This window comes from Quercus lobata, chromosome 10, assembly GCF_001633185.2.
Source record: "Quercus lobata isolate SW786 chromosome 10, ValleyOak3.0 Primary Assembly, whole genome shotgun sequence".
In the NCBI taxonomy this organism is placed as follows: domain Eukaryota; kingdom Viridiplantae; phylum Streptophyta; class Magnoliopsida; order Fagales; family Fagaceae; genus Quercus; species Quercus lobata.
This window is the reverse complement of record NC_044913.1, coordinates 55847873-55919961: the sequence shown is the minus strand read 5'-3', so window position 1 is coordinate 55919961 and position 72089 is coordinate 55847873. Positions and strand designations below refer to the sequence as shown.

General features: G+C 33.2%; 2 protein-coding genes across 9 annotated transcripts; both read left to right on the top strand.

Annotated features, from left to right (window-relative positions):
• Nucleotides 1-24361: 24361 nt before the first annotated feature.
• Nucleotides 24362-47417, top strand: LOC115963584 (BAG-associated GRAM protein 1). 8 transcript variants are annotated; one of them, XM_031082644.1, is made up of 18 exons: nucleotides 24362-25096; nucleotides 26778-26828; nucleotides 26986-27083; nucleotides 28143-28218; nucleotides 32733-32864; nucleotides 32958-33004; nucleotides 34107-34257; nucleotides 34378-34494; nucleotides 35919-35948; nucleotides 36052-36151; nucleotides 39417-39523; nucleotides 40802-40942; nucleotides 41026-41130; nucleotides 44688-44834; nucleotides 45158-45211; nucleotides 46063-46126; nucleotides 46749-46810; nucleotides 46934-47417. In XM_031082644.1, exons 1-18 carry the CDS (start codon nucleotides 24923-24925, stop codon nucleotides 47048-47050), a joined length of 1773 nt encoding a protein of 590 aa, XP_030938504.1. In that variant the 5' UTR covers nucleotides 24362-24922; the 3' UTR covers nucleotides 47051-47417. The 8 variants fall into 8 exon arrangements, with proteins under 8 accessions (XP_030938504.1, XP_030938502.1, XP_030938503.1 ...); XM_031082642.1 differs by having other exon boundaries at nucleotides 24362-25108; XM_031082643.1 differs by having other exon boundaries at nucleotides 24363-25108; nucleotides 32736-32864; nucleotides 46934-47415.
• A 2408-nt stretch (nucleotides 47418-49825) lies between these two features.
• LOC115965024 (protein NRT1/ PTR FAMILY 3.1-like) lies at nucleotides 49826-55881 on the top strand. The gene is made up of 4 exons (XM_031084236.1): nucleotides 49826-49928; nucleotides 52572-52789; nucleotides 53996-54555; nucleotides 54939-55881. Exons 1-4 carry the CDS (start codon nucleotides 49826-49828, stop codon nucleotides 55879-55881), a joined length of 1824 nt encoding a protein of 607 aa, XP_030940096.1.
• Nucleotides 55882-72089: the final 16208 nt, after the last annotated feature.

The window sequence follows — 72089 nt, the reverse complement described above, 5'->3', positions numbered from 1 at the left end:
CTAAAATAAACAATAATTTTTGCACAATCTGATTCGATGCTTAGAGGGCACGACAAATTTCTCTACTTTTTTACAATTGTTGAGATGATAGTTTAAAAAAAAAAAAAAAATTGATAATTGGGGGATGGAGGGATGTTGTTTTTGGAAATACTAAAAGGTGTCAACTAGTTGAAGTATAAGGCTCTTTCTAACATGGTAGATTATTTTTAGTAGGGGTGTTCGTGGTGCGGTGCAGTGCAGTTTTAGGTCATTTTTAGCACCGCACTTTGTGGTGAGGTTTAGCTAAAACTATAACTGCACCGCACCTCATTTTTGCGATCACATGTGTGGTGTGGTGCAATGTATAGTTTAGCCAAAACCATAACCGCACCGCATCTCATTTTTACGGTCACATGTGCGGTGCGGTGCAGTGTAAATTGAAATAGAATATCACATTCTATCATTGCTAGCTTCCTAATCTGCCTTTTCATCTCCTTCCTTCTAAGCAAAAAGCAAAGTTTATATATATATATATATATATATATATATATATATATATATATACCCAGATTCAATATCAAACAAAAACAAAGAGAACCCACAAAAATTAAACTTAAATACCTACATAGGACCCATCAATAAACAAATAATATCTAACTTAAATATCTAACATAGGAAGTTCCAAGTGCTAGTATACCAACGGCAACACAACAATCAATAAAAAAAATAATATAATTAACAACTGGTGCAACCGTAGTGAATTGAACAAAGAAAAACTTTAACAATAGACTTTAACAACTTGTCCTAAGTGAATAGTATAATAGGTCAATAGATTAACTTTAGGAATGAAAAAACTTGAATTGAACACATGAATACCTTAATAGCAGAAGCAACTGGTGCAACGGCAGTGAGTAGTCTAAGTGGAAGTGTGGCTAGGGTCTGACTTTTGAGGGCTGAGAGAGTGATAAGATTTTTATTTTTTATTTTACTAACAGAAGTTACATAACAATGAGATACAGCTAGGGACCAGGATATTAAATTATTAATGTATTGATCTTTTGTCCTTATTTTATATATATATATATATATATATACACACATACATATTTAATATTAAATAAATAAATATATTAATATATATAAAGGGTGCAATGCGGTGCAGTTTATGCGGTTTTCATATTATAAAACCGCAAACTGCATTGCATCATGTAGTACAACGCACTGTTACTTGTAGTATGGTGCGGTTATGCCATTTTGCGGGCGGTTTTGGTGCGATTTTTGCAGTTTGTACGGTTTGGTAAACACCCCTAATTTTTAGCACTTAGTAATCCTTATATTGCATTATAAAAATTTACCACTTATTATTAGTTATGAAAGTCATTGTGTCTAACCAAAATTCATGCGTACAATATTTATTAAAATACTATAATTATGCATTTATTATGTACGCTTTAACAAAGTTACGTGACTAAAGCATATCGTATAAGACTAAGTGCCCCCTAATATACTTTCAAATAAATAAATGAAACTTTTGATAACTAAATCTTAGTCCAAGTAGTTTTTAATTTTTTTTTTTTTAAATCTTTTGAGAAAGGATTTCACTTAAAGTAACATATGCTAATACTTTTTATGTAGTTATAATAAGTCACGGGGTTTTTTTTATTATTAAATAGTCACACGGTGAAAAAAAATCATACAACTCACAATAGTTAAACTAAGCCACATAATGCAAACACAATGTGTGACTTGAATTTTCTTATTAACAGTAAAAATAATAGTAAATTGATAAAATAATAGAAAACAAATAATGAAACTCCTCTTAAATTTCTATAAACGTTTGGTAGTAGAATTTTTAAATCAGAGTAGTATCACTTTTTAAAACATTGGCAATGAAGTTTAACCTAAAGCAACTATGCTAATTACTTTAATGTATTTATAGTGTACACATGACATAAAGAAGAAAAGTGAAAAATAAAGAAGAAGAAACAAATGATTCGGTGTCCACTATAACATGTAGGTCACAATTTTTATGAAAATTATATGATATAATATAATTTAAACATGAGTTTAGACTAAAAAAAATTATTGCCGAATGTTTTGGTGACAATAATTACATGACTATTTATTATTTAATTTTATAATTCAATAGTTACAATAAAGACAAACAATTTGAACTTTGAATGTTTTCTTTGAAACATTAGGAAATTGGGAGTTGAACTACAAAATTTTTTAGGAACTCTAGTTTCCTACAAGAAATTTTGGGCTGAAGTGCTCACATTGGTTCATTTCGAAGTGAATAGACCATTTTGGAGGTCCAATGCACTTTGATTTGCAGATAGTGTGCTCAAGAGGCCCAATCCTTGTATGGAATAGTTGGACTCAAGAGCACTTTAATTCGCAATTAGTTTATCGGCTTGGAGGAGCCCAATATCATTTAGTAGAAATCCTTTGTCTCTTGAGCTTTAAGGTGCAATTTTGTGCAATGTCATCTACTATTTCCATTTAGGTTGGGCCCTAATTACTGTTGCACTTGAATTTAGCTTTAAATAAATAAAAAATAAAGGTCAACACTACAAAAAACTGGGGCTATCCCAGCGTTTTTAAACCGCTGGGATAGCCCGAAAAAGCGTTGTTATAGGCTAAAAAGGCCAATCTCGACGCTTTTTTTCCTGGCACTTTGTAACGCTACGCAACAAGTGTGGCAATAGGTCCACTGATCTACACCAGCGATTTTAAAAGTGCCAGTATAGGTTTCGGTGTTTTTGAAACCCTATTCCAGCGCTTTTTAAACTGCTGCTGTAGGGTATTTTTTTTTCTTTAAATATAGATAGCAGCGGTTTAAAAGTGTTGGGATAGGTTTTTATTTTTTTTAATATAGCCTATTGCAATGGTTTTAAAAGCACCACTATAGCCTATTGCAATGGTTTTAAAAGCACCACTATAGGCATTTTTTAATACAGGCTAAAAATGGCCTATAGCAACGGTTTTCAAAGCACTGCTATAGGCTTTTTTAATGCAAACTAAAAAGGCCTATAGCAGCAATTTCAAAAGCGCCGCTATAGGTCTTTTTAAAAAAAAAATTAGGCAAAAATATTTTCCCTACATTTTGTTTTCCCAGCCTGTTTATAGCTAAACAAAAATCAAGATAAAATAAACGACTAGATACATGCCAATATAGACCCCACAATAATCAAACATATTCAAACTATCAAATTAATATTATACAATAATACAATTTTTAGATATAATAATTGTTATGCCTAATACAAGAGATTCCAACTGTCTAGAATGTTATATCACAGTTGCAAACTAAAAAAAATAAAAATCACAAGCTTGATGATTGATTTTGCATAGTAGGAGAATGATCACCCACATCGTCACCATCCTAAATATAATAAAGACAATGTTATAAGTTCATTTAGCGACAACGTTGCTAAATAACACAATAGGAATGCAACTCATAACCACATATAACAATTATCACAACTAAAAGTCAAGTAATCTAATTGTATACCTCATAGAGGTAATTTACCAAACACTTGGCATGCAACATGCATTCAAGTGAAGCAAGACAAGAGAAAATACTTGACATTTTTCACTTGTTTGTCTCTTCTAAGCTCTGCAACTTCCTAAATACCATGCCTCAAATTCCTAGTAAAAAAGGACCAATGTTATGTACACACACATGTTAAAATGAATTTATGGAAAACTTCATCACCAAAACTCAAAAGAAATTTCAAGATGATTCTTCTGCTACAAGAGCAAGACATAATCTAAGCTAAGAATCAAAAGTGAAAAGATCAAAACTACATTCATTAAGAATCAAAAATTACACAATCTTAAACTAAGTCTACACAAATTAGGTCTACAAATTGCACAATCCAAACCCAGTCTACATACAAGTCTAGAAAATTTAGATTTACAAATTACCATATGGCTTAAACCACTTTGTTAAATCATGAGCATTAGTCAACCATATACCAACATATTACAATAGAACCATGCTCATGGTCTAACAAATTACCAATTATAAACTATGAAATTACATTTTAGCATAACAAGCATATAATGAATTATGAATTTCACCTACAACACCATTTCAGTAATGCACATACTAAGGTTAAATAATAAGTTGATAATGCCCAGATATATACGAGCACCTCACATATAGTTTCAAATATAATAGTCACAAAACAATAACACTCCCAATAATACAAAATAGACCACCTTATATCATCATGCAAGCCACTCGCTTGCTCCAAATCAACAACTCACCACAACAGTAATTTTGACATATAATTATAGAATAGTAAGGTATTATGAAGCAGATTTTACTCACCCTTTAGCAATTCACTGGTTTGCACACAAAAAGAGGAACTCAAACATACAACAAACTGCTAATTCTGCAAAATTTAGGTCTAAATTATAGACTACTAAGATAACTTAAAAGACGTAAATTAGGTGACTTCACGTCCAAAATCATGTAAAAAGAGAAGAAACTACTAAACTAAGTATATTGAGAGAACAAACTATAAACTAAAATAGGGAGAGGTGTGCAAAGATATACAAATCAAAAGATAAGCTCCAATATTTTGCTAGTTTGCATTTGTTCCACAAGTAGACATGAGCTATTTAATTATTTAATCATACATAGTCAAAGAATGAAAGATTAACTTACTAGTTGCTACATTGCTTTGCTCCAAGGGAGATGCCAAAGATGAAAAGAAGAACTTCAAGACCCTTCAATACTATTGCAGCAGCCACTAAATGTTTAATTTGGCAATAACAAATCCAATAGTCAAAATTGAGTTGTTTTTTATTTTAATAAAAAAACAAAATAGCAAAGAAAAATAAAATTATCAACTAATACTGGTTGTCTCCATAATTTATATATTACAATCTCACCTTTGAAATAACATTATGCTCTATAAGAGAAACTAGTGCAAGCAAGCATGCAATGCCACGCAACAAACTACTTCCAAAGCAAGAGTTGCCATTACACTGGTGGAGTCAAACCAACGACGCCTACATATATGCCTTGTAACCTAAAGTATGTGCATTGAAGAAACAAGTCCATTGATATCACATGTCCTGAGAAAGAAATTTGTGCTAGCCAAAATTCACACTTCTTTAGTTTGGCATAGAGTTGCTTATCCCTTAAAGTTTGCAATACAATCCGCAAATGCTTCTCATGATCTTCCTAACTCTTAGAGTATATTAAAATGTCATCAATGAATATCACCACAAACTGATCTAAGTAAAGCTGAAATGCTCTATTCATTAAGTCCATAAAAGCAGCTAGTGCATTTGCCAATCCAAAAGGCATCACAAGAAATTCATAATGACCATATCAGGTTCGAAAGGCAGTTTTCAGTATATCATCCTACTTCACCTTCAATTGATGATAGCCAGAACACAAATCAATTTTTGAGAAAATTGATGCACCTTGTAATTGATCGAATAAATCATCTATTTGAGGAAGGGGATACTTCTTCTTCACTGTTACCTTATTCAATTCTCGATAATCAATACAAAGTCTCAAACTTCCATCCTTCTTTTTAACAAATAGAACTGGTGCACCCCATGGTGAAACACTTGGCCTAACAAAACCCTTATCAAGCATATCTTGTAATTGCAATTTTAACTCTCTAAGTTCAGTTGGAGCCATTCGATAAGGAGCCTTAAATAAAGGACCAGTACTAGGCAAAAGTTCAATAGAGAATTCAATCTCTCTATCTGAAGGTAGGCCAGGTAATGTTTCTGGAAAAATATTAGAAAATCTCTTTATAATAGGAATATCTTCTAACTTTTCATTAGTAGCTTCAGAGTTAATCATATATGCCAAAAAGCCAATACACCCCTTTTTAAGCATACTCCTAGCTTGAAGAGTAGAAACTATACTCAACAGTTTAACCTTTCTATCTCCCTTAAAATAGAAGTTAGATTGGCCAAGTATATGAAAGATTACACATTTCCTAAAACATTTTACAATTGCATGGTAAGTTGACAACCAGTCCATACCTAAAATGGCATCAAAGTCATGCATATGTAAATCTGCAACTAGATCCCTACCAACAATATTAATAACACAATTTCGATACACCCATTGAGCACATAACATTACACTTGAAGGAGTAGACATCCATAGTTCACAATCCAACAACTCATAACTCATTTGTAATATATCAGCAAAAGCGGGGGATATAAAAGAGTGTGAAGAGCCAGAATCAAATAAAACATGAGCAACTTTGGAGAAAATATTAAGAGTACCTAATACCACTTCAGGTGCTACTTGTGCATCTTGTTCCGTGAAGGCAAAAACTCTTCCCTAGACCATAGGCCTCTTTTGTCCACTTCCAATTGTGGGGTTTCCTTTATTAGAATTATTTGGACAATCCTTAATAAAATGATCAGGTTTCCTACAACGAAAACATGTATGGTTGGCAACGCGGCATTCCCCGAAATGAAGCCTTCCACATTGTGAACATTTTTCTACAACTCTTGGCAAGTACTGAAAGGCATTCTTCTTGGAGGAGTTAAGGGAGCTTTTCCTTTCTAGGGCTAGTTAAACTTTGTTGTCTTGCCTCTATTATGTTCCAATGCAGCTTTCATTTTAGTACGTTCTTGAATGTCTTCTCCTATAGCTTCAGCAATTATAACTAAATTCTTGTAGTCTTCAACTTGAGAAGTAGTCAAACGTCGTCTGATTTTGAAATCCAGCCATTTGTGAAACTTCTCAATCCTTAAAGTTTCAGTAGAAACAAGGTGGGGAGCAAAACGAGACAATTCTATAAACTTTGCTTCATATTGAGCAACCCCCATACTCCCTTGGACAAGTCCATCGAAATTTGTAGCTTGTTTATCTTTGAAGTGTTCCGTAAAATATTGATCATAAAATTTCTTCAAAAATTTTGCCCAACTAATCTGGGCATTATCACCTCTCCCTTCTAATAGAAGTCTTTCTTCTGACTTCCACCATATTTCAGCAGGACCTTCAAACATGTACGCAACATAATTCATCTTCTAAGAATCCATGCATCCAAGGAATTTAAAAATCTTTTCCATCTTAAAAACACAACTTTCTGCTTCTAATGGATTTGTAGAGCCACTAAAAGAAGGAGACCTTTGCTTTAGAAAAGCCTCTTGGATAGAACCTTGACTAACTCTAGCTGAAGGATGGATATTTGCTGCCCTTTGGGCAATTTCCTCCAACACTTGGTTGCACACATTACTTATTTTTGCAACTTGCATCCTATTAAGAAACGATATCATACATACTAGGATACCATTTTTTTTTTAACATATTCATAATTATGAACATTATAATAAACATAACATGTATGTGCGGTAAATTAGGCATGCAATTATACAAACATAGAACACAACAGAATTCACATAACAAAATTTAAATGTCTCTGAAGAGATATGCATTTACTAAACTACTCAAGCTACCCTTTCTGACTTCTAAAAACACTTACATCAATCTAAAAGTCTATAGAATCATAACCTATGCTCTGATACTAAAACTGTCACGACCCAAATCTGTACTTCAGAATTTAGAGCATAACCGGCATGTTAATATCAAGTTTACCTCAATACTAACACGAACCAACTAAACCTGAAGGTGCTTATCAAAAATTGTTTCTTGTATTCCTTTTTATTTTCTTGCATAGCCATAATATACAAAATTGATAAAAACCTTGAAACTTCATTCCATTTCGAACTTTGCAAGATTACAACTTGGCTATAACTTAAAATATTTGTGTAAATATTACATAACTTAACGTTTAGCAAAACTCTTATTTACAAGATTAACCCCAAAGACATACAGCTAGGGTTCGAAACAAACTAAGGTTTTGAATTACATCTATACTCAAAAGGATCAAGTATATTTTGATTCCTCCTATACAACAAAAGAACTAAACTACTATACAATTAAAAAAAAAAAAAAACTATACATTCTAACAAACGAGAATCACAGATTCCTTACCACCTCTAATACTCTCACTGCTTCCAGTAAAGAACCTATACATTGAAATATAATAGGGCGAGTTGCGAAGCCCAGTGAGGTTTTAAGCTCCATGAGCATTTAATAAGAATGCATGTAAATCAAATATTTTATAGATATGCCAGTTTTAATAAATAGTCTTCATACTATTCATATTATTCTTAAAACAACTTATGAACTTTTAGATGAAAATATATCATTTTCCTTTCATATAATAATAAAAGGACATAATAAGGAACTTAAATATAATTCAGTAACCTTATCTTTAAATAAACTATAAAATACTTTATCATAAACTTTCCATCAAATTTATAACACATTCAACGTACCTTTCTTATCATCATACTTTTCTTATAAATTCCAAATAACTTAATAGCTCATTCATAATACATATTAGTCAGTCCAATTGTAAGTCTATCACAACTTTAGGAGGCTTCTAGCACATTGTGCCAAGTATCCAAATTCTCCACAATGCTAGGAAATCCCGGGATCATATCAGAAAGTATCACACCCCTTTCGGTGTGATCATATCATCAACCATGGGAGTTGGTTGGCATCCTCCATAAGTTGGCCATTCCCAACGAAGGCAAGTACAACAGAGTCCTCACCACTTATAATGGCCAATCAAAATCTCCATGAAAATGTCAATACTATAACCCTTACTAGCTGAGTTTAGATCATAATAATGGAATAACTCGAAAACTATATTTTTTTCTAACAATTATACTTTTACATAAATATTTCATAACAATAGCATATCCACTTCATTCTTAAATATTACATTCGTAATATAAGTAATAGCATTAATATGCTAAAATTATCATATATAATATATATATATATATATATCTGATTTAACAAGTCATGAACATATATTTTTATTTAAATCATGCTTATATGTAATATCTCTAATTAAAAGGTTTTAATGCATAATAAATTTTCTAAACAATCCTTATACTTATCAAACGCATATGTCACATATCCCCTTACTTGAAAACAGAAGATGTGAGAGATTTGTATAAAAGGAGCTCAAGTGTTCACGTTCTCATTCTCGTCAACTAAATGAAAGACCAAAACTTATTACTGACAAATTCTTCCTAAGTATTTAAACTTATACATGAATCACAACCTAACTTAACTCAAGAAAATCTTAATTCCCATCATATAAAGGTTCCCACAACATAAGATACATTCATCAAACACATTATGTACCAAGCCATCAAGAAACCAAGGCATAAAAATTTATCTATGATCTAGACATACCAAAAGATGAGCATACTAATTTATAGCTCAAAACATTCATCCTAACTTTAGAATTAAATCCTCAAAGTCAAGTATATCATTTACTGTTCACTGCTTATTTCAGCAGCATATACCTCATTTATAAAATACAAATGGGCTGTCCATTCACATCAAATTTTCATGCAATTTTACAGAGCCACTCCTATGGATGTCTAATAGATACCATATCAATTTCAAAGTCAAATAATAAAACCATGATTTACTAAAAATTATACAAGATAACATACTCAAATCTGTCCTAACAGAATTTCATGCAACTTAGAAATTAAACCATTATTTTTATATTGATCCAATTGCTATGAGGCCACTTCCATTACAACCATGTGTGTCTTAGAATTCATAAGAACTACTCCTAGCATCCTAATTCACAGAATGTGATTTAATACAACTTTTTCATGTTACAAACATTGAATCTGTCACAGTGACAACTTTAACATATTTTCTCACAAAATCATCAACTAATTGCAAATGACCTTCATTTCATGTGGGTATTTTTAAACCTATAATATACATGTTAGAATACATTAATAGGAATTCAATTGACCATAATATCTTCAATCTTTCAAATTGCTAACACAAAACCACAAATTTCAGCTTCTAACAATCAATTTAGAGAATATAGAAGGGAAATTAAACAAACCATCAAACCATTAAAATTACCCATAATAAAAAATAATCTTATTTGCTTACCCACAACTGAAGCTAAGACTTTAGTAAGAGTTTGATTTCTTCTTAGAGAGAGAGATAGAGATTTGGTGAGAGAGAAAATGAGGGTTGTTGGTATGAGATGGTGCTGCCGATTCAAGAACAAGGAAAGAGGATAAGAAAGAAGAGCAAAGAAAGAGTTCTGGTGCAGCAAAGAAGACAAGGGAAAAGAATTTGAGTGGGGCACGTGTCTTACTAAGGTAGGGACAGAACCTGGGGGGGGGGGCAAAGCTTAAATTTTTTTTTTTTTTTTTTTATAAAAATAAAAACTAACATCTATATATTCAACAAAATACTACATATAAAATAAGTGTTTCTTAAACATTTGATATTATAAAAATGTAAACAAAGTATAACATACAAAATAAGTGTTTTTTTAAACATTTTAACACATTTATCAAAATGGAACTCGACACTCTTTTAAGTCTCGAAAGTCGTCTATGATTGATTCTAAAACTAAAATAATCACAAACAAAGAAGAACAAGTTTATATATATTGCTAATATTAGCCACATCACACAAAGTGACAAAAACAAAGTTCACAAATTCATATATATTACTAATATTAGCCACATCACACAAAGTCACAAAGACAAATTTTTTGATAAAACCAAAACAATCAGACCAAAGACTTTGGTCAATTGGTCTCACAAAAAAGTCACTAATGACTTACCAAACACTAGCCTCATAGACTCACAAAACTAGTCATGTCCTTGTCCTTGTCCTAGTGGTCCCCCTTTATTTCTTTATAGATAAAAGTAAAACCAAAAAAAAAAAAAAAAGGTTACAATTTACAAACACTGAAACCGGTCCACACAAAATCCACAATTACAAAGTCGTTGAGAGACACAACACATCAGTTAAAAAGCCACAACTCACAAACACAGCAGCCAAACACCACAGTTCATAAAAAAACTCAAAGGGCAGAGGACAGAAGGCTAACCGGCTAAGGCAGAGCAATAGACCAAAGGATCTAAGGAGGAGGAGGAGGAGCAGTAGCAGCAACAACAGTCCGGATCTAAGGAGGAGCAGCAATAGCAAGAGTCTGGATCTGATCTGAGGAGGAGCAGAACAGCAGCAGCAGTGATGAAGATTGGAGGCGTTGATGAGGCTGAGTGGAGGAAGAGTGAGATTAGGGTAAAAATTTGAGAATTGTAATTGAGGTTTTCAGTCTATATTTATTTTTTAGTTTGTTGGTTTTTTTTTTTTTTTTTTTTTTGTGTGTGTATGAGAGTTTGTGGGTTTTTTTTTAGATTGCATTCGGGTATACCAGTTTTCTTTTTTTTTTTTTTAATAAATTGGGGGAGGGGGGCTATTAGGACGAAAATTTAAAATTTCAACCCATATATATATACTAGGGTTTTTTTTTTTTGGGGGGGGGGGGGGGGACAATGGCCCCCCCGCCCTAATGTAGGTCTGTCCCTGTACTAAGGGAAAAGTGAGTTAATGACTCACCTTTACAACTTTTAACATTTATACTTATCACTCTCCCAAGTTCTATATTCTAGAAAGGCCCAACTAATAAAATAACTATGCACGTATATCCTTACCTTTATAAAACTTCTTTCTACATTATTAAAAACAGGACCTAATATTTTATAACATCAAAATATCAAAGCTTTATGTGCTTAAAGCAATTAAGATAATACAAAGTATATAAATCCATAAAATTAATATGCAATTAGACTGGGATGTTACAGTACCCCCGGAACCTAAAAAATTACTGAAATACCCTCACAACCTAAAAATGACCAAAATACCCCGAAACCTTTAAAGTTACCAAAACACCCTCGGTCATTTTTTAGGTTTATGAGGTATTTTGTTCAATTTTTAGGTTTCGGGGGGTATTTCGATCATTTTTTTGGTTTCATGGTGATTTTGGTCATATTTAGGTTTCAGGGATATTGCAGTCATTTTTTAGGTTCCAGGGGTATTACAGTCATTTTTTATGTTTAGAGGGTATTTTGGTCATTTTTTAGGTTTCAGGGTATTTCGGTCATTTTTTAGGTTTCATGAGTGTTTCGATCATTATTTGGGATTTGGTTCTATTTCAGACATTTTTATATTTTTTAAGGAGTGTATTTTTGTCATTTTTTAAGTTTATGGGGGTATTTTGGTTTTTTTTAGGCATCGGGGGGTATTTTGGTATTTTTCTAGGTCATTTACGAAAGAAAAAGAGTAAACCCTATTATAGCACTTTTAAAAGTACTATAATAGGGTCTACTTATAAAGGAAAAGAGTATCTACACAGAAGGAAAAAAGTAACCCCTATAGTGGTTAAATAAGGGTTACTCTTTTCCTTCTGGGTAAACCCTATAGCGGCGGTTTTAAAACCACCAGAATAGGTTGTTTACCAAAAAAAAAATTTTAAAATTTAGCCCTATAGCAGCGCTTGTGAAACACTGTAATAGGTCCACCTATACCAGCAGTTTCAAAAACCGCCGCTATAAGAGACCTATAGTAACGGTTTTGAAAGCGCCAGCATTGACCTGCCGTAATAGGTCAACCTATACCAGCGGTTTCTAAAAGTGTTGCTATAGGTTGACCTATTACGGCGGTTTTGAAAAGCGTTGGAAAAAAAAAAGTTAGGGTAGGACGAGTTTTTTGTGGTGCAAAATGCAAAACTGACCTTTTAAGTTTCACATTTTGTTATTTCAATTCTTTAAGTTTTAGTTTTGTCATTTCAGTCCCTAAGTTTCAAATATGGTCAATTTCAGTTCTCATAGCATGATTTCCTAATAAACTTAGAGAAATATTAAAGACACTTAATAAACAACAACCTCTTTTTTCTTTTTTTCTTTTTTTTCCAGCAAATATTCATAGTTACTCTATGTGTAAATGCTGAAATTTAATCACAAGTTGACAGGTTAGCATGTTATGAAATTAAGTGTAAGTTTAAGCACATTATCATGCGAACTCAAAACAATGTCTTCTGCAATGTACAGTGTACACAAGATACAAGTAATATGCTAGTGGACTTCTAGAAGTAATAGATTTGCGTAGGGTTTATTCAGGGGAAAGAAAAAAAAAAACAAAACAAAATGTTACCATTTGCCAGCTTGCATAAAAAGCATAAAAAATGTATATTTCTTGTGTGCAGAAGATATATAATAAATTAGTAATTTAGGGGGTGTTTGGTGAGTGTTTCCAAACAACAATTTTCAGTTTTTAAACAACATTTCACATATTTCCACACACTTTTTCACCCACACGTATTTCTATAAAAGTTTTTAAACAACAATTTTCAGTTTTTAAACACATGTACCAAACAGACCCTTAGCATCATAGACTTACATGTAAACATTCCAAAATTTAAACCCGTTGTCATTATTGTTTGAACTAAACCCAAAAATTTATTTCCTTTGACATGTTCTTAGTTATTCTTAGCAAATTTACTCTCAATTGAATCTTGCATTTAATTTTTTAGGATAAAAATGGTAAAATATTCCTCACTGAAATTCTTAGGATCCTAAACCGTAGTATGGTTAAAAGTTTTTTTTGGTTATGACTCTACATACTTAAAATAATAGTGTAATGCAAAACAAACCATATAATAAGAGATGATAGAATTTTTTTTTTAATTCGATAATTGGGGGATGGGGTTTTGTGCCCTCGAATTATTTATTTATCTATTTATGAAATATTAAGAGGTGTCAACTAGTTGAGTTACAAAATTCTTTTTGAAATGATAGATTTTTTTTTTTTTTTTTACATCACAATAGATTGTTGTTAGTAGTTCCTCATGTTGCTCTATCAAAATTTACCACTTTAGTAAGTTGTAAAATTCATTGTGTCTATAATATTGTTGTCCAAAATTTACCGCTTTAATAAGTTGTGAAATTTTCGTCTAAAAAAAAGGTTGTGAAAAATTTATTGTTTATAATATTGTTGTGTCTTTGATGATAACCAATGTTCATGTGTGCAATATTTATTGAAATACTATAATTATGCATGTTTGATTACGCTTTGATAAAGTTACATGACTAAAGCGTGTCATATAAGACTAAGTCTCTTCTCCCTTGGTAACTTTTAAGGGAGGGTAAGATAAGTTATACTATACATAACACACTCTCTTAAGCAATGTGGGACAATTACCCTTTTTTTTTTTTGGAGAAACAAACACACACACACACATAAAAGGGAAAGGGAAATGGGTTCTAACACAAATGTACATCATAACTCCACTCAAAAGTCATGGTAACTTTTAAGAGAGGGTAGGCCAAGTTATACTACATACAACATACTCTCTTAAGCAATGTGGGACAATTACCCATTCTTTTTTTTTTTTGAGAAACAAACACACACACACACACACAAGGGAGAGGGAAAGGGGTTCTAACACAAAGGCATACCATAAATCCACTCAAAAGCCATGGTAACTTTTAAGGGAGGGTGAGGCAAGTTGTACTACACACAACACACTCAAACAATGTGGCTTTTGAGTGGAGTTGTGGTGTGCCTTTGTGTTAGAACCCCTTTCTCTCTCCCTTGTGTGTGTGTGTGTGTGTGTGTTTGTTTCTTAAAAAAAAAGAATAGGTAATTGTCCCACATTACTTAAGAGTGTGTGTTGTGTGTAGTATAACTTGACCCACCCTTTCATAAAAGTTACCATGACTTTTGAGTGGAGTTGTGGTATACTTTTGTGTTAGAACCCCTTTCCCTCTCCCTTGTGTGTATGTATTTGTTTCTCATAAAAAAAAAAAAAGTCTCTTCCTCCCCTCCTCCCAATATCATTCCACATAAATAAATGAAATTTTTGATAATTGAATTTTAATCAAGGTAGTTTTTTTTTTTTAAATAAAAATTTGTGAAAGGATTTTAAAGTAACGTATGTTAATATTTTTAATGTAGTTATAACAAGTCACATGGTATTTTATGTTTTTTTTTGTTTGAAACAGTCATAAATTCCAAAATTACTCATATTAGTCAAATTAAAGATGTGTAAATTTGCAAAATTTCTAAAGTAACCGTCTATTTACATAGTTACTATAGTTATGTATTTCAGTTTTTAATCATTTCTCATTTCTCTCTCTTTCTCTCTCTCTCTCTCTCTCTCTCTCTCAATTGATAATTGTAAAGAAATAATATTTTAATAAAATGTAGTGTAAAACAAATAATAAAATGTGTGGTGTTTTGAAAATTGGTTGTGTAAAATAGAAAGAGTAAGTTTTTATACTAAAATAGACAAAAATTTGTGCACGAGTTGATGCGAATGCTCTGAAATAGCACGAGTTTGCCTAACCAACTCCAAAAATACCCACATCAAGCACATGTAAAACTATGTATTTCATTTACATTGTTACTATAGCTATGTATTCAGTTTTTTAATCATTTCTCTCTCTCTCTCTCTCTCTCTCTCTCTCTCTCTCTCTCTCTCTCTCTCTCTCTCTCAATTGATAATTGTAAAGAAATAATATTTTAATAAAATGTAGTGTAAAATAAATAATCTAATGTGTAGTGTTTTAAAAATTGGCTGTGTAAAATAGAAAGAATAAGTTCTTATACTAAAATAGAGAAAATTTTTGCACAAACTAATGTGAATGTTCTAAAATAGCATAAGTCTATAATTTGCTCAACCAACTCAAAAAATACCCACATCAAGCTCATGTAAAACCATGCAAAATAAGATTCTAACTACAGTAACTGTGTAAATATAAATGATTATTGTTCATATGCAAATCTATTTTTTAATATTTTCTTTACTTATAGAGAGCAAGAGAGAGATGATTTGGGAGAGTAATAAAAAAATTGATAAAAAATATTTTAAAGAAATATAATGTAAAATAGATAATCTGATATGAGTATTTTTGAAAAGTAATTATGCAAAAAAAAAAAAAAAAAAAAAGTAGGGCTTTGTGCTAAAATAAAGAATCATTTTTGTATTAATCGATCCTAATGCTTAAAGGGAATAACAAATTTCACAATTTTTTTCACAACTGTAGAGGTGATAGATTTTTTTTTATTTGATAATTAGGGGATAAGGAATTTGAACCCTAGAAATTGTTTTTGGAAATGCTAAGAGTTGTCACCTAGTTGAGCTACAAGTATCTTTCTGAAATGGTAGATTTTTATTTTTTATTTTATTTGTTTTTCATCATGGTAGATTGTTGTTAGTAGTCCTTATCTTGCTCTATCAAAATTTGCCACTTTAGTAAGTTGTGAAATTTATTGTGTCGACTCTATAGTATTGTTGCGACTTTAATGATAACCAATGTTCATGCGTACACTATTTATTAAAATACTATAATTATGCATGTATGATTTCTACTTTAATAAAGTCACATGACTAAACCTAGTCTCTCCCCCCCCCCCCCCCCCCCTCGCAAAATCATTTCATATAAATAAATGATATTTTTAATAATTGAATTTTATTCAAGGTAGTTTTTTAATTTATAATTTTTTTTTTTTGTGAAAGGATTTCACTTAAAGTAATGTATATTAATATTTTTAATGTAGTTATATTAAGTCAAGTGGTAATTTTCTTTGTTTTTCATTTGAAACAGCCACTTGGTGAAATTAATTCATACAACTCGTAAATCGTAATAGTTATAATACGATTTTTAATTAAAATTTACATCATATAATATAATTTATACATGAATTTAGTTTTTTTTTTAAAAGTTTCTTACCAATGTTTTGGTGACAATAATTATGTGACTATTGATTATTTAATTTGATAATCTAACAATTACAATAGAGAAGAGAGATTTGAATCTTAGACGTCTGCTTTAAAACATTAGAAAATTGCCGGTTGAACTACAAGATCCTTAGTGAAGAGTTTAAGACTTGGTTGCCCAAATTTTGCAACTTGAGGAACTCTAGTTTCCTACTATAAATTTTAGGCTGAAGTGCTCACATTTGTTCATCTAGAAGTGGTCCAATGCACTTTGATTTGCAGATAGTGTGCTCAAGAGGCCGAAACCTTCTATTGGAACGATTGGACTCAAGACTACTTTAATTTGCATTTAGGGTGTGTTTGGATACCGCTTATTTGCTGAAAGCTGAAAACTTATTACTGAAAATACTGTAGCAAAATATATTTTAAAGGTGTGAATAGTATTGTGGGACCCAAATTTACCTAGAAATATGTGTTTTGCTGACTTTTATGGATCCGTGAATAGTACTAATGAGACCCACAAAAAAACACCGACGCATGTATTGGGCAAAACGCCCCCCATCCAAACGAACGCTTAGTTTATAGGCTTGGGGAAGCCCAATATCATGTAGTAGAAATTCTTTGACTCTTGGGCTTAAAGGCCCCATTTCGTGCTTTGTCATCTACTATTTCCATTTGGGTTGGGCCCCAATACGTGTTGCACTTGAATTTAGCTTAATAAAAAATAAAAATAAAAACCCTACCCCCAACCCTCCCAAAATACAAAAGACCATAGTTTTAAAAACCGGACCGGACCGGCCGGTCCGACCGGTTCAATCGGGAACCGGTCTTTAATCCGGTCCGGTTATGTTAAAAAACCGAAAATAGTATAAAAACCGTGAAACAGTAAAAATCGGCCGGTTTAATCTAAAAACCGGAAACCGACGCGGTTGAACCGATTACTGACCGGTTATACCTTTTTTGTCCTTTCCCAGCCTAAAACAACAAAACTACGTCTTTTTTAGCGGTTCTTCATTAAAACTTCAGATGCTTTGTTAAAAAAATAAAATAAAGAGAGAGGGATTTTGTTTCAGAGTTGAGGGGAGAGATTTTTGCTTTTGAAAATGCTCTCAAGCCTGAAGTGGTGAAGCCTAAGAGCTAAGACACCAACAGTGACCCCAAAATCATTAGATCTCCTATCTTTGTGGTGAGGAAGGAGTCCAAAAACCAAGCAAATTTACAATGATTTATTCAATCCGTTTCAGTCTTTGTTTGCTGCTCTTGCACAGTTGCACTTGCACATACCCAACTGATGAGAAAGACAGAGAGGGAAAGAATATTGAAGAGGGAAATGAAAGTTTAGTAAAAAGTAGAATAGGAAAGACCGAAAGAATAAGTTCAGACTTCAGATATTTGGTTTGAAAGTTTGAATAAACGTGTGGTCCAATGGGGCTAAACTATAAAGTAGATTTTCAAGATGAGTGGTGGGGTGATATACACGTGTAAGTGTAGGATAGGTGGGAAAAAAAAATCAAGTGGGCAATGATATTGTTACTCGGGGGTGACTTACTTTGTGTTATTTGACAAATTAAGGAATAACTAAAAATGGTTTGTAATTCTTATACTTGACCTTTTTATGGTTTTTTTTTTTTTTTTGGTTGAATTTTGTTAAGTAGTGTCCAAAAGTTGGTAAGTTAATATTTAATGTTTGACTATTATTTAATTTTTTAGTTAAAATTACTAGTTATAAAATTATTTATTTATTTATTTATATAATTAATATTTATTTATTTATTATTTATGACATCATCGGTTAGACCACCGGTCGGACCCCGGTCGAACCATAAAACCGATAAACACTCCCTATTCCGGTTCTTTCACCGTACCGGTTTTTAAAACTATGCAAAAGACAAAAGAGAAATATTAAAGACACACCTAATAAACAACAACATTATTTTTTTTTTTCCAGCAAATATTCATAATTGCTCCGTGTGTAAATGTTGAAATTTATTTATAAGTTGACACCTAAATGTGTTATAAAATTAGGTAAAAATTTAGGTTCATTCTTACGCGCACTATCGAGAAACAATAATTTGTCCAAAAAAATTCCTGAATTAGCACAGGTTTTATTTGTACAGCTCGTCTCAAAAGGTGAAAATTGGAGACAACATTGAGGGATGAATTATACCATCATATCTTCTGCAATGTACACAAGATACAGGTAATATGCTACTGGACTTCTAGAAGTCATCGATTAACAATTTAGCATAGAGGTTATTCAGGGGAAAGAAAAAAAAAGCATAGTGTTTACCAGCTTGCAAAAAAAGCATAAAAAAATGTATATTTCTTATGTGCAGAAGATATATATAATAATAAATTAGTAATTTAGTATCATAGACATAAATGTATACATTCCAAAATTTATATTAAAAAAAAAAATTATATTCAATTGCCCGAAACCGACCCCAATAAATATTCAACCACTTTGTCATTATCATTTGAACCAAACCCAAAAATTAATTTCCTTTGACATTTTCTTAGTTATTCTTAACAAGTTTACATCGACACTCAATTGAATCGTGCATTTGATTTTTTAGGATAAAAATGGTAGAATATTCCTTACTGAAATTCTTATGATCCCAATGTTTATTTCTTTTTTTGTTATGATTTATTTACGCTGCACACTTATTGAATGACGTGAAATTTCTTTTTTGGTAAAGAAAAAATGGGTAGAGGGGGCGACCAGTGTGGCTTTCCTACTTGGGCGTAACCATAGTAGCACCCTACCCGCTCCCGGGCGAGACCCCATACTCCCGGTCTGTGAGAAACTCACTTATTATTCATTTGGACCATTTGGAATGGAGATGGGATATAAGGAGCACCAACACACAGCTAGTTGTTGAGGCTCGAACCCAAGTCCTGAGACTTGACGGCCCGGTATCTTACCAACTAGGCCACCCGAATGTTGGTGAATGACGTGAAATTTCTTATATATAAAAGCGGCTATGCCGTTGTAGTGATTTGGTATTGTGCATTCAGTGTTAAAATATGTTCGTCTACAGTGCAATTTTGGTGAGTCCCTCTATTTCGTCCTCATCTGTTTATGGAGTGTCAAACGATGCGTTTTGGTTGAATATAAAATCACTATAGCTACAGTAATTTTGTTTTCGTGAGCCACTACACTGTAGCTACAGTGCCTAACGGGTTTTTTTTTTCTTCCTCTAGTAATTGGTTTGTGATTTTTTTTTTTTTTTTTTATGTAAACTGATATATATATTGTTATACTGACCAATAAATTTCACAATATTTTCACAATTATTGATGTGTCAATTTCTTACAAGTCTAACTAAAATAATAAAATATGAGAGTGTGACCAATTACAACTAAAAATAAATTTTTGAGAAAATGTTGTCACTGTAGTTACAGTGATTTTGGTTTCGTGAGCCATTGCACTGTAGCCACAATGCCTACAGTTTTTTTTTTTTTTTTTTTTAAATATTTACGTAAGCTGATATATATTGTTATATTGACACAATAAATTTCACAATATTTTCACAATTATTGATGTGTCAATTTCTTAAAAGTCGAAATAAAATAATAAAATATGAGAGTGTGACCAACCACTTGAGAAAATGTTACAACACTTATTGTTATCACAATATTTTCACAATTGTTGAGATCTTAGTTTCTTATAGATCAAATAAAAAAATGTTAAGTCCACAATATTTTAACATTAATTTCTATAGTGCCTAAAGTTTTTTATTTTTTATTTTTTTAGTGAGGTGCACTTTTTTTTTTCTTTTTTTCCCTTCAAGTATGCCAGTTGGTTTGAGCTTTGTTTTTGTTTTTGTTTTTTGTTTTGTTATTTTTTGTTTTGTTTTTTTTAAGATCTTTATATGTTTATTTTGTACTTGCAATGCAAGTTTACATTGTAAATACACAAAAGTGGTTAATATTATACACATTTGCACAAAAAATGGTAAATATTGTACAAATTTTGTAAATGTGTACAAAATTTGCCAATTTTTTTGTGTCTACAATATAAATTTACATTGTAAGTACAATGTATACATAGAGATATTGTGAAAATGTTTTGACGCATGTGTTAATTTCTTATGGGTTAAAATAAAATAATAAAAAATCATACCGAGATCTAGTATAACTAAAAATGTCGTGACATTTTGTTGTTATTACAATATATTCACAACTATTGAGGTGTAAGTTATAGGTCAAAATAAGATAATAAAATATAGGACTGGGATCCGTCACGGTTGAAAATAGAGGTATTGTGAAAACGTTGTAATATTTTGTTGTATTCATAGACTTTTTTTTTTTGTTGGTTTAGACAAATTTAGTAATCTATATATAAAAAGAGTAAACGGGAAAAACTATCATAGCTTCGTTATATTAGTTTTGACTTGTTCAATTTTCACTGTTTTGCGGTTTTTTTTTTTTTTTTTTTTGTGTGAATGCGTAACGCTGCAATAGATTTGCTATATTATTTTTGGTTTGTCCAATTCACACTATTTTACATTATAATAAAATATTAACACAATAAATTGGCACAATATTTTCACAATTTTTGAGATGTTAATTCCTTATAATTTGAAATAAAATAATAAAATATCGTATTAAAACCAACCACAACTAAAAATAAAGGTAATATGAAAAAAGATGTGTGCATTCACAATATTTTTTACAATACTTTCATAACAAATTATAGGTAGTAATTTGTTTTTGGTTCTAATTTAAACTTACTAATGAAATTACTTTTTTGTCCATCAATAACAACCTGTAACAACCTAGCTACTACTTATGATTTGTTATGAAAATAGCATGGACATAGTTTTTTTTTTTTTTTTTTTTTTTTTTGTGAAAAGGTTAAAACATTTTGTTGTCATCACAATATTTTCAAAGATGTTGAGCTGTCAATTCTTTACAAGTCAAAATAAAATATAACAAAATTATAAAGATATTATGAAAATGTTATGCCATTTTGTTGTGTTTTTAGAAATTTTTTGTGGGTTTAGTCAAATTTGTTGAGCCAAAATTCACTATTTCATATACAATTTTCTTGGGTTGACTTTTTGTATTTTTTTTTTCTTTGTGCACCATTTTAAGTAAAACTACATAGTTTTACATAGAAAAAAAAAAAAAAACAAAAAATTAGGAAAAAAACACTTTTCATCCTTTATGTTTGAGGTAGTTTACAATTCCTCCTTCTTAAACTTTAAAATCAAGCAATTTTTCCCTTAATATTTTGGAAAAGAGCAAATATGTTGTGGGTACCTACGGCATGCTTATAACATCCTAGGCATGCTTGCAAAGTCTTTGGCTGTCCTCGGCATGCTTAACAACGTCCTCGGCATGCTTGGCAACGTCCTTGGCCGATCTCGGCATGTCACTACTCCTTCGCTTCAAAGCTTATAAGGTAGAAAGTGGGGGGATTTCTCTTCCATGTGGGACGCCTAGGACGTTGTAAGCATGCCGATGACGTTGCTAAGCATGCCGATGACGGCCAAGGACTTTGCAAGCATGCCTAGGACGTTGTAAGCATGCCTAAGCATGCCTTAGGTACCCACATATGTCATGTTATTATTCTCTCAGTTAAACCCTAATAAAAGCTTATGATTCTTAAAATATTTTATTGTGTAATATCTAAAATACTCTCACTAAATTTTAACATCCCAAAAATTTTCTTCCAGTATTTTGAGTTTTAGATGGTAATAATTCTTGGAAAGTTAGAATGATGATATAAGGTTTTTTATTTTTTATCTAAAGAACATTGATTTTCTAGGTTTAAATTTTTAAAACTTAAAATTTATCTAATGGAAAATTCGATAACACATGCCTTTTGTTATCTTTTTATTTTTTATTTATTTTATTTTTATTTTTAATCTTCTTAGCAAAACTCAGTTGTTTATTGTTGGAAGATGATGATATTCATTATAATTCTTAGAAGTTTTTAGTGAGTGAATATATTGGTTATAGCAAATAAGTACTAAATAATTATTATAGTGAAATAGATATTTATATGTTAAATAGCTCTCCTAACTTTGTGGTTGATCAAAATTCTTATACGAATGAGATTAACTTTTTATGACATAATTATCAAAATTCTTATAATTAATATCTCTTTTGATTAATGTAAAGTTCTATATATTCTAAAAATCAAATTATTTATATATTTATTTTGTGATACAAATAAAATCTATAATTGATCTTAATCACTACTTTTTTTTTTTCCCCATGGCTAGCACGTGCTGCCCTAACTAATTCCATTAAAAAACATTGATACATTTTGTGGTGTTTCAAAGGACCGTCAACATGTAATTTTTTAAGATGACTTATGTTGGTTTGACAAAGATTATTGTTGTTAACTTATTTTACTATTCAGTTAATTTTTGCTACTATTTATAGGTTCCATTGCATTTTTTTGGTAATATTCAGGAGCCCTACTGTACTATTTCAATTAACTTTTACTTTTATTTACAATACTTTCATAAAAAAATTTTCAATTTTAGCAAAATAAACGGATCCCAAATGGACCATAAATAAAAAGGACTTTATTTTTTTTTTATTTTTATAATTCAATGGTTAAAAGAGAATGTGAAATTTGAATTCTAGCTATATTAGAAAGATTAGGATGTGTCAGTTAGTTAGGTTACAAGACTATTAACAATACTATTGTGGAATGTACTTATAGTATTACTGATGTAGCGAATTATAAGGCACTCATTTATCAACCAAAATTTATTATACAATACTTTGGGAATACAATGATATGGTACATCTCCTCTCACATTTTTGTCATATACATGCCATGTTTCAGACAATGTTTTTACTGGTTATAATTTGAACAAATTATTGCTATTATTTTTTTATCCACTAATAATAACCAATAACAATTTACCATTTAAGATCTGTTGTGCAAGTATTGTGAAAATATTGTAGACGTAACATTTTTCTTCTATAAGTTGAACCCACTACTGAAATTACTTTTTTATTCACTAATAACAGCGAATAACAACCTACCATTTAGGATTTGTTGTGAAAACATTGTAAACGTAATATTTTCCTTTTATAATTTATACCAAATTGAAATTAAATTCCACCAAATAAACAATGATAATTAATTTTAAATAATATCATAACAGCCAATAACAACCTACCATTTAAAATCTGTTGTGAAAACGTTGTAAATGTAATATTTTTTTTTTTATAATTCCCGAATTGAAATTAAATTCCACCAAATAAAAAATGATAATTAATTTTAAATAATATCATATATAGAAGTGCTACGTCCATAATATTTTCACAAAAATTATTTTTGAACTGGTTATAATTTGAATTTGTCACTTAAATTATTTTTTTACCCCACCTATAACAACATCAACATGTAACAATCTATAGTATTCATCCTAAGAATATTTTATAGTTGCTCTTTACCAAGAAAATTGAAATAAACTCTATTCAAACTCCAATACAAAACAAATGCAGACACATTTTTCAACTCCACACATCATATCCAAATTTCATTATCATATACTTATTGATTGAGAAAGTCCACATCAATGTCATGATCAAATTTTGTGACTTCACATAATAATCAATTAATATCATCACCATTCACCAACATAACCGTCCCCTTTAAAACTCAAAAAAACCAAGAATCCCACCAAAATTTTCAACCCCTCCCTATAAAACCCCCCTCCACATTTCCAAAAATTTCATCCAATTATCACAATTAAACCCAAACCCCCAAAACTCAAAACCAAGGGCAAATTAGTCAACAAAAAAATTGTCACAAAAAAACAATAAATACCCACAATTCCAACGAGTACTTTTCTTTCTCACACTTTATTTGAATCTTTCCCGTGCGTTGTTGTTCTATTCTATTCCCCCATATTCAATTCGCGATTCTCACTATTCCCAAAAAAAACCCTTCATATTCCCCGAAATTCCCACGCGCTCTAATACAACAGCACATATATTATGTTCCAAATTGGAGGGCATTTCCGTCATGAAGACACTAAATTTATTAATCATTAATCAATTTTTTCAACGTCTCCAACGGTCCAAGCCTTTGAGTCCTTGACGCTCTTTCTCTCTCTCTGAGAAATTTTTTGTGCTTCGTTGGTGCGAAATTTCATGGTTTTGAAAAATTCGAAACCCTAGAAAATTCAACGAGCGAAGCAGCCATGGACCGCTTCGTTTCTTTGAAGTGTATATAATTTTTTTTTGTTTTTGTTTTTGTTCTGGTATTTCGATTTTTGTGTTGTCGCTCATTTTCGTGGCTGTTGAGCTTGGTGGTGGTGGTGGTGATTGTGACGATGATGATCGAAACGGCAATGGAGTTTCTGGTACCGTCGTGGTGGGAGATCAAGGTCACGGTGGCCGCCTCGGTCTTCGTCATCGTTGCGTACTGGTTCTTCACTTACCGGACTGAGGAATTCGTTGCTGATCGATCACTCGGCGATGTTAATTCGCCGAATCTCGTGGATCAGGTTAACCGAAAGGTTCAATTTCCAGTTCAATTCTAGCTTTTTTTTTTTTTTTTTTTTTGGTATTTTGGTTAGAGATTCGAATTTCTAGGATTTTAGTTGCTTGTTGTAGAAAATTTCTTTTTTTTGATGAGAATTTTGATTTCTTTGTGGGAATGGCAATGAATTGCTTTGGGAAATGTTGGTTGGGTAAATTATAACCGTTTTTTGTTGGTTTTTATTATTATTATTTGATTTTCAAGGATTACAATGGTTGATTGTAGTAAATTTCTCGTTTTACTGAGAATTTTGATGTGAATTTCTGTGGAGTTTTTTGTTTGTTTTTTAACTTGGATTTGAAGGGTGTCAATTGTTGTAAAGTTCTCGTTTTGATGAGAATCTTTGATTTGGACTTTTGTGGAAAATGTCAATTCTAGATTTTAAGGATTATAATTGTCAAATGTAGTAAATTTCTAATTTTTCTGGGAATTTTTTATGTGGGTTCCTGTGGAAATTGCCAATCCTAGCTAATCCTGTGGTTTTTTTTATTTGGATTTCAATGGCTAATTTAGTAAGTTTCTTAATTTTCAACTTTGATGAGGATTTTTGTGGTACTTAATAAATGCGGTCAGCAATAATGTTAAGGTCAGTTTTAATTTTTCTGGGTTTGTTTCCTTAAATATTTGTTGTGAATGTATGTGGGTTTGTTATTGCAAGTTTAACATTCTTTGGTGTGCTTTTATAATAGGTTATAATAATTTTGTTAATTGTGTATTGTAAATTGTATATAGATGATAAAGGTTTAGGTTTGGATCCAGACCAGCTTTGTTTGGGTGCTGAAAAGACGTTTTAAATGAGAAGATTATAAATTTAGTATTTTGAATGTTTGATTATGATTTTTTTTGATAGATAAGAATATTTTAATTGAAAAGAGAATACTTCATGTACAGAAGACGCAAAGAACCCTAAAGAATTTCAAAGGAAAGAATTATCTACAATTTTAACTTAGTATTTTCCACTTAAAGTTTTTTTTTTTAAGTTAGTATTTTCCTATATCTGTACTTTTTTCTATTTTATGTTTTTATTTGGATTTTTTCCAAAGTTAATTTTCTTTTCAAGTCTTTTCTCTTCTTTTTGTTCCCTTTATCATCCCTTGGGTTTTATTGACATTACAAAATGTATATTGCTGTCCTAATTTTTCTTTGAAACTTGAGTTTTTAGCATTTTTTATTCATGTTGTATTTAAAGTGTACATCTAGATATTTATTGGGTGGTTGCGGTGAATTACTACTACTTGTTGCCTTGTCCAAGGTCTTGTGATCAATTTAGTTCATAAGGATTCAATTTTGGTTCAGAACCTGATTTTTGTTTCCTTTTGTATGCATGTGTTTTATATTTCTTTATAATTATTATTATTAAATAAGTGAGAAAAAAAATAAATTAAAGACACAGCTTTGGGGGGTAGAGAGATTGAGATTTCGGAAAAATGTATTAACATACTGTCAATTATATGCTTATCATCATCATCATCATCATTATAATATATTTGTTTAAATTCATGCTGAGGCTGACTAATGTTTGTGCTAGTCTCTATGTACACCCTTATTGGAATATGTTTATCCCCTGCTGGACACAGTCTGCATTTAACCGTTTCATGGAGTAATTTTTAACTTGTTTGACATGCAGTTTTGCACTTATTTTGTAGATGGTCCAATTGAAAGGAAATCCCCAAACCAATTCAGCATATTTAATTAAGGTATATAAGATCTTTTTAAAATCGTGTGTTTCTGGTGTTTGTTTCCATGATAAAGATTGGCATTAAGAGATTATATTTTATTTGATATTTGCTTAATGAAATGGGATCATCTCTTGCTTGTTGACACCTATACTGCACTCATTTCATTTTTTTCCAGTTGGAATTGTTGGCAGCTAAGAATCTTATTGGTGCAAACTTAAATGGCACATCAGATCCGTATGCTATTATTACTTGTGGTACAGAAAAGCGATTCAGGTTACTAATATTTTCCCATCCTTTGTGCTTTGTCTGAATGGTTGATGGTTTATAAAGGATGTTTAAATATATATATATATCATTCTCTTCTTCTGTTGCTTGATATGATGCTTAGAATAGATTTTGTATATCTACTCTGTAATTTTTTTGTTTAGCAGCATTATATGATTATGTTTTTCATAATTAACAGAACTGAAGATACTTCTGTTTTAATGAACTAATGTGCTTTTAATTTTGCAGTTCAGGTTTAGAAATTTATGTTTTACAGTGAATAGTGATTCAGCTGTTAGGAATAGGGAAGGACTAATGGTTTAGTGCATGTGAGATATGTGATCAACATTTGGAGTGATTTCAGTTTAATTGCTATAGCTAGGATTCTTGAGGTTTGTGGTTACTTTGAGTTCATCATCATGAAAATGAAGTAAGTCTATTTCGCAACAAAACTTCAATGCTTATATAAAAAAGATGAGGCTAATTGTTGGCAGATTTTAAGGGTATTATTTAGATGGCATCATGGTTCATATACTTCAGGTACATTAGATTTGCCTGTACCTTTTCTTTTCTTTCAACAATATCAGGTTTATGAAACCATAATACCATAAGTCGGACTTTGATATAGAGTTATTGAGGGGAAGGTGCATATTGAGTACGTATTCAGTATTGATAATTAATATTAGTAGAGTCAAAATACTCAGTTTGCAGAATTTGTATGCAAAGTATTGAGCTGGCTTATAAATCCTTTTCTTTATGGAATAGTACTACAGTTTTTACTTAAATGTGGCTGTTTAAGTTTCACATATTGTCAATATTCTGCCAAGAGGTTTGTAGCTCAATTAGCACTTCTTGATGTTTCCAACTGAAACTTCTTGGGTTCAAATCCCCCCTCCTCCAACTTTCAAATTATTGGGAAAACAATATTTTTCAAAGTTCTTAGTTCTCTCTCTTCATATTGATGCTTACATTTCATCAAATCAAGATTTATTGCTAGATCTTTCAAGTTATTTTGATAGCTTTATTTGACCTTCTGTTATCTAATTTTAATATCTGTTTCTAATGCAGCTCAATGGTTCCTGGCTCAAGAAATCCCATGTGGGGAGAGGAGTTTAATTTTGCCGTTGAGGAGCTTCCTGTTGAGGTAGTAATCATGATTTATGATCCATACCATTCTTATAGTTATGGATCCAGAAAACATAGTTGTGGGACAATTTTGAGAAAATCAATGTCATGACCTTTTAAATCAACATTTATTTTTCTGTATTGTGATCATCATCACCATCTTTGTTTTGATTTTGCATAAATATGAAGGTTCATTTTCTTCCAAAGGTAGGCATGCTGCTGACAGCCCACTTGTCCAACCCCCTCTCCCTCTTTTAATTGAAGTCATACACATACATGTTATTCTTATGAAATAGAATCGCAGTGAGATGGTATATTTTCAAAGAACATATTTTAGGGCTAGTTGGAGCTGGGGTAAGCAAGAATTTCTTATTCAATTTCTCTTTGATTGGTCTTGGTGTTGGGGTATCTCGGATTGTTCTACTCTTATGGATTTTCTTGTCTCTTAGAATAGTTTTGTGATGCCCCAATTTGATTGATTGTGTGATGTGTGTGGGTGTGTGATGAGTCCCACATCGGGTATTTACTGGGTAGATCTGGGCTTTATTAACAACTACAAGGAGTCTCAATTGTGACTAATCCTTTTGAGGTATAGCGCAGATGTGGCTAGCGCTTTTCCTTGGGTCGTTACATATGGTATCAGAGCCGGCTCGGTAATCCCTGTGGGCTTGGAGACACTACCCCACAAAGTGGGCCCTAACGAGGACGTTAGGGATTTAAGTGGGGGATTATGATGCCCCAATTTGATTGATTGTGTGATGTGTGTGGGTGTGTGATGAGTCCCACATCGGGTATTTACTGGGTAGATCTGGCTTTATTAACAACTACAAGGAGTCTCAATTGTGACTAGTCCTTTTGAGATATAGCGCAGATGTGGCTAGCGCTTTTCCTTGGGTCGTTACATATTATGTAACGACCCAAGGAAAAGCGCTAGCCACATCTGCGCTATATCTCAAAAGGACTAGTCACAATTGAGACTCCTTGTAGTTGTTAATAAAGCCCAGATCTACCCAGTAAATACCCGATGTGGGACTCATCACACACCCACACACATCACACAATCAATCAAATTGGGGCATCACAATCTCCCCCACTTAAATCCCTAACGTCCTCGTTAGGGCCCACTTTGTGGGGTAATGTCTCTGAGCCCACACAAGGTTACCAGGCCGGCTCTAATACCATATGTAACAACCCAAGGAAAAGCGCTAGCCACATCTGCGCTATACCTCAAAAGGACTAGTCACAATTGAGACTCCTTGTAGTTGTTAATAAAGCCCAGATCTACGCAGTAAATACCCGATGTGGGACTCATCACACACCCACACACATCACACAATCAATCAAATTGGGGCATCACAATAATGTGTAGAGGCCTTTTCCCCAGCGCAACCTGGGGAAGAACAAAACCGTGAGGGGTATGGGCTCCAAAGCGGACAATATCTACACAGTTGGGGTGGGGTCGTTACAGATGGCCGGAAGTGTGGGCCCCACACGCGAGGACGCGTGTGCCCGTAAGGGGGGTGGATTGTAGTGACCCAAAAGTGGGGTCTTACATTCCATGGAATCCCACATCGCCTAGGGAAGCACATGAGAATATGTTTATAAGGAATGATTTCCCTTTAATGTGTAGAGGCCTTTTCCCCAGCGCAACCTGGGGAAGAACAAAACCATGAGGGGTATGGGCCTCAAAGTGGACAATATCTACACAGTTGGAGTGAGGTCGTTACAGATGGTATCAGAGCCGGCCTGGTAACCTTGTGTGGGCTCAGAGACATTACCCCACAAAGTGAGCCCTAACGAGAACGTTAGGGATTTAAGTGGGGGAGATTGTGATACCCCAATTTGGTTGATTGTGTGATGTGTGATGAGTCCCACATCGGGTATTTACTGGGTTGAACTGGGCTTTATTAACAATTACAAGGAGCCTCAATTGTGACTAGTCCTTTTGAGGTATAGCGCAGATGTGGCTAGCGCTTTTCCTTGGGTTGTTACATATGGTAATTGTGATGCCCCAATTTGATTGATTGTGTGATGTGTGTGGGTGTGTGATGAGTCCCACATCGGGTATTTACTGCGTAGATCTGGGCTTTATTAACAACTACAAGGAGTCTCAATTGTGACTAGTCCTTTTGAGGTATAGCGCAGATGTGGCTAGCGCTTTTCCTTGGGTCATTACATATGGTATCAGAGCCGGCCCAATAATCCCGTGTGGGCTCGGAGACACTACCCCACAAAGTGGGCCCTAACGAGGACATTAGGGATTTAAGTTGGGGAAATTGTGATGTCCCAATTTGATTGTTTGATTATGTGATGTGTGTGTGGGTGTGTGATGAGTCCCACATCGTGTATTTACTGGGTTGAACTGAGTTTTATTAACAACTACAGGGAGTTTCTATTGTGACTAGTCCTTTTGAGGTATAGCGCAGATGTGGCTAGCGCTTTTCCTTAGGACGTTACAAGTTTAATGTTTTTTTGTTCCTCTTTGTTTCTGTTTGTTCTTTGTTGAACTCTATGTATCTTTTGTTCTATTCCTTTTTTAATAATATTTCCTTATTACCTATCAAAACAAGAGTATGCAGGAAACTAAGACCCTTTTTTCCCCTGGTTGAAAGGATGGGATGGTTAATAGGGGTAGCCCTTTCCTATCCATACAACAACAACAACTACAACAAAGTCTTAGTCCAAAAAAATATGTCCCAATGTCGCTTGAGAAATTCAAACTCTTAAGGGGAAACCCTATGTATAGCCCTTCCCTATCCATAAATTCACTATTCTGGGTGAGATATATAAAGAAGGAATAGGATGGGGAGATAGGATGGAAATTTAGGAAAAACTTAGGAATCAACACCCAACAATTGGAAAATTTCCAAAAAAAAAAAAAGTGTTTTCTATGTTTACTAGGGCTCTTTGAAATAGGCTTGCAAGGATTACATCAATCAGGAAAAAAATTTCGAAAACAAAAGAAAAAAAACCCCGTAATCCTAAAAAAATTAAAGTCAACGTCAAAATTCAAAAATAAATTGGGTTCAAAAATAAAAAATTGTGGAAGAAATCCTGAAATGATATTGCTTGTACTCCTTGCATAAATATGACACCAAGATCCTTATATATCTTACTACTAATATTTTTTTTCCACATATTTATTCAAAATCTAGATGAAGGTTAAGTTTAATGTTGCTTGTTAAACTACCACTTGTCCTGAAAGTTTAAGCTAGTAGGAAATAGAGAATTTAATTATTATAATAACACCTCCCTCACTTGTGGGCCTAAATTCTCCTTAATGACTGGCCTCGACCTGGTGCAATTTGGTGGGGTTGGTTGGGTGTAGATGTTCCGTTTTGGGCTTGGCTGAATTGTGGTGTTTTATTTAATTTTTTTTTTTTGAGGGCTAAATGGGGCCAGCTCAAGTGCCAAGTTACAGTTTTAATTTTTTGTACTGCTTTAAACAGGGTTGTTTGGTGCCAGCCCAAATGTCATATTTACATAGAAGAAAACTATTCGCCATACATTAATTAAAAATTTATACAGGCACATGGTTATGAACACAATCTGTTACCTAATATTGTAATTCCAGCACAGAAACCCATAACTTGAATCTAATTTACATTGAAAACCCAGCAACGCATACATAAAAACATAGGTTAGCATTGGAACTAACAAAAAAAAGAATTTAGTAGGAAGAAGAAATGTAACTTTAGCAGGAGCCATTGCAGTTTTGAATAATTCCAGCATATTAAAATAGCCTTAATAAATCAAATCCTTATAAATTATAGGGCAAGCATAAACCAACTTCACTAAACTTTAAACCAATTCACTGTCAAGCATACTAGACTTGTAATAACTCAAGGTAAGCGCTAGCCACATTTGCGCTTATACCCTAAAAGGACTAGTTAAGTTACAATTAGGGCTTCTCGTAATCACTTATAAACCCAAGATCCGCCTAGTGTACACCTGATGTGGGACTCAACATATGCTCATACAACATGCACTCTAACAATCTAATTTAATCAAACCCTAACAATTTGGGAATTCACAATCTCCCCCACTTAAATTTCTAATATTATCATTTGGACCATGTTGTGTTGCTATGCCCTTGATACTAGGTTTGCTTTGATACCATTTGTTACGACACAAGGAAAACTCCTTTCAAATCTGCACTTATTCCCCAAACAGATTAGTCAAGTTACAATTGGGGCTTATCGTAATCACTTGTAAACCTAAAATTGACTTAGCAAACACCTGATGTGAGACTCATCACATGCTCTCACAACACATGCTCAAATAATACAATCCAATCAAATTCGCACAATGTAAGGTATCACAAGACTACAACTCTACTAGTTTCAATATAGATACACTAGTCTACTAGTCTATCTATGTTTCATTGGACATACATGTTAAAATGTACGATGTGAAGTAAGAAAGATGACATTATTTGGCCTGTTTTTTTGTTAACATAGATCTCTCTATTGGCTTTACTGGTTCTTTAAGTAGGCTTGGAATATGAAGCTGATTTTGTTCTCTACTGGGTAGCAGATTAATGTGACGATATATGATTGGGATATAATTTGGAAAAGCACTGTTCTTGGTTCGGTGACTGTTCAAGTTGAAAGTGAAGGTCAAACTGGTGCAGTATGGCATCCATTGGATAGCCCATCAGGGCAGGTATCTTCCTTTTTTTGTTTCACTTTAATAGTGTTTTAACATCATTGATCATACTTTATAGAGACCAACACAACTCTGGTATTTGCTTGTCAGGTTTGTCTGGACATTAGAACAATAAAACTGTCCGCAAATTCTCTCGGGTAGCTTTTTGTTGTACTTTTTTTAAAAATGTTTACATTTAATTATATTGGTTGGCTCATCAATCTCTCCTCTCTCTCTCTCTCTCTAAATATAGACACACACATATGTAATGCCAAATTTGAACAGTTTTTGGGGTACATGGCTTTGTACTTGTGCAGAGAATGTACCCCCATTTTGGAAATTTCATATGTGTTTTGTATCCTGGAAATTGTTATAGAACATTTTTATATTGTCTGTACTTTAATCTTGTTAAATTTGTGATGCAATCCATCTAGATATTTAGCACATATTTCATTTGACTTGACTCCATGTTATGTATAGTAATGACGCAGTAGCCTGATGTATTAACATTACTCATTAGCTTACAGCAACAGTCATTAGATTACAGCAGCAGCAGCAGTTAGAAGAATAATCTAGTAGTTTTAGTGTAATATTGTAATAAGCAACTTTAAGTAACAGCTAGAGTTAGCTAGGGCTTTTGTAACTCAATTAGTTAGCAGCCAAGGCTGTTAGCTAGAAGTTAGTAATTCTGTTAGCAGTTTTACAGCTGGCATTAGGCCCTGTGCTGAGTATGTTAAAGTCCTTAGAAGTTAGTACTTAAGCATTGCATGTATAAATATCCCTAAGCTGTACAAATTATTCAGTTTTGAATGCAATTGCATAGATTAGCCTAGTGCTATTTTCAAGAGATGGATTTCTTTTAAGAAGGTTTTGTCACACCTTGTTCCTTGTTCTAAGCAACTCTCATTTCCCTTAATCAATTCCAAGCCTAAACTGCAGCCCCTTAGAATCCCTGCATCAAGTAATGATTGTGAAATATTTTTCTGAATAATTCTTTGATTGTGCTGGGAAAATACAGACTGCTGCCATTTCCTTTTTTTGTCTGGTTGATGTAACTTCGATTCCTTGCTAATGCAACTATAGCCTTTTTATGGAACAGATACGCATGTGCTGGTCCAGTTTATTTTCCTTTTAGATGTGTCATTCTTTATTACTAGGATGGAACCCTAATTCAAATATTGTTGTGTTATTGTTAGCATTATCATTTCATTTCTAATAAATTTAAATTTTCTGTTGTAATGACTAATAATTTACCATTAGGGATGTGAATGGCTATGCTGGAGCTAATGCTCGAAGAAGGATTTCTTTAGATAAACAAGGGCCAACTGTGGTTCATCAAAAGCCAGGGCCTCTTCAAACAATATTTGACCTCCCTCCAAGTGAGGTGAGTAGCATAAACTCTGCTCTGGCGGTAATTTTTATCTCCTGAAGTTTCAAATTGCATATATATAACTATAAGTATATATGATTCTTTATGTTCTCCCTCTGGTAATTCCAATTGTGGGCCTAATCAACACAGTACCTATTTTAGGTTGTTCAACACAGTTATTCTTGTGCACTTGAGAGGTCATTCTTGTATCATGGCCGTATGTATGTCTCTGCGTGGCACATTTGCTTCCATTCAAATGTTTTTTCCAAGCAAATGAAGGTTAGCCAGTCATTCTTCTTTCCTAAGGTTGAGCCAATATTATTGTTAGCAAGCAAGTTTGAGACAATATTATATGGGTATATTATTTCTTTTGAGGATCTCCAGAGAGCATCATTGGTATGAATTACTTTTAGGAGGAGCTCTGATCCTAAATCACTCATACACTTTCAATGTAGTCATCTCACATATAAAGGTGCAAGAAGAACATCAAATGGCCTTTTATGTTTCTCTGCATTAGAAAGTTGCTGGTTTAGTTAAATTTATGAGTGAATGGCTTCTTTTATGGATTACTGAAATAGGCTGGAGTCATCCACAAGGTCTTATTATGAGCTTTTTAAAGTTATTGGGTTTTATTTGGGTTGAAGTGGTAATTAGTTTCAACATAGTACTTAAAAGCCCATGGAGACAAAGTCCTAGTAGAGTTAGGCTTAATTTTCAATAAATATTGGTTTACACTTCCAACTAATAGAACACAAGTTTTATGAGATATTTTTTAACAACTATGCTATTGAGGTTTGTGTGACACCAATACAATTCTTTTCCTTGAGCTGTGATGCTGGGGATACTTAAGTGTGATACTTAGGAAGCTAGGTGTAAGATTAATATTTATCTTTTTCTTATAATTTTCCATGAATCTCAAATTAAGGCTAGATCTAAATTTCTACCTTTTCTTTCTCTTAAATGCAAATCTTTAAACTCCCTAAAGAAAATAGCTCCTTAATGACCACAAGAAGCAAAAGCACCAGTTGAAATAAGAGTACAACCAAGGAAATTTCTTCTTTCAACCTCAGGAACAACATCCCTAAACTCCTGTTTTGTGTATTATTTTCAAATACAAAAACTGAAAATTTAAACATTTTTATAGATGTCATATCTTATAATTTTGCATGCATGGTAGGTATAAGGAGAAAATGTAATCTAGCGATGGATTTGTCAAAATACACATCTCACAAAAAATTATAGTGGTGTAACATGACCAAATATTAAATTAGGTATAACTTGAACCTAACCCATATATATTATTTTTAGAAAGATGCTACGTCTACAACATTTTTACAACAAATCATAGGTGGTTAGTTGTTATTGGTTCACATTTGAAACTAACACTAAGATTACTTTTTTGCCCTAATAATAACAACCAGTAACAACTTGTCACTTAAGATTTGTTGTAAAAATGTTGTAGACATATCGTTTCTCTTATTTTTATTATCTTGGTTATACTTTCATATCAATCTATGTTGTTGGCTTCCTTTCTTAATTTTATGTTATTCATTCTCACTGGCATAAATTCATGGATACACATAATTCGAGTGATTTAAAAAAAAAAACTTTCCACGGAACATTTTGTTGAAGGTAATTTTAGGATTTTAATTGTTATTATTAGAATTTTAAATTATTCATTGATTTCTTTATAAATTTAACAGGTGGTTGTATCATTTGAAGATATAGATGAGGTATGTGCTCTCTCGCTCTCTCAATTCACACACTTGACCACCTTGTTGAATGATATGTAATGCTGAGTTATGGATTTATTTATTTATTTTTATTTTTATGAAGATACGAAGGAGTCAGCATGCATTCATTAATCCTGCTATTACAATTATTCTTCGCATGGGTGCTGGTGGACATGGTGTACCTCCTTTGGGAAGTCCTGATGGTTAGTAATTGTTTTTGAATGCTTGAAGGGATTTTTATTATATATCTTTCTTGAAGTTAAGATGTACAAATCTTGTGCTTGAAATGAAAGTAGCTTTTCGTGATAACTTTCCTTTTTCGTTTGAAAGGCATGATTATGTTTTTATAATGATGCAATGGGCTTAGATATATTGTGTAGGTAGTATCAAATTAAAATATGGTGCTAGAATGGCGCGTCCATTGAATTTAATTGTAATGGATGTTAGTAGTTGACCTGATTTTTCAAGTTGAAATAGAAATTTAATCATTGGTATACTTTATTAAAAAGTTGCTCAAATGAGAGCTTTCAGCAGCTCTATTGTGCTTGCTCATTTTGTTGGTAGTATCCACATGAAGGAATGAACTGATATTTAATATTGTGATATGCTAAAAGCTAGTCCACTCATCAAGATCTTCTTTTTGGAGGTTTTGTTGAAACTTGTATGATTGAGAAACTGTATTTTGAAGTTTCTGTAGAAAAGTTGTGTAATTCCTTTGTAGTCAATGTTTCAGCTGGTTTCAGTCATATTCATGAGCTTAAAGTTCTCTAGACAGCAGACTGTAATACGAGTTCGCATGTTGAATGTGGAAAAAGAAAGGAAAAGATTATACATAGCGAGAAATATACCTAATACCCTAGGTATTAATTTAGACCCCAATTTCCAAAGTTTACAGCTTAATCACTTTTAAGCTAAGTTAAGCATTAATTCCAAATGTAAGTGATTATCCAATTTTATATTGATTGGATATTCATTTAAGCCTTCAGTGCATTTAAAGCAATTTAAATGAGCAGTAAAAAGAATGTAAACCACAAAATAACATTGATATGTTATCTGGAAATCCCAAGATCCGGGTGGAAAAACCTCTCCATAGCACCAACGTCGATATCAAAACTTTCTACTAGTGAACAGTTGCATTGCAATACAAGATACACAATAAGCCCTCCAAGTCTAAAGCTATCCTAGTACTTGGGCCCTCCATGCTCCTACTAGCAACCGATTTTGCTTAGTTGTTTCTCCAATTAGTCTCTGGAAAATGCACGTTAAGCCGCTGACCATAAGCTGCGCAAGTCTCCTTTGATTTGTGGTATTGCTCCAATGCTTCCTAGCTCCAAAAAACTTGCTACACTCAAGTATGGTGAAGAAGGTGATTGACATAATCTCCTCTCATTGATATGTCAATAGTGAGAGGGAAGGAGAAGAGAGAAAAATGATGTGTGAATAGCTCTCTCAAATGGAAAATGGTTTTCTCTTTCTCTCTCTCAAAGAGGCAATCTGAAAGTTGCTCTCACAATCTCTCTAGGGTTTTTTGTGTGTGGGAACCAGAGGTATGGATTGGGATTGAGCTGGTAAGAGATAAAAATGAAACAGTTGTTCTGTCCTTGAGCAACTTGCAGGAATGAACTTCTTGTTAGTTGTTCCAGAAAAGCCTCCTCCTTTATCTACCACGCGTTGAACTTGTGGGAATGACTTCATCTCGTGGGAGTGAAACTCATCTACCCAATTACAATGTAATCCCAAAAGTACAATGAAATGAGAAAATTACAAGCAAATTTGGCACGGAATTCAGCCAACAAAAATTAGAACTTAACACAAAGAACTTAGTTTTTCAATTCTTAGGACTCAGGAGAATCAAACAAGGTCTTTTCACAAAATAGGAAAAGATGCTTGGATCTGTGTATGACTGGGTATTGATTTTCAAGGATAGGGTGGATGAAGGCTCTGATGAAATGATTTTCTTTCAGTTCTCTTGAATTATTCATCTATTATTCAGATTGTCTTTCTTTGAGTTTTGTCTCAGAGCTTTTTCTTTTGGTCTTGTGAACATTGAGACTGAGTAAATCTATTTCTGAATGTTTCTTAAAAATTACTTTGATTGAAACTTTTTTGGATTATGTGAAGTTGAAGGAAAGACTGATCTTGGAGAGAATGATTATTTTGTCCTTTTTATTTTGTTGCTACCTACCATAGAGGTACTTATTTCACTCAGAAAGCTCCTCCTGCACAGCCGGGTTTGCAGCCTCTCCCTCCCTAGTAATTCCATTGGTATTTTTGTGTTGGAGCTATCTAGGTTTAGGGAACAATATATCTTGAATTTGACATGATTTAATTGGAAAAGGTGGTTCATGTTAGGCATAGGTATTGGTTTTAACATTCTTGTGGCTGAATATGTTTTGTGATATGTGCTAGTTTTCTTGCTGGCTAAAATGTTTTTAGCCCTCCAATCACATTTTTTAAATTCAACTATATAATATCTCTTTGTGGTATTTATTAAATTTTTGTTCAGTGAATTTTCCTTACTCTGAAATTTTATTATTTAGTCTATTAGGTTCTATCATGGCCAAATGGGGTAGATTTCCGGACTATGCTTTCCTTTATTGGTCGTCTTCCGATTGTGTGTTTTACTCCTAATCTTTATGTTTCTTATTTCAGCTTGTAATTAATAATGAATGAATCATATCATAAGATGCACTAAGTATACCTGAGTTGAATGCAGCTTCTGAAAAAGTGCCTCTTCCAGTTAGAATCTTGATTGCATGTAAGATATCTTACAGTATTATGAACTATATTTCTTTCTTCACGATTGTCTCTCTAAAATACCCTTGTGCTTGTGTAGGTGGCATGCTTAATGTCAACCTCCTAGCATTTTGTTGTGTCCCTACCACATACATGCGTGCAAGTTGGGATGCATGCAGAATGGATCTTGTTTGGTAGTCAGTCTGCTAACATTTTATAATGACCTGTGTCTTTTCTGCCTAAATAAAACTTTTCTTTCTGTTACAGATTGCATGTTAAAGAGGTTTAGTTTTTGGAACAATAAGTTAATTGGTTCACTTATCTAGGAGTGTTCTGTTGGCATTTTACAAAAATAATGCTCAAATTTGATGGATAGAACTGGAGGCAAGTAAGAAAGATATTTTTATGAACTAAACAATTTGTTTTTCTCATTGTTACTTATTGGTAAAGCACATTTTTTTGCTCAATCCCACAGTGGGGGAGGTGCTCAGTTAAAGCCTCGTACTTTCATTTTGCACCTAAATTTGCTTTAATAGGCTATACTTTTATTTATGGGCACTCTATTGATTGTCTTTCCTTTTTTATTTATTTATTTTTTTTCTGTCTGGTTTGTATTTTTTCTTCCAACTTGATGAGTGCTTTAAGTTACCGAAGTGCTTTTAGGAAACATCTGTAATTGAAGCTATGTTATGATGTATTTATATGGCATTTATTCTGCTTTTCCATTTTCAGGTAGAGTCAGATATAAATTTGCATCATTTTGGAACAGGAATCATGCATTAAGAGCTTTACAGCGTTCTGCGAAGAACTACGAAGCTATGTTAGAAGCGGAGAAAAAGGTCCATTTCTTGTTCTGTGCAGACTTTAATTTAGCTATTGATACACTTTTAATAGAATTTCCATTCATAGGTTTAGTCATGCTTATCAACTGTAAAAAAACGAAGCCTGATTTGGAATTTTGAAGAACAGTTATGTAAAAATAAAATATATATTCATATTAAAATAACAAACATTACATTATTTTGTGTGACCTTTTGGTATTCTGCAATATCATGACAATGAGTTTGGAATTAGAGACCCCTAAATTTGTTTGGCTTTGCAAATATCTCATTTTCGCACTTGCTACTTCCAACACAAGCGTTCATAAAATATGATTTAAAAAAAAAATATTTATGTAATTTTAGATTATTTTAAAATTTAGATAGGATTGTATGTTTGTATGCCATGAGTGATGACACATGCTAAACTAGAATTTCATTAACTATTATGCTCATTAAATACTTTCGTAGTTGTTTAGTGTGATGTTTAATAACGTATATTTTTAAAACTGTTTGGAATCTTTTATTTTTTTGGGTAAGGAAACAAAAAAGACTGGATCTAAATTGCTTATCTACCATTCATTTCATAAAAATTTCACAATTTATTAACAGGGGGTGAGGTTCTGAAACCTGCTTACCATCAAGAACTCAAATATTTTAATATAAGTGTTAGAAATATTGGTTAAATGATTAGATTTACCATATCCCAATAGCAATCAATTACATTTATTTTAAAATAAAATCAAAATAATTAAAATTCAAACCATATAATAATCCTCATTTCTCTTTGTTTCATTTTTACTTATTACTTGACAATGATGATGAGGAAAACTATGATTTTTTTTGAACTCTTGTTAGGATGCTGCTCATGTGAATTAATACATGTGACACCCTAGATTAGATTTGGATATTGTCTAAGTGTGTGTTGTGTGGGTGTGTGTTGAGTCCCACATCGGATATTTATTGGGTAAACCTGCGCTTTATTAACAATTATAAGGAGATTCAATTGTGACTAGTCTTTTAAAGTATAGCGCAGATGTAGTTAGCACTTTTTCTTGAGTTGTTAAAAATGGTATTAGAGTTGGCCCAGCAATTATGTGTGGGCTCAGAGACACTACCCCACATTGTGGGTTAGTACGTTAAGGGAGTTTTTCCTTGGGTCGTTACAATACATCAGTTATAGTGTACACCTTGTGAATAAATTCTTAAGGTCTTCTTTTCTCTTGTTGCTTCAATATAGATTGGGTAACTTAGGTGTTTTATTTTTGTTTATTTATTTTTTAAATTTCTGATATACAGGAGAAGGCAGAGTCAGCTCTGCGTGCACATAGCAGCTCTACCAGAAGAAGTAAAACACAGGTTGAGATTCCTGAAGATGTGCCAAACACTGGAAAGGTTCAAGTTTTTATCAAGGAGGAAGCTCTTGTTGGTATATGCAATGTATGCGTTGTTCTTTTCCTCTACCACTTAGATGTAGTTCGTTATCTTGTTATTAGCATGCAATTGATTTATCTTCTGCACAGGATGTTTTCCCATGCACAGCCGAGCAGTTCTTTAATATCTTGTTGAATGATGGTTCAAATTTTACAAATGAGTATCGTTCAGCACGGAAGGACACTAATCTTGTTGTAAGTAACAATCTAGCTTATGGTAATCATCCATCTTCATATATTAGGAAGTATATAATTAGCTATATTAATTAGATTCACATGATTATGCATCGACACTTGTAAAAATCTATGGTATTATTGTTTTCTTCTGTGGGACACTTGTCCTTAAATTGTGACCTTTCTGAAGTCTAGACAGTGATGGTGGACCAATGAAATTTTGTTTTCGTGTCTTCATGAGCTTGAATCTCTAGGAATCAATGTGTTAAGTTTGTGCTCATATTCACCACGATAGTGACGATTACATTCCCTCCATATGCACCACAACAAATACAACGGTACTAAATTCCAAATGTCTGATAAGTGTTTCCCTAGCCAATTCCTCCAACTAAACAAAAGACAAACACCGTTTTTGGTAAGACCCAAGAAACCCAAAAAGATTGAAAGACGAAATACTATAACTTTTGAGCCTTCTCACAATGAATCAACAAATGATCCATGGTCTCTCCATAATAGCGACACATGCAACACCAATCAACAAAATCAAACCCCTTACTCTTCATATTTACCCCATTGAGTATTTTATTCCAAGCTACAGTCTAAACAAAAAAGAAACTTGCCTAGGGGCCTTCACTCCCCAAATACCTTTCCAAGGAAAAGCAATAGAGGAGGAGCCTCATAGTGCATTATAGTGCGAGTGAATGTCGAAGTTCCCATTCTTCTTCAAAGTCTATCTCAATTGGAATTTGGTCACCATTTTCAGTCAAAGGGATATTATTCTCCAAAAAATGAAGAAAATCCACCATAGAACCCACCTCCCAATCATTCAAATCTTGGGTGAACCTCACATCCCAAGTCCTCCTTTCCCCCTTCCTCTGCCTAGTCAAGGATAAAGCAACAAAAACATCTATATTAGTGGCTATCTCATACACTACTAGAAATGTCAATCAAAGATGTGGATCCCCACACCAACAATCATGCTAGAATCTCACTCTATTCCCCACCCAAATCTCAAAGCGAGTATATTGATTAAAATCCTCCCAACCCATACAAATGCCTCTCCACAAACCACATCTAGGAACACCCTTGCCTAACTTACAAGTCCGTCCCCCCACTCTTCCCCAAAGTTTATAGCTACCACCCTCCTCCAAAGTTGATTCTCCTCAACCCCAAAGCGCTGTAGCCATTTTCCTAATAGGGTTTTATTAAAGGTAGTCAGTTTTCTTATCCCTAAACCACCTTTGGCCATAGGAACACACTTTATCCCATCCTACCAAATGTTGCTTAGATTCACACCCCATACCTTCCTAGAGAAAGTCCCTTTGCAATTTTTCAATCTTATTGGCCACACTAGTTGGAATGGTAAAAAGTGATAAGAAGTAGGTAGGAAGACTTGATAATTTACTCTTATCAAAGCCAGTTTGGACAAATACAACATCTTCCAACCTACCAATCTTCTCTCAAATTTCTTCAAGATAGGATTCCAAATAGAAGAATATTTATGAGAGGCCCCTAGAGGCATGCCAAGATAAGACATGGGTAAATTCCCAATCCTACACCACAAAAAAGCCCTGCCAAAACATGTAAATTATCTGCCGCCCCAATTGGGCCATTTTGCTCTTACAGACATTAACCTTCAAGCCAGTGACAACATGAAAATATAGAAGCAATATCCGTATATGTAAAATTTGCTCCACATCTGCATCACAAAACAAGATCATATCATTTGCAAACAAAATATGTGAAACACAAGCTCCATCTGCTCCCCTACCATTAGCCTTACAACTGCTATTTAAACCAATCCTCTCTACTCTCTTCAACATCCAACTAAAGACCTCCATCATGATCAAAGACAACATAGATGATAGCGGATCTCCTTGCCTCAATCCCCTCGAACTTACAAAATAATCAATTGGAGGCCCATTTACCAAAACAGAGAACTGAATTGTGGAGATGCAAGTGTGAATCCACCTACACCATTGCTCTCCAAAGCCCCATCCTCCTCAATAGATCTAGGAGTGACTCCCAATTCACAAGATCGTAAGCTTTTTCAATATCTAGCTTGCATATAACCCCTAGAACTAGACTCTTCACTTGACTATCCACACATTCATTGGCAATAAGAACTTAATCAAGGATTTGTCTACCACCCACAAAGCCATTTTGAGATTCTAAAATCAGCTAGTCTATAACCCTTTTCAGGTGATTTGCTAACACTTTAGCCAAAATTTTATACATGCTCCCCACCAAACTAATATGCCTGAAATCTCTAATATTGGAGGCATAATTCTTTTTAGGAATTAAAACAATGAAAGTAGCATTGAGGGATTTTTCAAACTTACTATATTGGTAAAATTCCTCAAAGAAGGCTAGTACATCTTTTTCCAGCACTTGCCAACAATGATGAAAAAAGGCCATAAAGAAGCCATCCGGACTTGGAGCTTTATCCTCTTGCAAATCCCTAACAACAAGAAGAATCTCCTCCTTATTAAACTACCTTTCAAGCGATCCCCTATCCAGTCCCCCTATTTGCTGAAACTCTAAAACCTCCACCATAGGTTGCTATACCTTAGTCTCCTGGTATAGTGTTTGATAAAACTGTACTATCTGAGAAGCCACTTCAGATTCCTCCTTATACAATAGATTCCAAATAACCGATGAATGATTTCCAAACCAATTCCTCCAACCATACAAACTAGTGATTTCCAAACCAATTCCTCCAACCATACAATAAATCTTTCACGCACTAGTAAGACTCAGGAGATATGAAAAGATTTAAATACAAAACAGCACAATTGATAGGCCTCTGTGCAATGAATCAAAAGATGATCCACCCCTCCCTACTGCAGCGACACTTGCAAAAACAATCCACTATAGTATATCATCTTCTCCTAAGATTGTCACAAGTAAGGATCTTCCCTCGTGCCACTGTCCAACAAAAAAACCACTCTCCATGGGGCCTTCACACCCCAAATACCCTTCCAAGGGAAAGTGACAAGGGAGGACCCCCTCAAAGCATCATAAAAAGAACAGATATCAAACTCCCCATTTTTCTTAATGTATTTTCATAAAAAATATTGAATGCTTACAGTTCTTGAAATTCCATGTTATTAGGATGCTTCATGTTGGTTTTGGTCACAACTAAAATAATTTGTGCATTTCAACCAAAATTAATAAAAATGTTAGTTCCTTGAATCGACCCCAAGTGACTTATTGTGTTGTTTAAGTCCCATGCAATGTGAATAGTAAAACTATGCAGTAGTTCCTGATATCATGTATGCATATTATTAAATGAGGAGAAATTTTATTCATTCATTACACTTGTGGCTTTGATTTCAAGCTCAGTGCATTTTTCATCTGAAGGGCTGACCAGTACACATGGTGCCCCGGGGCCTTGGGCTCTGGTTAACAATATTGTTCTGTATAATTTTTGCCCTGTTCCTCTGGGTTAGTGGAGGTTAAGTTAGTCTAATTAACTTAAGTGCTACTGTGGAATTTTTTGACCCTAGAAGATTAAGTTGTCAGTTGCTGTTTGGCAGCCGTATTAACCTTAGATCTCATGCTTATCCTTATGCCAGATGGGACAATGGCATGCTGCTGATGAATATGATGGTCAAGTCAGGGAGATAACATTCAGATCCCTTTGTAACAGTCCAATGTGCCCACCAGACACAGCCATGACAGAATATCAGCACACTGTTCTATCTCCAGACAAGAAAAGGCTGGTATGAATACATATTTTCCTCCTATCTTAAATTTTTAGTTGTTTCATTACTATCATCATCATCCCTATAATATTTAAGAGTTGTCACTTCCTTTCCCTTTATATAAATGGTACAGGATAAGATCAAGGGATCAATTTTGTATGGGTGCATGAGTTGTATTTGCCTATTTGGAAAAGGATTTGTTACTTTTCTTCCTCTTTTATGTAGCCTATCTTTTGTTGCTAGTAGAGATGCTGACATATTTTCTTTTTCTACGTATCTTCTCAAGTTGTTTAATTTCCTTTAATTTATCAAACTATAATGGGAGTTTTTCTTTCTTGTAGGTGTTTGAGACTGTGCAACAGGCGCATGATGTTCCATTTGGGTCCTGCTTTGAGGTATTTTCTATTTTGCTTATCTTGTTTTTTGCTTCAACATTCGTTTATGGTTGGTTGTGTACTTTATACCTCAATCTTATATGTATAACATGAATTCAGTTTTGTCCTTGATTTGAGACTACAAAAAGCTTATCTACAGTTCAAAGATTACAAATAGACTAAATTTAATATTATTTCTTAAATGTAGAAGAGAATGAATTCTGGGTGCAACAGATCCAAATGCAATCTGATAACAAATTTGGTGGAGAACTAGAAACACTGAAATTGTCATGGGACATATGAAAGATTTGATAGGAATACAACATGGAAATTCTTGAAAAACTAGGATATGAATGATGTGGATATGTCAATTAATAATTATATATTTTTAGATATTTTTTTATCTTGATTTTATGTCTACAAAACAGATAACATGCATTAATAATGAATAGCCGAGAAATAAATAATTTTAAGCCATTGGTGTATCCCTCCAGATCATGATTAATCTGGCTTGAGGGTTTTTTTTTTGGTGTGTGTGTTTTCCCTTTAATTCAAGCCGTTGGCGCATCCTACCTGTGCTTGGGTGTCTGAGCCTTTTCCATGTCAAATATACATCAAACACTAATGCACCAGAGGTTTTGGAATATCAGTGCTCCGTGGGTGGGAACCCTGGTTTTGAAACCTGGGCAACCTACAATTGGAAAGGCGGTTGTTCTGTTGTGATTACACAGCAGTAGAGTAGGTATATTTGGTATAGATAGTAAGTAATTTGTTAGCTTTGTATGGTTCTGATCTGTAAAACAACTATTTGTTGATTTATTTTTGCTGCCATTTTAGTCTACGTTTCAAGTGACATGAATTTGTTGCATCAGGTCCACTGTAGATGGTGTTTGGAGACAAATGCTGAAAACTCAAGTACCATAGATATTAAAGTGGGTATGTATTCAATTGTCCCCCAGTTCTATCTTTGACTGTCATTAATCTGCATATATTACATTCTTGTAATTATTTTGCCACTGAATTTTGTATGCTTTACCATAGATCATTGCAACCCTAGCCAACTATGATCTAGGATCATTCAGTCTGAAAAGTGGTACCAAAATGCGGTGCACTTTCAATTCACTAATTTTGATGTTTCAGAAATTTTCTTTTTATTTATTTATTATTTATTTTGGCTTCCTAGCCAATGTAGAAATTAGAAAGTCGTGTCTAGCCTGGGCATCTTACAGAGATTTCAGTTTTTGGGTACCAGGCTCAATTCCAGAGATTTTAACTAAGGCCACCTAATTGCATTCTAATTTCTGATGAAACACTTTCCGTGTATACAAGTTTAACCCCTGCGGTTCCACAATTTGAGCTATGTGGTTTACCATGTGCTTGTATCCATTTCATGTACCACCATGATCCATAGTTTAAAATTTGCAAATCTGTAGCATTCTATGGAAATATTATAAATCGTTTGGTCTCACTTTGCATAGTTTAAGATTTAGTTTTTCTTCTCAATTCTATTCAGGAATTTTTTTTTGGTTTTTAATCAAATTGGTGGCAACTTCTACAGGTGCACATTTTAAGAAATTTTGTCTGATGCAATCCAAAATAAAGTCGGGGGCTATCAATGAGGTTAGTAAATCTTTTTTTTTTTTTTTTCCTTCTCATCACTCATAATTGTGTATTCTGTCCATCAAAAAAGGAATGGATTAAATGTTTGAAATCTATCTAATTATTTACATTCACTTAATGTAGTACAAGAAAGAGGTGGAAGTGATGTTAGAGGTGGCCCGTTCTTATATCAAGTCAAATACTTCTAATAGCAAGACTGACACTACTGCTCCTCAATCTGTAGTTCAAGACAGCAGCTAATATTTTCAGCGACCTCAGATCGGGTTTGCCTGTGTATTTGTCAATTTTTTTAAAGTATAAAAAAAATATAAAAAGTCATATATACGTAGAGCCACCGATGTTCCTGGTGATGGCAAATAGGTTTTTATCTTCTGTATTCTTAATGTAATCTCACCCTGTCTCGTTAGGTGAGAATTAGCGGTGTACATGCTTGTAATCATTTTTTTTTTTGGCAATGACAAATCTCAGTTTTCTAAGACATTTTGGAACATTTCCTTTTGTTGTTGACGTATATCCTTTCATTGAAGACATACTAAAATAGTTTGAGTTTGGTAATAAATATAGTATTGTGAAATATATGTAGTTTGTAATAGTTCAAGATTGGCATAGCTGACCAACAATTTGATGAAATAGCTTGGTTAAATGTGGTTATGAGACTACCCCTTTTTCCCCTTTCCCATGAGGATGAAAAATACAATTGCATTTGGATTAGGATTGAAGTTAGTAAGGGATTTGAGGGATAATTGTTTGGTATGAATTTTATGATATAATGGATTAGGTATCGGAGGATTCTGTTCCAATAAAAATAATTGTCTTCTTATGGATTTAAAATAATACTACTATATTATACTTCATCATCATTCCGATAAAAATAATTGTGTCATGAAGTTAATAGAGTGTTGTACACCTAATCATTTTAGATCAATGCATTCATTAATAAAGATCAAACCTATCTAAATAATAGTTTACTAGGTTGGTGAGTATGATATAATTTGTCATGGTTTGAGGAAGCATTAATCACATTGTGCTAGTCACATTTGCTTTATATTCTAAAAGAGTTAGTCAAGGTGTGAATAGGACTATTTGTAATCTTATATCCAGGCCGATTCCATCTAATAAATATCCCATGTGGATACATATCTCTATACTTATCATTGATACCAAGACAAATCTGTAAGACATTTCATAAAAAGAATTCAAATACGTGTTGAGGATTACATGTGTGACACGATATCATACATTATCATTTCAATGGATTGGAAACACAACCCCAAAAATCATCATCAATCTTACATTTGAATAATTTTTGCTAGGCCCTACTAAGAGTCGGTGTTTATTTTGTGTAGTATTATATCACAATCAAACTAGTTGATTCTTGTTTCTATTTTATGGGATTTGATTCTTGTTTGGTTTCCGTAAGATGGGCTGTCATTCTAATATTATATGCATTACTTAGTTTTAAAATCACGTTGACCTTAAATCATATCTACCACAAGACTATTATCTCTTAATTATTATGGAATGAGCCGAATAAGATCAAGAAGCTCAAGCTTTTTTTGTTTTTCTTTTCGTATCATTGCAATTATAAAAGTTCTGTCCTACTCTATGCTTTCCCTTCGGTGATAATAAAATCCTAAGTATTTTCGATGGCCCCAAATGGAATATGTTGGGACAATAACATAAAAAGTCAAATGTGTCGCAGCTTATATTATTTTCCTGTTGCTACCGACTAGTTAGTTGTACTATATTTTATGACTAAATTTCCAATTGCTTGATTAATATGACAGTTGTTATAATTTATTGCTATTTTTGCTTTGAGGATTGGGATCTTTGGCCTCATTGTACTGTTTATGAATGTGAGAAGTTGTGTTTGTTACACAAACTTAGTATTATCTTAATCAAAATTAAAAAGAAATCATAGGAATAAGAGATAGACTTGGTAATAATCAATTTCTCAAACAGTAAGTATAGCTGTATCGGCACATTCAAACACGTGATCAAGTGGGTTATATTTTAATATAAACTCAAACTCTCACCTCCAAAGCTAAAATTAAACCAAAGCCATAAGAGGTGGAAAGATGACATATGATGGGGGAACCAAGAAACCTCATCTTACCATTGTGTTTTTAAACATACATCCCAAGCTTTCAGTACATGTCAAGTAATGGATGCTGATGATCATGCAGAGACAGAACTGAGTTCAAAGATCACGAAGAGAAAAGTTTAATCAAACAATTCTACCCCATTGGCTATTGAAGCACTGAAATTTCGCACATGTATCTGTACCCCTCAGGTCCATAAACTAAATGAAAGGATAAAAACTGAAACTCTGGATGGGATTGACATTAATGCTTTTGTCTTGTTACTCTTGCCATTTCATCAATGATTCCATTTTTAAACCTCACTTAGATGCCACTTTAAAACCTCGCTTTTTTAAAGTATAAGTATAATTTAGCACATTTTTAACCCAAAAAAAAAAGAAAAAAAAGAAAAGAGAAGCAAAAAGCTAATTAAACTGATGATACCAAACACACACAATTTGGTTTTGAGTTTTTCTAAGGATGCAGCACGCACGGGCCAATAAAAAGAATTTTAAATTGCAAATTGTGGTGGACCTATGAGTGAAATGATAATCTAATTTAGGAATTTGTCATGAATTTTTAGTTGGCTCTGGCTTTATTGAATTAGTTTATCATTAATATTATTTTTTGTTTGATGTAAACAAGATTCGAATTTACATTAAAAAATTTGAGTTATCTGAAACCCTCTCTTTCTCTCTCTATCTCGGACGTGCAGAAGTCATACAAAAAATTTCAATGATTCCATTGTAATAATGATATAACACATTACACCCATGGAAGATCATTTGTGGTTCCCACCTATCTTATAGTTTGCCTCTGCACTCTTCTTGGTCCGAAAATCCAAATGTCAACCATATGTATGAGTCCTCTTATTAGAACTTGGCTTTGCATGCGAAAGTGAAAACCACAGATGGAGCACTTGGACAGAGAAAACATGGCCAATGTTGAGAAGCAGGAGAACATAGAGGCTGAAAGTTTAATCAAAAGGAAGAAGAAGAAGAAGCTTGGAGGAATCAAAACAATGCCATTTATCCTTGGTATGTTCACATCCAATATTTTTTTGTTTTTACTTTTTAGTCACACTACTTTCTTTGCCAACTGTTGTTTTTGGCTGGGGTTGACATCTTCAAGGATCTCTCAGCTAGTGAGATATCCGATCATAGCTTCTTGGGTTCTTCTTTTCAAGTTTAAACAATGGTTGATTAATTAATTAATTAACTTTCTTTTTCAAATAACTTAAGCTTTTGGAAATTAAAGTGGTAATTTGTTAAGTATGATTATATTTATTCTTTTCTAGCATCAGAACAGGTGATCTTAACATGATTGCTAGCAAACATTAATGTAATTACAATCACTATAAAAGGTAATGATTCTTGTAGAGCACCCCCAAAACATATTTTATACTAATTTGAGAGGTTTACCATTTGCCCTATTAGAGTCAAATAAATCTCAAGATCTACACACCATTTATCCATTGTAATTAGGCTGAATTAGTTCTTTACATTAGTGGTAACATAATTTCACTGAAGCCTCTATGCATGTAGAATTATTGAACAAACATAATAAAAAAAAAAGATTGGATCCAACTTAACAAGGGGGAAAAACAGAGTGAAGGAATATCTATTCTTCTATTCGGAAAAGACTAAAACACAATTGAAAATGGGGTTTGATTTACAAACACACACTATTTCACATATTTTTTTTCACAAATATAGATATATTCTTGCATCAATTGTAGATGTGTGTGTAAACTAGTGGATGAGTGTGAAGATTTTTTTTCTTCATTTGGAAGGGGTTTGATGGTTCTAATCTATATCTATATAAAGTTCTATGCTCTTTTTGAGCCATATCAACCTAGTGTTTCGGTCCACATCAGGTTACTTCAGTCTATTCGGTCTGCTTCTGACCATTTAGTCCAATTCAGTCTACTTTGGTCTAATTCAGTCAATTTCGTCTACTTCAGTCTATTCAGCCCACTACGGTCTAAGTCAGTCTACTTTGGTCCATTCGATCCACTTCAGTCCATTTAATCCAATTCAGTTAATTCCGTCCACTTCGGTTCAATTTGGTCCAAAAGTTCTAATTTTTTTTTTCAAGTTTTTGGGCTCAATTTTTTTTTTCTTAATTTTTGGGTTGAAAATATGAAATTTTATTCTGTTTGGGTCAAACCCGACAATTTTGGACCAAAAAAATACAAACAAAATAGGCCTTAAAAATTAGAGATATAGGCCTTAAAAAAGCAATAAAATTATAAATATTCAAAAGATTACCTTAAAATTAAAATTTCAATAATATAGGTATTATACTTATATTTGGAAAGAAGAAAAAAAATTTTACAATTCTAAACTTCAATAATAATTTTAGCTTAATGTAACACAATTACATGTGTTCCATGGAATTTGGATGTACATTTTTTTTTTAACATTCTTGGATATGTTCAAATTAGTTATCACCATCTATTGTTTTTAGATGCAAAATATATTATATGTTTCATTAAATAAAACTTTTAAAAATGGAAAATACTTTTAAATAACATGCACTATTTAACCTACAAAATTTATATTATATTCTTATAAAATAATTATATTACATTTTCTGAACTATTAAAGATAAATTCTAAAACAACTACCAAAAAGATTACAAATGAACGTAACTGTACGGGCTAGGGCCCCAGGCCCGTTGGGCCTTAGGACTAGGCCAGGCGGCCTAACATGTCACCCTGCCCTCATTAGACCTGCAACTTTGATCTGAACGCCTCGGGAGCCAATTTGGGCTCAAAATCTGGAATGGAACTACACTACCTTGGAAATTGATAGCAAGCCCCTCCCAGTCATCTTTAACCCAGTCGGGGGTGATATTGCTCGGACGCATCCCATACTCGGCTGCTCAGTAGAGCCCTCGGGAATATCTCTGCCGAGCAAGTTTTTGAAGGTGGGAATCAGTTCCAATGCCAACCACCATTCCCGATGGAACATCCCCTTAGAGATGATGGAATTGGACCACCATTCGCATTAGTGAGGGGGAGTAATCATAACACCTCCACTTATCTTAGCCTATAAATAGAAGAAGAGAATGAGGAATAGGGGTTGGCAATTCTGGAGAGAGAACACTCAAAAAAAAGAAAGAGCAATCAAGTTAAGAGAGAAAGGGAGCGACTCTATGAGGTAAAGTGAAGAGTTTGAGGAAACAGGAGCATAATTGGGTCATCGAGTATAGGACTACCCATAGTAGGAAACCCAAAGCGCACAATACAAATAGATTGTGAGTCTAAGTAGAGGTTAAGCCCAATAGTCATATCTTGAGTACTCATAGTAACAATACATACGATGGGTGTCACTTCAACAAAATAATAAATGGATATTCGAATTGTTTTTTAATGGTGATTTAATATTTGTAGTATGTTAACATCACGGTAAAAAAAAAGTTGTCAAAATATTTTTTTTCTTTCTTAAGATTAGATAGTTGAGGGAAGGGGATTTGAACCTTGGATGTGTGTCTCAGTTGAAATTACCATGAAATGCCAATTGAGCTACAAGGCTCTCGGCAAACTATCGCTTTTCTTAAAAGCTTTGTCGCACAATATACATTGACACTTACACATAAGTATGCCTAAATTCCTCATGCTATTTTTATTGGTATATTCATGAGCCAAGTATTTTCCTCCTTGTTATGTTTCCCAGCAAATGAAATATGTGACAGATTTGCGAATACTGGTTTTCATGCCAACATGATAACGTACTTGACACAAGAGCTTAACCTGCCGCTGGTAAAGGCCGCCAACACACTGACCAACTTCAATGGAGCTGCCAATTTCGCGCCATTGTTTGGTGCTTTAATTTCCGACTCCTTTGCTGGGCGGTTTTCGACCATCATGGCTGGTTCTATTATCTATGAACTGGTAAAAACAAAAATCTCATGCTTTACAGGTCTAAAGTTCACTATTTATAGTTTAAGCAGTGATTAGATTCCCTTTCATTGATAATTAACAAGGGAACCTATAATTTTTATATATATATTTGCATGATAGTTACAATAGGAGAGGAGGGATTTGAACCCTTTAGAAACATCAGAGGTGCCAACTAGTTACCTATAAGGCTCTTGGCAATGGGACCTATAAATAAACAATTTATTGATATATATAGCCAGAGAAAAGTTTTGCAGCCTAGTGTAATGGTTAGGACTATTTACTACAACAGATACAAGTTATTGCAACTGCCATACTATAACTAGTTGTTACAGTCATTTTACTGACTACCACATAATAATTGGTCAGGCACAATATTCTCAACACTGTTGTAGAGAGTGATACAAAGACCTGCATTGATGCCCTACACAATCCTAGCACATTTGATCCATGGAGAATATCAGTCTAAACTCAGACACCATAAGATTGGCAGCTCTATCCCAAAGCCTTTCCTTCAGGTGGCCTCCCGGATCATCTAACCAAGCTCCACACGCCTTAGCAGCCCGTCCCTTGACAACAACTGCTGTTTTGTCCTAGGTTCTGGCCCCCCAGCTTTTGCAAATGTAATTATGCAGGACCAAGCCCAGTTTGAGGGTGCGAATCTGTTGTAACTATATTTATTTTCTTTTCAGTAAAGATCTTACTATTGACCATTAAAAAGAAAAAAAGAAAAAAGAAAAAGCTAGTTGTTACAAACTTAGGGTTTGTTTGGGATCCGCTTATTTTGTTAGGACTGAAAACTTTTGCTGAAAGTACCGTAAATAAAGGTAAAAGTTAGCTGAAATAATACAGTGGAATCCATGAATAGTACCAAAAAGTGCAGTGAGGCCCATAAATAATAGCAAAAACAAGTTAAATAGTAAAATAAGCTGGTTTTTTAATTTGAAGCCAAACACACACTTACAGTCAATTTAGCTCTCAAATGTCTAGGTCCTTGAGAATAATACCTTGTCAATAAGCACTGCTTAAAAATTCCCAACTATCATCACGAGCGCTTATAAACACGCATCACCTACATTTGTACATTTTAAAAATTTCAACAGAAATCTTTATTTTTTTATGAACATATTTTTGGCTAGTGAAAATTTAGAATGTTGATTAATTTCTCATTCCTTAGTACACATTTTATTTCATCGGCAGGGATTGATTAGCCTCACCATATCAGCAGTACAGCCAAGGTTCCACCCTCCAAAATGCCCAACTCAAGAGAATTGCAAGGAAGCCTCAACCTTGCAGATTTGGGTCCTCTACATCTGTCTGCTTCTTACATCTCTTGGCTCAGGTTGCATTAGGCCTTGTGTTGTTACCTTTGCTGCAGACCAAATTGACATGACCAAATCAGGTGTAGCAGCTCGAAGTTGGAATTTGTTTAATTGGTACTACTTTAGCATGGGAATGGCAACACTAGCTGCCCTAACTTTAGTGGTTTACATCCAAGATAATGTAGGTTGGGGCTGGGGTCTTGCAATTCCAACCACAGCCATGGCCTTGTCAATTTTAGCCTTTTTGGTGGGTTCACCTCATTACAATAGAATCAAACCTGAGGGTAGTCCCTTGGTTAGATTGGCCCAAGTAATTGTTGCAGCTGTGAGGAAGAGGAAAGAAGTAGTACGAGCAGACCCAGCTCTCTTGTATGAAAATAGAGAGCTCGATGCTGCTATTTCTTTGAATGAAAGGCTTTTACACACAAATCAATTCAAGTAAGCAATTTTAAACATTCTAAAGTATAATGTCAAATGTCATTGCAGATGCTATGCAATAAGCATGTGTTGGTCGAAACTTCATCTGATAGTGACTACTCTTATTCAAATAAGCTTCTTTGAGAAGCCTAAAAAGTAAAAAGACCCAGTGAGTGTCATTCATTAAAAAAGAAAAAAGCATATATAATTTGGGCATATGTGCTTCATGAAATTGTTTGTTACCCGGAGACAGTCTGAACTTAGGACTATCTGCTTTGTTATCATGATAAATTACTAATTGTCCCCAAAGCTCAAACTATAAGGAAAGAATGAGTAATTATTTAACCATTATGGTAATACATATAAATTGAATGGTAAATCAGCTTCTCCTGTACTGATTGCAGGTGGTTTGATAAAGCTGCAATAGTAACAGGTAGCGATGCAACAGATTCGAACACACCAAATTTATGGAGGATTGCCACTGTCCATCGAGTTGAGGAATTAAAATCCATTATCCGAATGTTTCCCATATGGGCAGCTGGAATTTTAGTTTTTGCCTCATCTTCACACTCGCGAAGCTTCACCATTCAACAAGCTCGCACTATGGATCGTCACCTGTCTCACTCCTTCCAATTTCCTCCAGCCTCCTTGGCCATCTTTGGTGTCATATCTTTGCTCATTGGCCTTGTTCTGTATGAACGTCTCTTTGTACCCTTTGCTCGCCGATTCACTAGAAACCCATCGGGCATCACATACCTACAAAGAATTGGCATAGGCCTTGTGATTAACATTCTTGCAACAGTTGTTGCAGCAGTTGTTGAGATCAAGAGAAAAGCAGTGGCTGCTGAACACAACTTATTGGACGATCCAAAAGCAATTATCCCTATAAGTGTTTTTTGGTTGGCACCTCAGTTCAGCCTACATGGGACAGCTGAAGTTTTCGCGTTTGTTGGGCTCTTGGAATTTCTTTATGATCAATCACCTGAAAGCATGAGAAGCACTGCTGCAGCTCTCTACTGGATTGCGATATCAGCGGGAGACTATGTAGGCACACTGATGGTATCACTAGTTCATAAGTATTCAGGCAAAAAAAGCAACTGGCTACCTGATAGGAACCTCAATAGGGGAAGATTGGAAAACTACTACTGGCTTGTTACTGCCACCCAAGCAATAAATCTCTTATATTATGTAATATGTAGTTGGCTTTATACTTATAAGACATTGGAAGAGGTTAGTGAAATTTGCGAGGAAGTTGAAGAACTAGCTGGAGATGAAATACCATCTATGATTTTAGATAGTAGGAATGGCCATGGAGAGGTGGAGCTTGGAAGAAATGAGTTAGCTTAGTATTGTTGACATGGAATGACTATACACTAGTGTACTAGTTTTTTTATTTTATTTGTTTTTTCAATTATTTGATCCTGCAGTTTAAGTGAAATAAGCAAACAAGTTTCCACTTTCATCTTAATGAAATAATCAGCATCCAGTTATAGAAAAAACTTAACAAACATTTTGATGGACCTTTTTGTTGCGAACATGTGTCATACTTTAATACTTCAGAACTGGATTTATGGGACAGTCAAACCTGAAAGTTACGCAGATGAGTCACCTATTGATCACTATCGTTGGTTTTTTTTTTTTTCCTTAAAGTTCAGAGTTGGTTTGACATGACTAATTTTTTAAGTTCAGAGTTGGTTCGACAAAATTTTCTTAAGTACTATGCAAGGAGCTGCTAATTTTCAACTTGAGAGGATCTTTGCTTCGCTATATAGGTTACTCTTGCAATATGAGATGACTTTGTTTTCATTTTTCATTTTGTGGTAAAGTTTGAAGATGTAAGAATCAGTTGAGAAAGAAAACAGTCATAAATTTAGGTTTTTCCATAATTAAGCCAAACTTTGCAAAGTGCACATAAAAACTCTCTCTTGATGAACTGATCACAACTCTTGTCATGGACACATAAAAGGATAATGACAAGACCCTAGGATTATACACTGAAAGAAAAATACTAGCAGCAAAAGAAATTATACCCTGAGAATGTTTCCAACTATTGACCTTATCTACTTCTCTCTTTTCTATCTTAAAATGAATCAACTTTCGACTTATTTTCGATGCAATACACATCGCCACCTATTGTTCTTTCGCTTCCTTACGTTGCTCTTTCGTTGCAATGCATTCCCTTTCCTTTTTTTCTTCATACACTTGCCTATTTTCTTCCGTGCCTTTGGTCCCTTTTTTGCTAATTAGGCAAATACTACCCAATGAGATTTTTCCACATGGTGAAAATATATATATATATATATATATATATTAGAAATATGAAATGATAATAATAATAATAATAATAACAAATGAAGAAGAAGAGTAGGAGAGATCCTGAACACTCATAAACTTTTGATACAATTTTAGGTCTAGGGCAATAATTTCAAGCAAGATATTTTTTTTGTTTGTTTGTGATATTTCCACTTACACCTTTTGTTATTTTTTGTTTATAATTTACAAATTTTTTTAAAGAACCACCCAATAGCCTTTACCTTCAAAAGTAAAAGACAGATTCAATTAAAAATTAAATTAAGTAATAAATTCTTTTCACATCAATTGTATATAAAGAATTATATACAAAAAGTTAAAAATTAAATTATTTCCAAAAATTAAAAATTATTTTATTTCCAAACTAAAAAATTAAAAATTAAATTATTTGCAAAAAATATGTAAGAAAAATTCAAAAAACTTTTACCAAATAAGCAAAGATAAATGCACACAAGTGAGTCCAAATTCAGCTTATCATTTGGCCTTTGCAATGATTTTGTATATCCTGTACAAGGCATATATGCCGGGTACAGGATACACTCATCTTATAAAAGGTCCTCGTACCTTTCGGTGAAGATAAAATCGAAATTGTATTCATCGATGGCTCCAAGTGGTCGATGTTGGACTTAAGATCAAAAAGTTTTATGTGTCACAGCTCATATCAAAAGGTTAGTACTTTCTTGGATTATTTATTGTAATCGATGGCTTGGAATCTTAGGGTCTGTTTGGATAGAATTTATTTTGCTGAAACTGAAAACTAAAAACACTGTGAACAGTGCATCTGTACACTGTTCATGAAAGACCGGTCAAAAGTTGCGGCTACTGTTCATGTACTGTACATGAGCAGTATCGCTTTTGGGGGAAAAGGCGTGAAAAAAAAAAAAAAAAAGGAAAACACAGAAACTTAAAACACAGCAAACGTGGATCCAAACTGTGCCTTAATCTTAACTTCAAAAGTTTTTATATTGTCATGTATGTGAGAACTATAGATTTGTCAAAATTCGTATTTAATAAAAAAAAAAAAATTGGGTAGAGTTGTAGCATTGACACATATATAAGCTAGGATCGGTCTTTTTCATTTTTTTTTTTTTTTTTTTCAGGCTGGCTTATATATGTGTCAATGCTACAACTCCACCCAATATATATTTTTTTTATTGAATACGAATTTTGACAAATCTATAGGATTTTATTTTTTTCTTCAGGCAGGCTTGTAATTTTTTAAAAGATTAAAGATCAATAACTATGTCATTAATTAAATATTTAAATTTCAAGTTCTTATGATTTAAAATTGTGTATAAAAAATAAGTTTATTGATCGAATAATAAATAACATCCGATTTGAATGAAATTTGATATGCATATTAAAAACGTAAGGAACATGAATTTTAACGATTAAAATTCTAAAATATATAGTAATTAATGCTAATTTTTTGAATGAGTGCTATAAAATAATATTTAGTGGGTTTCAATTAGGTAACTCAACTGGTAAAGTGTCTGATGGTTGAATAAGAGATTGAGAATCAATCCATGCCTACATAAAAAACTGATTGGTGTCTGTCTTGGTTTAATGATAAAAAGCTATCATCAGCAGCAAGCGTCATATGTTGAAACTCTCTCTCTCTAAATAAATAAATAAATAAAGTTTAATTTTTTTGTTAATAATGGAAAAATTAACCGATGCACTAAAAGCATTAGTTTAGGAAATAATTTTAGAAATTTTTTATGGAAAAAGAAAAAATTAATTGACTCTTTTTTTTTTTTTTTTTTTTTTCAGTTTTTTATGTTTTCCATAAAAGTGATATTGAAATTTTACTAAAATTGTCTATTAACAAATACTCTAAGGACACCTGTTAACAAGACGTTTTTTTAAATAAATATTATCATATTAGTTTTTGAAAATCCATGTGGTTCAAACTTTCACCTATCTAAAAAAAAATTCATATATATTTCTTAAAAAAAAAAATTATCCTATCTAAAAAAAAAAAAAAAAAACCCAAATACCATATCAATCGATCACGTAGTGTAAAATTAATGCTTTGACAAAGAAAGTTAAATCTATCATTATATACTTTTTTTTTTCGCTGAGATCTATCATTATATACTATCTAATCTAACATGTGTACACTATATAATAATATAAGTCAGGAAAAATATCTTAAAATAATGAATACTTTGACAAATTTTTTTTCCTTGATATAATTAGGAGCGGGTTATGTTCAATGTCTACAGACACTGGACCTATTGCGATTGTGACACAAGTCTTTTTTTGAATATGTGCACTGGATGCATTGGACGTAATCCGCTCTCGATATAATCAGGGTTAAAATCATTGTTCTCCTATTATAATGTGATTATTGATCATAATACTTTCATAGTTTCTACAGTTTTCTTTTTTCTATATAAAAAAAAGAAGTGCCTACAGTTTTTTCCCTTCTAATTTTTTTAGGGAATTTCCCCTTATAATTATTATCTTTATTTTATACTATTTAATTAGCAAAAAAAAACTTTGTCTTCCTTTAAAATTTCATTGTATTTTTTTTGTTAATAAAAAAAATTGCAATCATAAAAGTGAAGAAGTTGCTATACAAAGTAAGAATTATTATAGGAAAATAAGTTCATTATGTTTTAATGATAAAAGGAATCAGGGGAGACTCCGCATTAAAGCCAAGGTGGTCACAGGACCACCTTGACATGGAAATTTTTTTTTTTAAAAAAATTGAATTTTTGTAGTCTAAAATTATACATAAAAAATAAGTTATGAATCAAATAGTAAATAATATCTGATTTACATGAAATTTGACATATGTTTTAAAAATATGAAGAATATGCAATTCTACAGTTAGATTTTCAAAATATGTAGCTAGCCACAATAATTTGTTCAGTGAGAGTTGTAGCTTCAGGCTACAACTAAGTTTGTAACTAAGATGTTTTCTTAAACTTTGGCCCCTTTAACAATATATTAAACGCTTACAAAAAAAAAAAAGGAAAAGCCTAAGAAAATTTTTATTAAACTAAAATTTTGAAATAAATGTAACTTGCAGCATTGATAATTAAACTATCATACTACGATTTCAAAATAAGAAAACTCATAGAAAGAATTAAAAGTACTCGCAGAAAGAAATTGTAAGACTTGAAAAAATTTCCGTGTGGTTTTTTTGGTCAATGTATGAAGTTCTCTTTTTATTAAATTTTGTATAATTTAAATTTCATAATGATCATCTTGAAAAAATTTCCTGGAACCGCCATTGAAAGGAATAGTATTTTTTAAAAACAATGAACTAAACTTTACTTGAGTTTCATCATTGTTAGAAGTAAATATGTTAAGAGCATTGCAAAGGTTCTAAAATAAGCATCCTAAAATCTAACCACTGCTAATTTTATACAATACAACAATGTTGTTCATTGCTTTGAAGGGTCCTGCAGACTAACTTATGTATATAATAAATTTAAATATATTACGACAGTTCAATTTTCCTTAATCTTCGATATGAAATTGCTTAAGTAGATTATTTTACAAAATTTTAGATATTATAGAGGGATATCATTTTTTTTTTCTTATAAGAAAAAAGATGAGTAATCAATACGCTCAAAGTCAAATTCATACAAATGCAAGACTTGGACAAACATTAATTATTATTTGTATTTTATTCATGTCACTACAAAAAACGGGGTCTATAGCCACGTTTCAAAAATGCAGCCACATGTGATACATAGCTTAATGAAGAAATATATGTGAACTCAAGAAATATTTCAATAATATAATTAAAATTGAATAATAAAAGAGCTACTGGAATAAATAAAAAATGATTTAAGTTACATAACCACTGATGTAATAATTAAAAAATTAAAATTTCTTTTAAATATTGAAACTTTTATAAATAAGTTTTAATCGGAGTATTAATTTTTTAAAAGATTGGTAATAGAATTTCATTTTCACTTAAAAAAAAAAAACTTATTCATAATTTTAATATGTTTATAATTAGTCACATGTCGAAATTTTAGCAGAATATTAGAAACCTATAAAATTAATAATGAAGCCTATTTTAATTTCTAAGAGGCTGTTTGGATAGCCTATTTCTGTAACTCAATTCTTAGTTTCCATAACTCATAACTCAAAAATAGTGGGACCCATAACTCAATATCTGTTTGGCAAACGATAACTCTGTTTCTATAACTCTGTTTCCATCACTCAATTCTCTGATTTTTGAGTTATATGTTATGGAAACTGAAAACACATTTTGGCTATTTTCAGTTTCCATAACTCATAACTCAATGACATTTTTGTAATTAAACACACACATTGGGACCCATTGTCAGTGCCTTGTCAAGTTTGGCTCCCCTATTACATCCCACCAACAGTTTTTCCTTCACACAAAAAACCCAACCCACAGAAACTCTTCTCTATTCCCAAATACAAGCATATCACACTTCATCCCCTTTGCCTACCCACGCCGTCTGAGCCCCCACCTCATCCAACTTGCAGCGAACACGACGGCGAAGTTTTGGGCTTGGGTTTTTTTTTTTTTTTTTTTTTCAACTGGGTTTCCATTCCTTTTTTTTTTCTTCTCAAGTTCGTCCAAGCATATCACTCTTCATCCCTTTTGCCCAGCCACGCCGACCGAGCCCCCACCTCATCCAACTTGCAGCGAACATGACGGCGAAGTTCTGGGATTGGGTTCTTCTTCTTCTTCTTTTTTTTTTTTTTTTTTTTTTTTTTTTTTTTTTTTTTTTTTCCCACTGGGTTTCCATTCCTTTTTTTTCTTCTTGAGTTCGTCAAGGTTGTCACTGCTATTGATATTGATGTTGCTATTGCTGCTGTTGTGGCTGTGGTGGGTTTCAGAGTTTTTAAGTAGAAGTGATTTTTTTTTTTTTTTTTTGGGTTTTTGGAAAAGAAAAATATTGGATAGCCATTTGGTTATATTGTAGATCTAGGAAAAGCATGAAAATAAGGATCATGGTGGGTTTGATTAAATTTTTGTTAACATGGATGAAAAGAAAAGCAGAGAAAAACCAGGGAAAACGAAGGGGAGAGGCAAGGGAAAAAGAAAAAAGAGAGAGAGAGAGAGAGAGAGAGAGAGAGAGTCAACTGACATTAGGTCAGTGTGTGGGGCCCACAAATAGTGTGAAAAATAATGAGTGATGAAAAAAAGTGATGGTGCCAAACGGGTTGATATTTTAGAGTGATGAGTGATGGAAATTAAGTGACAGAAATTGAGTGATGAGTTTTTTGCATCCAAACAGCCTCTAAAGTTTTGAAACCCTCAAGTTTTAATTAGAGAAAAGTAAGTTGATTGTTTTAATATTCTTTTAGTACATCAAATGTATAAGGAGAAGAATGAAAAAAAAAAAAAAAAATTTGAGATAACATCCACCTTTTTTTTTTTTTTTTTTTTTTAAAGATAAGAAATTCATAACGTTCATTAAGAAAAAGATAAAAATAATACATCTTAAGCTAGAGAAGATTCAATCATACTAGAATTTTCCTCTATCTAAGTTACATAATCAAAAACATCCTTGGCATGTTGTGCCAAGTTGCGTGTTGGACGATTGCCTTCTCGCTTGATGTGGTTCACTTGCACTCTTCTAAAGTCTTGTAGCTTTTGTTGAATCCCCTCAATAATATTGCAAATTATAGTAAGTGGTTTACTGACTTCTTGTAGCGCAGCAATGATTATCTTTGAGTTGCTTTCAAAGACTACCTCCCCTACCCCCACATCCCAAACAAAGAGGATTCCCTCCTCAAATGCTTTGGCTTCGAATTCTAGAGGTCCCAAAGGAATAGGAAGCCTTTTAGACATAGCTATTTCCACTTGACCTGTGCTATCTCGAATAATAGCCCCCACTTCGGATGACTGAGAATTAGCAGTTGCACCATCAACGTTAACCTTATAACCATGATAGAGCGGAGCCACCTAGTGAGCCTCCTTATCGAACACAATGTGAGGCATGCTGAAGTAATTGGCTGTCTAAAATTCTTCTATCAAAACCAGTGCCTTGTGTAATATTGCCCTGCTGAGTTGTCGAGCCTTACCATGTCGTACCTAGTTCGGGTTGTGTATGTACAAGTTAGATTTGAGCTTATATAAAGGAACAAAATAAGTTATCCAACAGTGTATTTACATGAAAAAACTTCTAAGTGACAAAGATTCTACCTTTGACATGACACACATTAGAGAAGAAGTAATAGTAAGAATGTAAAAAGGACATAAGATGTACGTGGAAAACCCTAGTAAAGGGATGAAAAACCACAGCTTGAGCAAGAATGGAATGTTCTTGCTCTGCTCAGATTTGTATTATGTGAAGAAAAGAGGTTTCTCTTGTACAATAAGGGTGTTTTTACTTAAAGAGAATCCTTTTCTTCTATCTTATCAACTTTCTACTCTCTTCTCTCAAATATCTACTTGGGTTCTTACCCTAAAATACAACTACATGTTCCTCTTATAATCTGAGGAATATGACTGAGTGCAAAGATAGGTGTCAAGTCATCATTTCCTTATTTTGGACTTTTTCACAGTTGTGATATTCTCTACTGACTAGAGAATAGAGATTGCACCAACGTGGCACTGGGGCCCATGGGTAGGTGACTTTGCCACCACTTGGGAGATAGGCCTTGGACATTGAGAGGGACATCAGGAGTACTGTGAATGATACATGTGTCTCTAAAGTGGTTCAACATGCATTCAACCAATAAGGGGTGTCCTCATAGTTACTGACCTTAGAAAGCTACTATCTCCATTTTTGTGAGTGCTTGAGTACCATGTTAGATTTATATCTTACTTCCTTCCCAAGGTAGTCATGCCTTTGGTACAAACCAGGATTAGGATCTTTTAGCCAACGCTTCCTCTTCCTTTGCTCACAACCATTCCACTTGTAGGGTCCAAATCCAACCACATATGCATTCTCCCATGCCTTAGTGGTGTAGTGTATAGGTTGTACCAAATGTTCCATGCTATCATGAGTACTAACTCCAGAGTATCATCCCCCACACGTTGTGAAAATTTTAGATGCCACAGTAAGTCCACAAACTTAGGAAAGACCAAACGATGGGTATCAAAAGTGAGTCCAGAGAGCTGCCAGACCTCACAAGCCTTATCACATTCCCAAAAGATATGTGCACTACTTTCAATTCCAGCTTCACAGGCTTCACAAACAGGATCGATTAGAACTTTCCTTCGACATAAATTCGCCTTTGTCGGCAATATATCCTTGCTTGCTTTCCATGCGAAGGACTTGACTTTGTTTGGGATATTTAGCCTCCATATTGTCTTCCAAAATATTTTGGCATTCTCTACGTTGGATGCTCCCCCAGAGGTGTTGCCTATTCCCAAATCCACTGCCAATTTATATGCGCTACGAACTGTAAAATTAACCTTTGGTGTATAGGCCCACACCAATCGGTCACCAGGTAGTTTAATATTTAAAGGGATGCTCAATATAGCTTTCGCGTCATCCAGGGAAAAGAATCGCTGGATCATATCAAGCTGCCAAGCCCGAGTTCATGGGTCAATGAGAAGAGAGACCTTTGCAAGATAACATCCACTTGTTGAAACCACACCTGCAAGATGCAATTTTTTATTTTATTTTATATATTGTATATTATAGTCTGATTTAGACATTAGCTTATATTATATGTGATTTTATTGTAGATGTTTGATTAATTTGTTAGGACATAAGTTTATTTAATACGACTTCTGTGACCCCATTTTATTATGGTTTGCAAATTGCAAGGAAAATGTAGTTGTTACATAACTCATAAGGAAATTTCTATTAACATCAATGTGGCATTATTGAGTCCATGATCTCTTGGTCATGATCACTTGCTTTTAAAAAAATAATATTATATTCCCTTCGTTTCATTTATCTTAAACAAAGGAAAGTAAAAGGCAAAAAGACAAAGTATTAGACATGGTAAAATAGGTCAAAATTTGCAGACCTAACCCGAAAAATACTTGACTTGAACCCGATTTTTTGACCTGAAACAAAAACGGGTTGACCCATGACCCGACCCGTTTAAAAAAAATCGCTAAAAAAATATTTAGACTATAGATATAGACAGCAAACAAGACAAGACAATAGCTTCACATTCAATTTGACTATTTGAGCTTCACAACCAATAAGAGCTTCACAGACATGAGAGTATGAGAGAAGACAAGGCAACCATTAAAAAAAATTCTCATTCAATTTGACTAGCTGACTAGTTGTAGTCCAATTCCAAAGGCACAAACGTGAAACGTGACAAACCACAAAGGCCAAAGCTTCCTCAGTTCCTCTACTCTTGCGCCTTTGCCCTTCTTTTCACACTTTCACACATTTCACACTTTTTCAGTTTCACACAAAGCTTGTGCCTCTACCATTTCAGCTTTTCTCCGCCTCTACTCTTTTCTCTCTATGCGACTGTGCCTCTACTCTTTTCTTTTATTTTCTCTTCTTAGTTCTTTCAGTCCTTAAATCTTCTAACCAATTTTCCTCTTTCTCAACATATATGCTCCACACTCCACTAATTAAGATGGTTTGCTAGCTTACTTGTTTTGTTTATTTTAAGATCTATTTCTTTTTAAAGTTGTAAACTTGTAATTATATGCATTTTGACAGTGAACTATTGTCGAGGGGAAAATTTTGATGTTTCCAAATAGAATATGGAGTAACCAAGCCGAAACTCAACGATGGACCCTTGAAATAAAGCCCAAAAGCTATCGGTGTGGTGTAAGTCCGCCCAAGCAAGAGATAGAGATTGCATCCTAACAAGAAGATAACAATAAAACCCAATAAACACGTTAGTATTGTTAGTTTGTTGTATTACTAGTCTTTTTACGGCGTCATAGTTCAAATCAGTCCTTTAACGGTATGGTATTATCTCCAGCGGTAGGGGTGAAATTATACTTAGAGTCCAGCAATCAATGATTAAATAAATTTAGGAAAGTGTTCACTCCTGGGGGTCCTTGTGTGTCTTGGTCAAGGGAATTTATAATACTTTCAGCCATCATTACATCAATGTGAGGGAAAAATTCAATTGTTACGAATACATTATATCCTTCATCATAATAATAATAAATAATGATTAAAAGCTCCATAGTTACAAATAAAAGAGGAAAAATAGGACGGAATGAAGGGAGAGAAAGATCCCCAGCTCAGTGTAGCAAGTATTAAACTAAGATTTTGGTGAGTGTATAATTATAAGGCATGAATGAGGTGAATGTGGGCTATTTTGAGTGAGTGAGATGGGATTAACACTGAGATTGAAGCTTTTTGTGAGTAATGGGCCGTTTGTGTCTAGTTGGAGGACATTTTTGAGCTGTGGTTGTGTAGAGGGGTGAGAAGAATATCTGGGATTAGATGAGTGTAGGCTGAAGATGATGAGTGGCGAGCTTAAGGAAAGCTAAACCACGAGCAAAGTAGTAAATAAACCAAGGGTTTCAGAGGGAGTGGTTGACCTGGTCAGTTATGAGACGTTTATGGAGTAGGAAGGTGTAAAGAAGGTGGTGAATTTGGTGTTATGGTGACTATAGGCTAAGAAAGGTTGTGAGTGAGCTCCAGAGAGCTTGGGGAGCTTAAAGAAAGCTTAATAGGGGTTGAATTTCTGCAGAATGTAGTTAATGACAGAAGTTCTTAGAGAGGCTTCCTCCTCCTCCAGTGGGCTGAGGTGTATATGTTTTTATAATGGAGCTTTAGAGAAGCATTGATTGACAGGAATCCAAAAATGCATGACTTATCAGGGGTGACGAAATCAAGGTTTAACTTTCCTGAGATTTTTGATCAGAAGTAGGAAAATCCACTTTGAGGGGTTGTCTTGCTTCTTTAGGTAATGATGGGATTTTAGAGCTTTTTGCATTAAGTGCCAAGATTTTCGGGGCTGAGCTTAATTATTGTGTATCAAGAGTGAATCCTAATGCTGCAAACTGAGATTTAGTCCCCCAAGAAGTAAGATTTCAACACCCTAAGCCAGGTGTCAAGTTTTAGTCTACTTCAGGGGGTTCCACTGAAGATCCCTTTATGCCCTCCAAACCACATGTTCCTAAATTTTCCCTTTTAGGATTCATGGACTTGGTATATGAATCATGTCTTGATCGTTTTTAACATTTATAGCATCAATTTATTGAAGTTTGGATAATTTGGTTTCAGCTCCCCTTCCGCTGAAGGTGCAGTCTTGAGGAAGATCATGGAGTCTCTTCATCCTTTTGATTTCAGCTGATATGACAGCCCTTGGGCACTATTCACGTCAAGCAGAGGGCGGCAGAAAATTGATGGCACAGCCCTTAGTCCATTCTTAAAGGCTTGGTTTCCTTGTATGAGTCTCTAGTTGCCTTTTGGTTAGTTACTTGTGTTTTTTGCTTGGGCTTGCTCACATGGGCTGGGTTGTGTGCACATGTTGCCATGGGCTTTCATTTCTCATGGATTTTATTAGTAAACATTTTTGGGTTTTTTATAAATACTTACAATGGGCTTTTGAGCAATTAGTTGTAATGTTTGAAACAATAGGACAAGTTTCAAAATACTTTTGTAAATACTATTTACTTTGATGAATTCCATGTTGTAATAATGTTCATGGTTTCTAATAATCGCATCATAACTTAAATGATGAGCTTGTGGGTTTGAATGTTTACCATGAGTGTCGAAGGCGTATATTATGGATGTCGCGATGCAAATGATGTCCATGTATTTCATGGGTTTATAACAATAAATATATGTCATGGGTCTAACAATCATAACTTTCCATGGGCTTTTACAAGATGATTGCCATGGGTTTTGAGTAAAGATAATTCATAAATTCAATAAGCTTGTAATATTGTAATAATATGTTTAAGAATTTAAAGTATTGTTTATTATCAGACTTTTAAGTGAAATAATTATGATATAGTATTTTACCGAGTATTTAATAACCTTGGGCTTTTGATAGAATAGTGTCAAGTAATTAGTTTGGGCTTTTAATAGTGCCAACGCAAGTTAAGTTTTTGTTATTGCTAATGAGAATTGGGTTTTGATATTGCCAATGAAAATTGGGTTTTAAATAGTACCAACATAAGTTGGGCTTTTGATGTTGCCAATGAGAATTGGGCTTTGATGTTTACCAATGAAAATTGGGCTTTAAATAGTGCCAACGTAAGTTGGGCTTTTGATATTGCCAATGAGAATTAGGCTTTGATGTTACCAATGAAAATTGGACTTTGATATTGCCAATGAGAATTGGGTTTTGATGCTGCCAATGAAAATTGGGTTTTGATGTTACCAATAAGAATTGGGTTTTGGATAAATAAATTGCCATGGGTTTAAATCATGGGCTTTGATCATGGATTTGAATTCCATTGATAAAATTGTTTTGCTATGGACTTGAATCATGGGCTTCTCAAATCTTGCCAAGTATAAGTATTCTTAGACTTTAAATAGAATATGATAATAAAATTGGATAAAATAAGAGTTTTGGGGTTTTTTGTGATAGTTTATATAATAACCCAATTTAGATAATGAGATATGAAACATTTGTGATTAACATAATAATAGAGCAAAAAATATTTGGGAAAACTCAATAACTTATTAGTGGTGTTTGAAAATCAATAGGTGGTACCCAAATAAAATTAGGTGTAAAAAAAAAAGTACCCTAACAACTATTAACATTGAAGACTTTTTCTATCATGAATTTAAGACTATAAATAATTTTTGTCATGCTCAAAACTGTCAGAATTGAAAAGATATTAACAAGTGACATTAAGAGTAATTCATTTACTTAATTGATTTTATTCATTCTCTCTAAACAGGTTTTCATTGATTTGTTTTTGTAATTGAAAAATAAAAGAAGCTTGTTTGAAAAATACGGGTCAACCCAACCCAACCTAAGACCCGATTGACCCACAACTCGATTGACCTGTTTAAAAATAACCCGTTTTGACCCACGACCCAATTGACCTGCAAACTCGATTGACCCGACCTAACCCGACCGTTTTGCCACGTCTAATTATTTTCCTTCATCCCCCCACCCTCCCCCACCCATTTAGGCCACGAAATACAAAATAAATTAAATCCTTTATTTCTTAGTTCTAATCTAAAGATTCATTAAAAAAAATCTAATCTAAATAACGTAAGGGCTGAGGTTATGAATTACTTATATAAATATTCAACCATACATTTAAGTTTAAACAAAGTTTTGTTACAAATTTAGTTGTAGTCTTAGGTTACAACTCTCACTAAAAAAAATTAACATTACTATATATTTTGAAAATTTAATTGTTAAATAACATGTTTTTTATGTTATTAACACACATATCAAATTTTGTGTGAATCGAATATTATTTATTATTCGATTTATAAACTTATTTTTATGCATAATTGTAAACTACGAAAACTTGAAACTTAAAATATAGTTATTGATTTTTGATTTTTTAGAAAATTTGCAAGCATAAAAGATATAAGAAGAAAATACAATCTAACGGTAGATTCGTCAAAATACACATTAGATAAAAAAAATATTGAGTAAAGTTGGTGTTTTAAATTACAATATAACCACTTTCCAAAAAAATAAAAATAAAAACTGCAATGTGACCGAACTTTGTCCTTTAACTTACATGTCACGGATTCTGAAGGACACGTACAGACAAATGTTCTACAAGATCACGAAGAGAGAAGAATTTTAGCCAAACTATTCTGCTCTAAGGTCCAATTTCACACAGACATCTGTATCCCTCAGGACCATAACCTACCCCAAAGGCCGAAATCTGAAACTTTGGATGGGACTGACAGTAATTCTTTTGTCTTGATACTCTTGCATTTTATAATAAAAGATTCCTATCGATATGATTTGCACCATGCATATACATTTTGGACTCCTATTACACCATTTTTATAAAAAAATTTATTGAATTAATATTTTAAAAATCTCATTATTCAATTTCACATTCTGGGGGTCTAGGTGTAAAGGGTTCGAATTGCGGAATTAGCAGTATATTGTAATTATTTCTTAAAATTTTTTTTTTTTCACATTCTTAAACTTTTAGTATGCATGTTAAATTTTATGTGAATTGGATGTTGTTTGCTTTTCAATTTATAAACTCATCTTTTATGTATAATTTTAGAATATAAAAAATTAAAATTTAAACATTGTGTAAATGAGATATTTATTAATTTGAGATTATCTAAAAATTTTGTAGTACATAAAAGGATGTAAGAATGAAATATAATATATGAGTGAATTAATAAAAATTAACATGTAATAAAAACAATATTAAATAATCTAACATTACTTAAAAGTTGCTTGAACCTAGCTAAAACCTATATATATATATATGAGCAATGATTATTGCTCACACGCTAACACACTGTACACACGCACTAGTGTGTTTGTATAGTGTATGTAAGAGTTACTCTCCATACAAATAATACACAAAAGACAAAATCGATTTTCTATGATACGCAGAAGCCAGACCAGTAATTTCAATGATCACAACCTCAATTAGTGCCATTATATGTGACATAAGACATTACGTCACAGAAATTGAGTGCATTTGTTGGTCCTACCTATCTTATAGTTTCCTTCTGCACTCAATTGGTCCTAAATCAATTGCCGACCATAATATATAGCCCTCTTCGCTGGATCATATCAAGCTGCCAAGCCCGAGTTCATGGGTCAATGAGAAGAGAGACCTTTGCAAGATAACATCCACTTGTTGAAACCACACCTGCAAGATGCAATTTTTTATTTTATTTTATATATTGTATATTATAGTCTGATTTAGACATTAGCTTATATTATATGTGATTTTATTGTAGATGTTTGATTAATTTGTTAGGACATAAGTTTATTTAATACGACTTCTGTGACCCCATTTTATTATGGTTTGCAAATTGCAAGGAAAATGTAGTTGTTACATAACTCATAAGGAAATTTCTATTAACATCAATGTGGCATTATTGAGTCCATGATCTCTTGGTCATGATCACTTGCTTTTAAAAAAATAATATTATATTCCCTTCGTTTCATTTATCTTAAACAAAGGAAAGTAAAAGGCAAAAAGACAAAGTATTAGACATGGTAAAATAGGTCAAAATTTGCAGACCTAACCCGAAAAATACTTGACTTGAACCCGATTTTTTGACCTGAAACAAAAACGGGTTGACCCATGACCCGACCCGTTTAAAAAAAATCGCTAAAAAAATATTTAGACTATAGATATAGACAACAAACAAGACAAGACAATAGCTTCACATTCAATTTGACTATTTGAGCTTCACAACCAATAAGAGCTTCACAGACATGAGAGTATGAGAGAAGACAAGGCAACCATTAAAAAAAATTCTCATTCAATTTGACTAGCTGACTAGTTGTAGTCCAATTCCAAAGGCACAAACGTGAAACGTGACAAACCACAAAGGCCAAAGCTTCCTCAGTTCCTCTACTCTTGTGCCTTTGCCCTTCTTTTCACACTTTCACACATTTCACACTTTTTCAATTTCACACAAAGCTTGTGCCTCTACCATTTCAGCTTTTCTCCGCCTCTACTCTTTTCTCTCTGTGCGACTGTGCCTCTACTCTTTTCTTTTATTTTCTCTTCTTAGTTCTTTCAGTCCTTAAATCTTCTAACCAATTTTCCTCTTTCTCAACATATATGCTCCACACTCCACTAATTAAGATGGTTTGCTAGCTTACTTGTTTTGTTTGTTTTAAGATCTATTTCTTTTTAAAGTTGTAAACTTGTAATTATATGCATTTTGACAGTGAACTATTGTCGAGAGGAAAATTTTGATGTTCCCAAATAGAATATGGAGTAACCAAGCCGAAACTCAACGATGGACCCTTGAAATAAAGCCTAAAAGCTATCGGTGTGGTGTAAGTCCGCCCAAGCAAGAGATAGAGGCTGCATCCTAACAAGAAGATAACAATAAAACCCAATAAACACGTTAGTATTGTTAGTTTGTTGTATTACTAGTCTTTTTACGGCGTCATAGTTCAAATCAGTCCTCTAACGGTATGGTATTATCTCCAGCGGTAGGGGTGAAATTATACTTAGAGTCCAGCAATCAATGATTAAATAAATTTAGGAAAGTGTTCACTCCTGGGGGTCCTTGTGTGTCTTGGTCAAGGGAATTTATAATACTTTCAGCCATCATTACATCAATGTGAGGGAAAAATTCAATTGTTACGAATATATTATATCCTTCATCATAATAATAATAAATAATGATTAAAAGCTCCATAGTTACAAATAAAAGAGGAAAAATAGGACGGAATGAAGGGAGAGAAAGATCCCCAGCTCAGTGTAG

Coding starts and splice junctions, on each gene's coding strand:
- LOC115963584 (XM_031082642.1), top strand. CDS start 24,923: ATGATGATCGAAACGGCAATGGAGTTTCTGGTACCGTCGTGGTGGGAG. Junction 35,949..36,051: donor CATTTGAAGATATAGATGAG/GTATGTGCTCTC, acceptor ATTTTTATGAAG/ATACGAAGGAGTCAGCATGC. Junction 40,943..41,025: donor CTCTTGTTGGTATATGCAAT/GTATGCGTTGTT, acceptor TCTTCTGCACAG/GATGTTTTCCCATGCACAGC.
- LOC115965024 (XM_031084236.1), top strand. CDS start 49,826: ATGGCCAATGTTGAGAAGCAGGAGAACATAGAGGCTGAAAGTTTAATC. Junction 49,929..52,571: donor AACAATGCCATTTATCCTTG/GTATGTTCACAT, acceptor TATGTTTCCCAG/CAAATGAAATATGTGACAGA. Junction 54,556..54,938: donor TTACACACAAATCAATTCAA/GTAAGCAATTTT, acceptor TACTGATTGCAG/GTGGTTTGATAAAGCTGCAA.